We start from the raw sequence: 72,089 nt of genomic DNA, 5'->3' as shown, positions 1-72,089 counted from the left end.
ACACATTTTAGGAGCAAAAATAAATTCAGCTTACATCTACATACAGTTAATAATACTTTGATATTTAAGAGCAAAACTGTGGACAGTTTTAAAACACTCAAATTCCCTGAGAAAATTCTTATGAAAAAATAATAGAGTTTTTAATCACAGATTTGAAGACTCAGTATGACAGTCAGATATGACAAGGCAATTTGCTGAACACATTTTTAAGAGCGAAACAGAACAGTTTAACACAAACACATTACAATCAATAAATTTCCTGAGGAAATTCACATGACAAAACACTAAGTTTTTATCACATAGAAGTACAGACAGATACGACAATTGAACACAATTTTTAAAGCAAAATTGAACAGTTTTAACACAAACATTACAATTTCCTGAGGAAATTCATGATAAAAAAATACATAAATATTAAAAAATTAATTTAAATTAATGTTTGATCACCAGAGAAAAGGTTTCTCAGGAAGTAAAATTAAATTTTATCAAAAATATTCCATGTACAAGGCAAATTAAATGCTGCTGCCAATCTGCTTATAAGCTTTGATATTATGAAATATAAACACAATGCTAAAATACCCTCAGCCGTATGAGGATTGTCTTCTTAATAATTAATTGGTATCGCAGTGCAGTGTGTGTATATATATATATATATATATATATATATATATATATATATATATACATACACACACATATACATATATACATACACACACACACACTTTATTGTGTTATCTGTGTATCTCTAATATATTTGCCTCTGTTTATATTGGTGTTGTAGGATAAACTCAATGACATTTTAATGGCATCCAAAGGAGATCATGCGTGTGCACATGCATGAGCTTCTGAAAAATGTGGAAGTTACCATCGACTGCAGGATGTGTGCACACTGATGTCTGCGAGATGTCTTGTGTTATCAGGTTGTGAAAACAGCGTTTTCCGTTTTCTAAGTGTTTTTCAGTAGCTTTACATAATATATGATAGACATGTTAGATTTACACGGAAATTAATCTGTTTCGTAGCAGATTCTGCCATGTTGCATTAGTGCATTAGCAGCCAGAGAGAGACCAGACGTCACGGTGCCTCTCTACTGTGACTGGGTGTCGCCCGCCCCCCCCGTCCCCAAAAGACAGATTTGCAAGATTGTTAGTTTCTCAAACCTGTAATCTGGGTCAGGAAGAAGTTCAGGATGGTCCCGTCTATACTTCTGCTTGGATAGGACATCTTCGGATTATGGCACAATTGTAGAAATGATGATTGATGTGATATTTATTGCAGCCTCCATAACAACTCTGTAAATTTGTGGCACGTCCCTGGCAAGGCTGCCGTTGACGGTTCCTGACTTGCCCTGATTGCTGAAGCACTGCCAAAGATAAACAGGAGCCGTAGCGTACAAGCAGCCCCTGACAATGCTTGTTACCATATTCTTCCCTTGTTCCATTCCAGGGGTGTATGCAGTCAAGGCATTGATTAGGGCATTCCTCTGGTGCCTGGTTCCCTTGTCCTCACCATCAAGTCTGCCATTAGCACTCTTGAGCTGCAAGTTGAACATTTCCATTGTTAGTCATAAGCAATTATATCAAATATATACTTTCCTGTTCAGATACTGTATAATTTGAGTGGCATGGTCATAACTGGTATTCAACTCAACTCCTTATAGGACAGACCCTCTATTTTTAACAAGCTGTTTACGAGGTCTATTAGAAAAGTATCTGACATTATTTTTTTCAAAAACCTTATGGATTTGAATCACGTGTGATTACATCAGACATGCTTGAACCCTCGAGGGCATGCAAGAGTTTTTTCACGCCTGTCGGTTACGTCATTCGCCTGTGGGCAGTCTGAGTGAGGAGTTGCCCACCCTCTCGTCGATTTTTTCATTGTTTAGGAATGGCTCAGAGACTGCTGCTTTGTTTGATCAAAATTTTTTCAAAACTGTAAGGCACAACTGAGTGGACACCATTCGATAAATTCAGCTGGTTTTCGGTAAAAATTTTAACGGCTGATGAGAGATTTTGGTCTGGTAGTGTCGCTTTAAGGACGGCCCACGGCGCCTGACGGTGATCTGCGCTTCGAGGCGGCAGCGTCTCGCCGTTTCAAGTTGAAAACTTCCACATTTCAGGCTCTGTTGACCCAGGAAGTCGTCAGAGAACAGAGAACTTTCAGAAGAAGTCGACATGAGGAGTTTATTCAGACATTCCATTGTTAACGGACATTTTGTAATGAAAGAACGTGCGGGCAGAGTCGCATGTCGGGCCGGACCCGAACTCGGGGGGTCGCGACAGGAAAAACACCTCCGTTGGAAACCTTAACGGGCAAGTTGGAACATGCCCAAGCTGTTAAACAATGTCTCAGTTACTCACTTGTTGAAAGCCATCAAAAGCCGCCTGAATTTTACAAATGGTTTTCAACACGGAGGTGTTTTTCCTGTCACGGCGCACACAGATTCGCCGAGTCGTCACACAAACAACTCGGCAAATTTGCGCGCACGTCTTTCATTAAAAAATGTCCTTAAACAGTGGAATGTCCGCATAAAGTCCTCATGCCAGCCTCTTCTGAATCTTCTCTGTTCTCTCACGACGTCAACGGTGAATTAAGCCTTAAATTAGGATGTTTTCAGGTCAAAACAGGCCGACGACGGCGCCTGGAAGCGCTGCATGACGTCCCGCTCCGTGGGAAGTCCTTACAGCGACAGAAACACCCCATAATCTCTCATCAGCCGTTAAACTTTTCACCGAAAACCAGCTAAATTTCTCGAATAGTGTCCACTCGGATATTCCTCACAGGTCCAGAAAAAATTTTGATAAAGCAATGCACGCCGTCTTGAGCAGCGTGTGAAACAAAGGAATTCAGCCGAGAGGGCTGAACCACATCTCACTCAAGGCCTGCCCACAGGGAAATGACGCACCCGACACGCGTGAAAAAACTCACGCATGCGCACGAGGGTTCAAGCATGATTGGTGTAATCGCACGTCATTCAAATCCATATAGTTAAAAAAATAAATAAATAAAAGTGTCGGTTTCTTATCTAATAGACCTCGTATTTGCTTGCAGAATTTTTCTCAGGTTAGTTATCAGCGAGGTATACCACACAGGTGAAAGCAGATCAGACAAAAATGATTAATCCTCTGTACCCAACGCTATTTGTGTAAAGGGCCTTTCACAATGCATGCTTTGGAAGTGTCAGAGGCATCACAAATCGGTCTAAAAAGCATTATTTTCAATGAAACACAGCTTTTTACAGGCGTTAGAAGTGTCGCGTCAAAAGCTGAGCTAAACAGATGCTTCTACCAGGAGTGTGCGCATTCCTGCTTGTCAACAGAATGACATTCAAAGTTCAACCCAATCCAACTTTTGGCGCTCTGAACTGTGACAAAGCTTCGCACTGTCCAATAGAAACGTGTTGGGTCCAAACATGGAAGACTCCTGGCAGAAACCACTGACCTCTACAAAACAGACACGTGTCACAGGACTGCTCATTTATACAGAGCAGTTTTCTGAAGAAAAATCCTTGCAAATGTTTAACCCCAAAATTAATTTGATTGTGAAATCAAATTGCTATATTAAAGCTTTTTCTTGGTTCATCGACACATATACAACATGGCGATCATTCAGCTTTCTTCTGGGGAAAAAAAAAAAAAAAAAAAAAAATCAGTGAAAATCTCAGCCCCCCTGCTGCATGCGTCGCGTCAGGGCGTAGGGAGGCGTTGACACAACGTGACTGACAACACATTGGGAGTTGTTGCCTGACGCATATAAAGCATGCAATGTGAAAGGCCCTTTAGTTGCTAGTTTCCATAAATACAGCATGTCTATAATACACTGTGAAAAAAAAAAGAAAAAAAAAAAAGGCAAAACATTATTGAAGTGAAGAGGACCTAACAAACAGAAAACATTAACTCACTTCTTTGAGTGACTTTACTGGAAGCCCCATTACTTCCAGGCACTGCTTGTAATTGGTTCAAGCCCACACTTCTGGTTTAGCTGGCCAACCTTCGGATAATCGTGTCAGCAGCGTCCACATTGTTCTCTCTCCTGGTATGTCTGGGAACCCACACTTTCAGGGATGGTCCAAGGATGTAGTGCATCAACTTTGTCATTCAGCTGTTCGATACTGTGAATGATGTCAGTCTGCTTCTCCTGGAACACAAAATGTATATAGATCCACATGTTACAACCTTAATACAGAAGTTCCCACTTTTTTTTTTTTTATTAAATCCTATGCTTCACAAATGATTAAGCCAATGCTGTTGACCTTTCATCATGAGCACGGACAAATCTGTGAATGATTGGGGAGCTATGGGGAAAAAACAAAAACAAAAACAAAAAAAAACTTGAAAGATCTTGACAAGGCCCTGGCGGGGTCTGGTGGTTGTCCCCCAGAAAAATGTGAAATCTCAAATGCATTCTGGTGCTTACTCAGGTCTATTCCAAAAGAAACTCCAAAAATTATTTTTTTTGTTGGCACAGGTCAGTTTTTCCACCCTAGATAAGGTGGAAACCTCAGTAGTACAGCATAGAAGTCCTTATGTTTCAAGTGTATGGTACCACAGACAGTATGCACACACTATGCAAATGAAACATTATGCAAGGGACACAGAATTTTTTTATATAAGAAATTCTGAAACTTTATATTAGCAATAAATAAATATGTTTGAGTAACAGGGCCTGTAAATTATTTCTTTAAGGAAGGAAAGTTAGCATATACAACTTCATTACTGACAGATTTTACTCTATTTTCAAATTATATCCCAAACAGAACAAAGTATTTCTTGCCAGAAATGTTTTAATATTTTGCTTGCTGAACATGAATTTTAGAATCTACTGGCACAAGACACTATACAATCTTATTTAACCATTATAGTACAAACCTCTGCATAATCGGGCTGATGTGAATCAACTGCAGGCAGACGCTCAACCCACTGATCAGATGGAGGATTCACTGATTCAACAGCTATTATGGCAGCCGGCGTGGTTGCTGTTGGGGGGAAACAAGCATCCAAAAATATTATCACAAGCTTATCTTCATAAAGTCTCTTTCTGGGCACTGACATGACTTAAACTTCAAATGCGTCAACACCTAATAACAGACAGCATATATTTTAGTCATGTTTTAGTCAAAATATTAATTAGGCCTGTGCCTCTCTGTGGCTAACGTTAGCTACATGCTAGTCAAAAATGTGTTGGTTTGGGTCCCATTAATCTATGGCTGGCATAATCAAGCTTCAAGGAAGTTTTGTTATTTCTGGCTAAAACGAATTTGTGCTCACATCAGGTTCCGTTACCTTCTTTTGATAGTCACAACGTCGATATCACGGCACAAAGGCCCAGCCATTTGAAGCTAGTTGCTACCTCATGGGTACCTATGTGGTGGTTCTTTGTGAGGAATCCCAGTCGACGAACGTCCAGCGTTAGTCTCCTCTTCTGCTCTCAGTGGTCTCTTAATCACAGTATAGAGACTGAACAGGCGAATTAACTTGTGGAACACAAACTTTTATTTGCTAAAACAGAACGGAGTTGAGTGCTGTAACTCAGCTAAGTCTTCTTCTTCTGCTGTTAAACAGCGGGTTTTAACCCAACTCGGTGCACTACTGCCACCAACTGGTTCGTGAGCAGCACTGCAAGCAACTGTGAAGCAGCAAGCATATTGTTAACAAAATAATTTAATAGTAAATAGATCTATGTACAAAAACTACTTGAAATAAAATGAATTCATTTGAATTGTATCCTCTGATACTGTTGGTCAAACATGTTTTAAAATAAAGCACTATAGTGTTTCAGACGTTCTGACCCAATTATTACAGTAGTTTTGTGATAAACCTGCTCTGGCTTTACCTTTAACCATGAAGGAACCAAACACTTACGCTAGAAATTTGTTAACTTAATTGGCAATACATGAATGTATAATGTGATTACAGGAAATTATACACAATGATCACTGATGCTTTTTTATTTATTTTTTATTTTTACCAGAATGACTATGTTGCATTTTACATACAGAAATGATTGTATCCAGGTGTTACAAATATATTGTGTACAATGTACATGTTTTACCCTGGATAATTATAATATCATGCCTCACTGCAAACATGAATTAAGCAGCTGATATTAAAGGAATCAGAAAGCAAGAAATATGTTGTAACAATTATGTGGTAACAATTCCCACCAAACACTGTTCGACTGTGACATGAAGTCATCCTCAAATGAGGCCTGAGTGAAACACTAAACCCTGGACAAATGTTCATTCTGGAAATGTGAAATCGAGTTGATTTCTGCCACTGTAACGTGTGTGACTGTTATATTCATCTCATGTTCAAACATGTTTGTTTAAAAACATGTTTGAACTGCAAGTTGTGAAGTGACCAGTAAAAAATATTATTTGTCTGTGAGCTGTTTTATTTAAATGTCAATGCTTCCTGCTCATGCATGTTGAAAACATTATTTTGTAAATCAATTTTTTTTAACTTTGTTTTTTTTCCCTTATTTTCAAAAATGCTAAAGATAGGGTTTTTGTTTTTTTTAATTTGGCAAAATGTATGTAACTCAGGTCTGTTTCCATAAAAAACACATTTTGGTAGCTGACAACCACAGTCTGTAGTGATGTAAATTCTTTTGCAAAAATTAATATTCCAATTAACAGAGTGCATGTTTATGCAAGTTGCACCAAGACATGTTTCGGAGTTAGCTCTGTCAGTTTATTACAGTAATCTTGAAATTATACAGTATAGTCAGTAGGCCTGAATAAATCATAAATCGACAAATTCTTGTTTACCATGGTAGAGTGCTTAAATGATTTCCTATTGTTCATTCTACCTATGTTTGCACACATAATTTAAATGGAGTCCAACATTAACTTTCTGTATGCCGTAAATTATATTTAATGTTTTCCTATAATGTGAAATTTTACACACATACACACACACACATATATATATATATATATATATATATATATATATTTAGAGGCAAGCTTTACACATACAACATGAACATTATGTGAATGTTGAACATTAAGCATACATTCTATGAACATTTGATTGATTTTTGCAAATGTTTCCTTACGTTTGTCTAATTTTTTTTTTTTTTTTTCCTGGTTCTCTCCCTTAGCCCCAACCAGTCCCAGCAGAAGACTGCCCCTCCCTGAGCCTGGTTCTGCTGGAGGTTTCTTCCTGTTAAAAGGGAGTTTTTCCTTCCCACTGTAGCCAAGTGCTTGCTCACAAGGGGTCGTTTTGACCGTTGGGGTTTTACATAATTATTGTATGGCCTTGCCTTACAATATAAAGCGCCTTGGGGCAACTGTTTGTTGTGATTTGGCGCTATATAAAAAAAAATTGATTGATTGATTGATTGATTAATGTTTGCTTCCATGCAAACATTAGACGAACATCACAAACATTATATGAACGTTCGCAAACTTGCTGAACAGTAAATGAACATTCTATGAACGTTCAGCTGATGTTTGCAAATTTTCGCCTCCATGCAAACATTAGACAAACATCACAAACATTATATGAATGTTCACAAACTTGCTGAACAGTAAACAAACATTCTATGAACATTTGTTTGATGTTTGCAAATGTTCCCTTCCGGGTGGGAAGCCCTCCAAGTTTCGCAGCCTGTCAATCAGGAGAGGAGTCAGGAACGACAGCACCATCTTTGTCATCGGAGGGGAGAAGATACCACTCCTCGCAGAGCAGTCCATCAAAAGCCTGGGGAGGCAGTACACCGCAGAGCTGTGTTGTGTGGGCCGCTGAAGAGGAGGTACTGCTGGCCCACCATTCAGAGGGCGCCCTGCCTGGAGTGCGGGCTTCAGGCACGAGAGGGCGCTGCCGCCTCACAGGACAGCCGAGAGTGACAGCTGTCACTCATTAACTCCTGACAGCTGTCACCAATCATCAACTCATCAACCACTCCATATAAGCTGGAAGACATCTCCACCCCGCTGCCGAGATATCGTTTGCCTTTGGAGGTATATTCTCAGCCGTGTTCAGTAGGTGCTACTGTTACTCGTTACTGTGTTCCTGTTTTGGAGGTGGAGGTGTCTTACCCACCATTAAGGAACTGTCGCTACTTCTATTTGCTGGGTGTACACACACCCACACATAACTGTTTCTGCTTCCTGCCAGCAGTACCAGATCCGACAGCCGGAGATGGTGGCCACCTGGGGACTCGGAACTTGGCGGCTCCAGTATTCTCCGGGTTTGGTGGCAGTGGAAATCGTGTGGGATCCGGCTCTTCTCTGGACGGACGTCTTCTATCCTCGAGCCTGCCCACACGTCACCTTAGTACATTTGACTCTGTCCAAATTCTGTATTTGTCTGTATTTCGTTGTGCACGCTTCACAACAGTAAAGTGTTGTATTTTTGGCTCATCTATTGTCCGTTCATTTACACCCCCTGTTGTGGGTCCGTGTCATTACACTTTCACAACAGGATATCTCGGCCAACGTCATGGATCCCGAGGGGCGTCAACCATTTGTTGGACAGCCAATGGAAGAGCAGGATGCACAGGCGTCTGCAGGGGGCGTGATCGGTGAGTTGCAGCAAATCCTCTCCGCCTTTACTGCTCGGTTGGATTTAATGACCGAGCAAAATATCATCCTCAACCGTAGGACGGAGGCTCTCACCGCGCAGGTGGAAGCGCGTGCTCAGGGCGCGGCTGCAGCTTCTCCTCCTGTTGACCCGGTGCCGAATATAGACGTTCCACTGGTCGTCCAACGAACCCCCCCACCATCCCCTGAAGCTTACATAAGTCCCCCGGAGCCGTATGGAGGTTGTGTGGAGACGTGCGCTGACTTCTTAATGCAGTGTTCGCTCGTCTTTGCACAGCGTCCCGTAATGTACGCTTCAGACGCCAGTAGGGTGGCTTATGTCATTAATTTACTTCGAGGTGAGGCACGTGCTTGGGCTACAGCGCTTTGGGAGCAGAATTCACGGCTCTTTACCACTTACACTGGGTTTGTGAGGGAGTTCAGAACGGTTTTTTATCACCCTAACATAGGCGAAACCGCTTCAACAGTGCTGCTGTCTATGAGACAGGGACGTCGGAGCACAGCTGAGTATGCAGTCGACTTCCGCACTGCGGCTGCGAGGTCCGGCTGGAATACGGCTGCGCTCCGCGCCGCCTTCATAAACGGACTGTCGTCAGTCCTGAAGGAGCACCTGGTGGCTAAGGATGAGCGGCGGGATTTGGATAGTCTAATAGATCTAGTTATACGTTTGGACAATCGATTAGCGGAATGCCGTCGGGAGCGAGACGAAGGACATGGCCGGGCACGCGTCGTCCCTCTCCCTTCCGGTTCCGACAAGGTTCCGCCCTCCCCACGCTCCACAGCCTCTGCGCTCCGTGTGGCAACAGCTCCCCCTGCTGACGATGCTATGGACACGAGCAGGGCCAGATTAAGATCATCTTACAGACAGAGAAGAATGGCCCGCGGGGAGTGCTTTTTCTGCGGCTCAAATGCGCATCAGCAGAGAGACTGCCCCAAACGGTTAAACACAAACGCCCGCCCTTAGAGATTGGGTTAAGGGTGGGTCCAGACATTCACGTGGGATGTACACGTATTTCCACACGTCTCCCAGTCACAATCCTGAGCGGGGATTTAACCCTTCAAGCCCCAGCACTGGTGGACACGGGGTCAGAAGGGAATCTACTGGACAGCAGATGGGCAAGGGAGGTAGGGCTCCCTCTGGTGGCGCTTCCTTCACCTTTGAAGGTACGGGCACTAGATGGCACCCTTCTCCCTTTAATCACACACAAGACACAACCAGTAGTTCTGGTGGTGTCTGGGAATCATCGGGAAGAGATAGAGTTTTATGTGACTCCTACTTCCCGCGTGATTTTGGGCTTCCCGTGGATGGTAAAACACAATCCACGGATTGATTGGCCGTCTGGGGTTGTGGCTCAGTGGAGCGAAACCTGCCACCGGGAGTGTTTAGGATCCTCGGTTCCTCCCGGTTTAAGTGCTAGTGAGGAGGTTATAGTTCCCCCCAATCTGATGGCGGTGCCAGTTGAGTACCACGATCTTGCTGACGTTTTCAGCAAAGATCTGGCTCTCACCCTTCCCCCCCACCGTCCATACGATTGTGCCATTGATTTGATCCCGGGCGTTGAGTACCCGTCCAGCAGGCTGTACAACCTCTCATGTCCAGAGCGTGAATCAATGGAGACCTACATCCAGGACTCATTAGCTGCCGGGCTGATCTGGAACTCCACCTCCCCGATGGGTGCTGGTTTCTTTTTTGTGGGCAAGAAAGACGGCGGACTCCGTCCATGCATTGATTACAGAGGGCTGAACGAGATCACGGTTCGCAACCGATACCCGTTACCTCTGTTGGAGTCAATGTTCACGCCCTTGCATGGAGCCCAAATTTTCACAAAACTCGATCTTAGGAATGCGTACCACCTGGTTCGGATCCGGAAGGGAAATGAATGGAAGACGGCATTTAACACCCCGTTAGGTCACTTTGAGTACCTGGTCATGCCGTTCGGCCTCACTAACGCCCCCGCGACGTTCCAAGCTTTGGTAAATGACGTCTTGCGGGACTTCCTGCATTGATTTGTCTTCGTGTATCTGGACGATATACTCATCTTCTCCCCGGACCCTGAGACTCATGTCCAGCATGTACGTCAGGTCCTGCAGCCGTTGTTAGAGAACCGGCTGTTTGTGAAGGGCGAGAAGTGCGAGTTCCACCGTAGTTCTTTGTCCTTCCTGGGGTTTATTATCTCCTCCAACTCCGTCGCCCCGGATCTGGCCAAGGTTGTGGCGGTGAGAGACTGGCCCCAACCGACAACCCGTAGGAAACTACAACAGTTCCTCAGTTTTGCAAATTTTTACCGGAGGTTCATTAAGGGCTACAGTCAGGTAGTTAGCCCCCTGACAGCCCTGACCTCCCCAAAAGTCCCCTTCACCTGGTCGGATCGGTGCGAAGCCGCGTTTAGGGAGTTGAAACGTCGGTCCTCCACTGCACCAGTTCTGGTGCAGCCCGATCCTTGCCGCCAGATTGTGGTTGAAGTGGACCCATCTGACTCGGGGATAGGAGCCGTGCTGTCCCAGAGCGGGAGTCCGACAAGGTCCTCCACCCTTGTGCCTATTTTTCTCGCAGGTTGACACCGGCAGAGCGGAACTATGACGTGGGCAATCGGGAACTTCTTGCGGTGAAGGAGGCTCTTGAGGAGTGGAGACACCTGTTGGAGGGAGCTTCGGAGCCGTTCACGGTTTTCACGGACCATCGGAACCTGGAGTATATCAGGACCGCCAAGCGGCTGAACCCCAGGCAAGCCCGCTGGTCACTGTTCTTCGGGCGTTTTGACTTCCGGATCACCTATTGCCCCGGGACCAAGAATCAGAGGTCAGACGCCTTGTCCTGGGTACACGAAGACGAAGTCAAAACAGAGCTGTTGGATCCACCAGAATCCATCATACCTGAGTCCACTATCGTGGCCACCCTCACCTGGGACGTGGAGAAGACCGTCCGGGAGGCCCTGGCATGAAGTCTTCTCCAAGGCGGCCCACTTTGTGGCCCTCCCGAAGCTCCCGACGGCCCAGGAGACCGCAAACCTCCTGGTTCACCACGTCGTGCGTCTGCATGGGATACCAACAGACATTGTCTCGGATCGTGGTCCTCAGTTCTCCTCCCAGGTCTGGAGGAGCTTCTGCAGAGAACTGGGGGCCACCGTGAGCCTCTCGTCCGGGTATCACCCACAGACGAACGGACAGGCAGAGTGGGCCAACCAGGAACTGGAACAGGTCCTCCGCTGTGTTACATCTGCGCACCCGACGGCCTGGAGCAACCACTTGGCCTGGATCGAATACGCACATAACAGCCAGGTGTCCTCTGCCACCGGCCTCTCCCCGTTTGAGGTGTGTTTGGGGAACCAGCCCCCATTGTTTCCCGTGGTGGAGGGAGAGGTCGGTGTGCCCTCGGTCCAGGCCCACCTACGCAGATGCCGTTTTGCCTTGTTGAAGGCCCGGACGAGGGCTAAGGCCCATGCAGACCACCGGAACTGAAGGACAGGTACATAGGCCCCTTCACAATCCTCAAAGTCCTCAGTCCGGCCGCAGTGAAGCTCCGGCTCCCAGCTTCACTGCGGATCCACCCCGTGTTTCATGTTTCCAGGATCAAACCGCACCACACCTCACCCCTCTGTGCTCCCGGACCGGCGCCACCTCCTGCCCGGATCATCGACGGGGAGCCCGCGTGGACAGTCCGCCGGCTCCTGGACGTCCATCGTATGGGCCGGGGGTTCCAGTATTTGGTGGACTGGGAGGGGTATGGACCCGAAGAATGCTCCTGGGTGAAGAGGAGCTTCATCCTGGACCCGGCCCTCCTGGCCGACTTCTACAACCGACACCCCGACAAGCCTGGTCGGGCGCCAGGAGGCGCCCATTGAGGGGGGGTCCTGTTGTGTGGGCCGCTGAAGAGGAGGTACTGCTGGCCCACCATTCAGAGGGCGCCCTGCCTGGAGTGCGGGCTTCAGGCGTGAGAGGGCGCTGCCACCTCACAGGACAGCCAAGAGTGACAGCTGTCACTCATTAACTCCTGACAGCTGTCACCAATCATCAACTCATCAACCACTCCATATAAGCTGGACGACATCTCCACCCCGCTGCCGAGATATCGTTTGCCTTTGGAGGTATATTCTCAGCTGTGTTCAGTAGGTGCTACTGTTACTCGTTATTGTGTTCCTGTTTTGGAGGTGGAGGTGTCTTACCCACCATTAAGGAACTGTCGCTACTTGTATTTGCTGGGTGTACACACACCCACACATAACTGTTTCTGCTTCCTGCCCGCACTACCAGATCCGACAGCCGGAGACGGTGGCCACCTGGGGGACTCGCAACTTGGCGGCTCCAGTATTCTCCGGGTTCGGTGGCAGTGGAAATCGTGTGGGATCCGGCTCTTCTCTGGACGGACGTCTTCTATCCTCGAGCCTGCCCACACGTCACCTTAGTACATTTGACTCTGTCCAAATTCTGTATTTGTCTGTATTTCGTTGTGCACGCTTCACAACAGTAAAGTGTTGTAGTTTTGGCTCATCTGTTGTCCGTTCATTTACGCCCCCTGTTGTGGGTCCGTGTCATTACACTTTCACAACAAGCTGTCTGATAAGCAGATGGGGAAAACCATCATGAAACAGCTCTGTGATGGCCTGGAAAGGATCGACCAAAGCCAACTCCCTGGGAAATACAAGGTCTGGTGTTACCAATTTACGCTCTACCAGAGGGTAATGTGGCCCCTGAAAATGAGTGAGATCCCCTCATCGACCGTGAGTAAGATGGATGGGAAAGCCAACTCATTCATCCGAAAGTGGTTGGGGTTGCCACGGTGCCTATCTGAAGCCGGCCTCTTCGGAAAAAACATGCTGCAGCTATCACTAAAGTCACTACAGCTGGGCTACATGCAAGAGAAAGCCAGGTTGGTCCTCGAGCTTAGAGAGTCCACAGATAAGTCCGTAAGGACCAATGCCAAGGTGCCAACAGGCCGCAAGTGGAATGCCCAGACCGAGGTCAACCAAGCTATCAATCAGCTCCAACATCAGGAGATCATGGGCAGAGTCCAGGTAGGAAGGGCAGGCCTAGGATGGGGGGAGGCACCACGCTTCTGGTCCAAGGCCAACGGAAAGGAAAGGAAGGAGATGGTGGTGGCGGAGGTGACGAGGATGGAGGAAGACCGCTATAAGATCAAAGCCGTGTCGCAGGGTTGGCAAGGAAGCTGGACAACCTGGGAGGGAATTACAAACAGGAACATCAGTTGGTCAGATGTGTGGAAGATCCCACAGGCAAGACTAAGTTTCCTCATCCGCTCAACCTACGACACGCTTCCCTGTCCTCGGAACCTCCATCAGTGGTTCGGAAGTGAAGAATGTTGTGCGCTCTGCAATGCCCCCAATGCAAGCCTCCAGCATATCTTGTCAGGCTGTAAGATCGCGCTCTCACAGGGCCGCTATAGATGGCGCCATGACCAAGTCCTGAGGAAGCTAGCCGAAGTGCTGGAGGAGTGCCGACAAGGAAGTAAAACATCACCACCTCCAGAGGACTTCACCACCTTTATTGCGGAGGGAGGGGTCAGGAGAAGCATCAGGCCAAGACAAACATCAAGGCCCTTCTCTCCTGACCAGGAATGGAGCATAAGGGTCGACCTTGACAGGAAGCTTCAGTTCCCCATGGAGATCACCACCACATCCCTCCGGCCAGACATAGTTGTGTGGTCAGCTAAGGCAAGAGCAGCGATCCTCATCAAGCTCACGATACCTATGGAGGAGAGGATTGAGGTCGCCTTCGAACGTAAGAGGGCCAAGTACTCAGAGCTGCCTGCTGAGTGCCGGGAGGCTGGCTGGAAGACCACCATCTACCCAGTAGAGGTCGGGTGTAGAGGCTTCATTGGTTTGTCAACCACACGCCTCCTGAGGGACGTGGGACTCACCGGAGGAAGGCTCAGGAAGGTAACAAAGGACCTGGCAGAGGAGGCTGAAAAAGGGAGCTTTTGGCTCTGGCTCAGGAGGAAGGACAAAACGTGGGGGAAGAACACCTAACCCCAGACAACAGCCGCAGGGGAAACAACTATCAGCTGCAGGGGGTGACAGGGAGACGTCCCTGTCACTGCTCCGCCACCAGGAGACGTACCAGAATTAAAGGAGTGAAACGTTGGTGAATGGTGGTTTCTGGCTGATGACCCTGTAGCTGACCCATGGGCACCGGAGGAGGTGCGACAGGCAGCAATGCCCAGCAGGTGTTAACATCTACCTGTATAATCCTTTTCCCTCTGCTTGGTCTAAAAAAGTAACCATTACTGACTGCCACAATTATTTTTCCTAATTTCTTATAGTGTTTCTTAAAGCCAGAAAGTTGCCATTTGAAATGACTTTAGTTTTGTGTCATGTCTGTGATCTGTTTTTCTACAAAATTAAACAACTGAATGAACATCCTCCGAGGCCGGTGATTCCATAGTTATTGCCAGGGGTTGTATTAGAAGTACATGGTGTCCCAAAAAAGTGCCACAAAAATAAAGCCATAGAAAATCTACACACTTTTGGATACTGACATCTGTCATATGTCATCTTGAAGCATGTCTCAGGGAATTTTATCTCTGGTGTTCATTTTTAATTTCACCTCAGTTTCTAGAGTTTTGGCATTCACAATATGTGCTCAACATGTGCACCACTCATCTGGTTCGGCCAGATCTCCCTTTGTGAACAGTTCTATTAGTCTGAAACTTCTTTACAATCCTCCATATTGTCTTTCTGTCTGGAGCTTTTCTAACTGCAAAATTACTTTGATGTTGTCATTGGGTTTGCACGATCGATTTGGTCTCAAAGTAGAATTCCACCAGTTTCCCTTTTTGCTCGATTGTAAGCACTAAGCAGCATCCTCATTGGATCAGTCTCAAACTACATCAGAAGAAATTTCCCACATATATCTTGATGTCTGGGAAAAACAAAACAAAACAAAACAGAATTCAGATTAGCCATTGCAGAATTAAAGTCAAATGATTTTGTGGCACTTTTTCGGGGGAGACACCCTGTATGTGCGTCATGTGAGTTTTCAGACACTGACGAAACACCGTTTTTCTTGTAGCTGCTTGTGGGGAGTGAAATTATTTTTACTGAAGCAAGACTGGTGATGTACCTCTCTGTCACACTCTGATGGTGTGTTTCAGGTGGTTTTCACCTTGTGCAGAGAAACAGTGCTGCTGCAGCAGTAATGTTTTTCCAAAATAATGTGTGTGTGTGTGTGTGTGTGTGTGTGTGCGTGAAGATCACCACTCAATCATTCAATTTTTTTTTTTTTTAAAGAACAAAACACATTCTACAACCCCTGGCAAAAATTATGGAATCTCCGGCCTCGGAGGATGTTCATTCAGTTGTTTAATTTTGTAGAAAAAAAGCAGATCACAGACATGACACAAAACTAAAGTAATTTCAAATGGCAACTCACTCAATTCTGAGGAAAAAATTATGGAATCATGAAAAACAAAAGAACGCTCCAACACATCACTAGTATTTTGTTGCACCACCTCTGGCTTTTATAACAGCTTGCAGTCTCTGAGGCATGGACTTAATGAGTGACAAACAGTACTCTTCATCAATCTGGCTCCAACTTTCTCTGATTGCTGTTGCCAGATCAGCTTTGCAGGTTGGAGCCTTGTCATGGACCATTTTCTTCAACTTCCACCAAAGATTTTCAACTGGATTAAGATCCGGACTATTTGCAGGCCATGACATTGACCCTATGTGTCTTTTTGCAAGGAATGTTTTCAGTTTTTGCTCTATGGCAAGATGCATTATCATCTGGAAAAATGATTTCATCATCCCCAAACATCCTTTCAATTGATGGGATAAGAAAAGTGTCCAAAATATCAACGTAAACTTGTGCATTTATTGATGATGTAATGACAGCCATCTCCCCAGTGCCTTTACCTGACATGCAGCCCCATATCATCGATGACTGTGGAAATTTACATGTTCTCTTCAGGCAGTCATCTTTATAAATCTCAGTGGAACGGCACCAAACAAAAGTTCCAGCATCATCACCTTGCCCAATGCAGATTCGAGATTCATCACTGAATATGACTTTCATCCAGTCATCCACAGTCCACGATTGCTTTTCCTTAGCCCATTGTAACCTTGTTTTTTTCTGGTTAGGTGTTAATGATGGCTTTCGTTTAGCTTTTCTGTATGTAAATCCCATTTCCTTTAGGCGGTTTCTTACACTTCGGTCACAGACGTTGACTCCAGTTTCCTTCCATTCGTTCATTTTTGTTGTGCATTTTCGATTTTTGAGACATATTGCTTTTTCTGTCTTGACGCTTTGATGTCTTCCTTGGTCTACCAGTATGTTTGCCTTTAACAACCTTCCCATGTTGTTTGTATTTGGTCCAGAGTTTAGTCACAGCTGACTGTGAACAACCAACATCTTTTGCAACATTGCATGATGATTTACCCTCTTTTAAGAGTTTGATAATCCTCTCCTTTGTTTCAATTGACATCTCTCGTGTTGGAGCCATGATTCATGTCAGTCCACTTGGTGCAACACCTCTCCAAGGTGTGATCACTCCTTTTTAGATGCAGACTAATGAGCAGATCTGATCTGATGCAGGTGTTAGTTTTGGGGATGAAAATTTACAGGGTGATTCCATAATTTATTCCTCAGAATTGAGTGAGTCCATATTTTTTCCCTCTGCTTGGTCTAAAAAAGTAACCGTTACTGACTGCCACAATTTTTTTTCTTGATTTCTTATAGTGTTTCTTAAAGCCAGAAAGTTGCCATTTGAAATGACTTTAGTTTTGTGTCATGTCTGTGATCTGCTTTTTTTCTACAAAATTAAACAAGTGAATGAACATCCTCCGAGGCCGGTGATTCCACAATTTTCGCCAGAGGTTGTACACCCAAGGATCCTCCAGAGAGACCTAATACCAAAGACGTGGTTGTTGTCTCAGGTCAGCGGTTAGCGAGCTGTTATCTAACCACACAGTCAAGCCTTGCTCTCACTTTCAGGGATGCATGCAAAGTCATGGTTTGAAATGTTCATCCCTTGGAAAGCCTTAAAAGGTCCTGGAGGTTGTTCACAATGAGACACAATATTCCTTCATTCATTTTCTATAGCCATTTACTCGAGTCAACGGTCACCGGAGGGATGGGGCTGGGGTCTATCCCAGCAGTCACAAGGCGAAAGGCCAGATACAGCCTGACAGTTATCACAGGGCCATATACAGACAAACTCATTCACTCTCGCACGCACACCTACATTCAATTTAGAGCAGAGGTCTCAAACTGATCCTAGAAAGGGCCAAGAGGGTGTAGGTTTTCTTTGCAATAACCACCCATTCCAGCTCACTGATTAACTGATTCCATCTGCTCAAAGTGACATTCATCAGTGAAATCACCTGGTGGAGTGGGTGGTTGCAAAGAAAACCTGAACCCTCTTGTCCCTTTCTGGGATCAGTTTGACACTTGTCACCAATTCACCTAACTGGCATATCTTTGGAAGTGGCAGGAAGCTGGAGCACCCAGAGGGATTCCACGCTAACACGGGGAGAACATACAAACCCACAGTGTTTTGGAAGTAATCCCAAAACGTTCTTGCTGTGGGGCAACAGTGCTAACCACAAAACCACCGTGCCACCCCTTGTTTTTATTGTTGTGGGGTTTTGAAAACTTTGGTAATTCTGTACATTTATGTGGAGTCTGTAACATTGGTTTCCAGAAGGGCCAGTGACACCCGCTGCCATCAAATAACACTCTAGATCACATTAATGGGCAACTGTGATCTTCACACACCAATTTTTCAAGGTTATAGACCTTGGCCATCCGGGATGGATATCTGTGAATGCGAGAATGGGGCTTAAGCTTGGAAGCACCAGGAAAAAATTTAGACCTCCGTTCTCCTGCAAAGATACTGGCATCACCAAACCATTACTCCATACCTCGACCTAGGCCTCTTGCTCTCATAGGCCAAGGATAAAGATTGCTCTCATTTGCAGAGATAACCAACTCTCTCAATAGATTTCCATCAATATAGTATGTGGGTGCGGGCAGCAGGGTGCCTTAGTGGTTTACATTGAGCCTCAGTGAAAAAGTTGGTCGATAACAACCATTAAATAACAGAAACTATGACCCTGATCAAAAGTTTACATACCCCAGTTCTGCCAGTTCAGTGTACTGCCCCCTTTAAAATCAATGACAGCTTGGAATCTTTTGTGGTAGTTGTGCACGAGGTTCTGTATTTTCTCTAATGGTAAAGCTGCCCATTCTTATTGGCAAAAGCTTATAGTTCTTGTAAATTCCTGGACTGTCTTGCATGAACTGCACATCTGAGATCTCCCCAGAGTGGCTCAATGATATTGAGGTCAGGAGACTGAGATGGCCACTCCAGAACCTTTACTTTATTCTGCTGGAGCCATTGACAGGTCAACTTGGCCTTGTGTTTTGGATCTTTGACATGTTGGAACATCCAAGAACGTCCCATGTGCAGCTTTCGGACTGATGAGTGCAAATTTTCCCCCAGTATTTTGATAACATGCTGCATTCATCCTGCCATCAATTGTGACCAAGTTTCCTGTGCCTTAGCTCACAGATCCCCAAAACATCAGCAATCCACCTCCATGCTTCACAGTAGGAATGGTGTACCTTTCATCATAGGCCTTGTTGACTCCTCTCCAAATGTAACATTTATGCTTGTGGCCAAAAGCTCAATTTTGGTCTCATCACCTGTCAGGTTCACCCTGTAATAGAAATCACAGACAACCTGATATCAAAGAAACACACCAAGAGTCACTGTTTATCTTTTGCTTGCGAGCAGAGTGTTGGCTCATGAGGAGAGAGTATACCGCTCAAGCAACATATTCATTCCTTTTCTCCTTCCCTCTCTCCCGAGTGACACTCTACCTCAGTTTTTATTCATTCAAGCAAACAAGGATGCTGTCACCATGGTTACAAAGCAGAAACGATCAGCACAGTCTCTCCCGCGAACAAGGACAGTTTCAATCTTTAGTTAAGTGTCAACATCAGCAAAATATGACAAATACCACGTGCGAATGTGTGGCAACAGCTTATTTTTCTACTTGCTCTGACTAAACAAAACTCAGATATCCTCATGTATCTGAACACTGCGTATTGAAAAACAGAAACTTTGCATTAATCACGCCATGAGAGATTTCTTGTTGCTCTGACTAAGCGAGACAAGGATCTCAGATATCTTATGTATCTCAACACTGCATATGGAAAACAGGGTTACTTCTACTTTAAAGAAAACAATTCCTTTAGACATTTAAGTGATAACAAAATAAGGCATATTCCAACATCACCCCAAACGATGATGTTCTCTGTGCTGTTTGGCATATTGTAAGAAGCAAACTTTGTGACATTTATGTAGTAGTAATGGTGTTCTCCTGGTGACTTGACCAAGCAGCCCATTTTTATTCATGTGCGTCCTTATTGTGCATCTTGAAACAGCCACACTTTTTTCAGTCTTGTATTTCAGCTTAAGTTATTTGTGGGTTTTTGTTTGCATCCTGAACAATTTTCCTCGCAGTTGTTGCTGAAATTTTTGTTGGTCTACCTGACCGTGGTCTGGTTCCAATAGAATCCCTCATTATCCACTTTTTAATTAGAGTTTTAACACTGCTAATTGGCATTCTCAGTCCGTCAGATATCTTGTTATATCCCGTTCCTGTTTTCTACAGTTCAATTTATAAAGTTCGACAGTGACAAAACGCCGTGAGGCAGCTTTGTTGTGATTCGGTGCTATATAAATGTAATAAATTGAATTCAGTTACCTTTTCTTTGATAATTCTTTTGAGTTCACTAATGACTCAGAAACCAGAAACATCAGTGCAGCACATTTGCTATTGTTACTGCAACTAACAGTATGTAAAATTATTTCCTTACATTCATATGATCATAACTGATCATATGAATGTAAGGAAATACTCATATTTTTTAGCATTCATAAACAGTATTAATACTATTTATGAATACTGCACAGCCGATCTGCTCTGTGGGGAACTTCCTGCACTACCCGATTCACAAATCACAAAAAGTCCAATCCACTTTTTTTTTTAAACAACAAATCAAATTCATCCCATGTTTCTCAAGCATTTTGTAAACATTTTTAATTTATCCACATGAAGCTTGGTTCGGGCCAGTCTTGAGTCTGGACTTGACTCGGATCTACAGAGTCCAAAGTAAGAGATGGGTTGACGGGGTGAGGTGATGCCAGGGACAGCCATGCAGCCAGAAGACCCATTCGTACACAACTGTTCGTGTCTCGCCCCTGAAGAATTCCAGCAATCAAGGCACCTGCAAGACTGTAGACAAAGAGACAATGGACCTCACAAGAGAAAATTTTTTAAGCCTCTCTCAAATTTCCCTTAACTTTTTTAGTATAATCAACCCATACTAGTGTATTACGCCAGATTCCGGAAATGCTTGTAAATTCAGAAAAATGCATAAATGATGTATGTAAACATGTTAAATTTCACCTGTGTATAAACCCCAAGCATTCTCATTAGAATAATGAATTAACATAAACAAGGTGTCTTGCCAAAATGAAGGTTCAGTCCACATGCTTATAGTGTACACCTAGGTTAGAGGTAGGGATCAATACAAATTCTTGAAACAAAGGTATTAAGAGAACTTTAATTTTAAAGAGTTTTAAACAAAGGTTTAATTTTTTAGCTATTTTCTATGCAACCTTTACCCATTTGAGTGTAAACGTTATATATACAAAATCCTCTGCATGATTAAGAACAATTTATAATATACTGTCTACCCTCATATGAGAGGCAACTGAGAAGTTTTGACCCTGACCCAGAAAAAGCAGGGCATGGTTCTCCATTTTTGCATTCAAGAAACCAACATTTCTCAAGACTGTGTGAAGTTTTGACTCACTGGGTGCAATGTTGAGAAATGTTGCTTTCTCAGAATGCAAAAGATGGAGAACCATGCCCTATGTTTTCCGGGTCAGGCTCAAAACATCTCAATCATCACTCGTGAAAGGGGCCAAGTATAGAGTTAGGCAATTATGACACATTTCAAGGATGTTTGGGGTCCTTTAAAGTGCCTTGTTGCAGTCTGATGATGGCCATGTTTGAGCTTATTAAAGACAATCTCATTGAGGACTTCAACTTCAAATTTGGTGAGATTCAAAAAATATTAATGACTTTATTACATACACAAGTCTGGCTGAGACATGCATGCACACATACATGGAATGCAGTTCTATATGACAGCCAATAACATGTTAGGGACATGCACTATGTCCATATACATCACGTGTCAAATTAGGACATAAGCTCAGAGACTGACATCCTGTTTTCAAATTCCATCAAAAAAAACGGTATTTTTAAACAGCAAAAACAGTGGAATTCAGGGACCCGATACTTCACGTGTCAAATTAGGACATGAACTCAGACTGATATCCTGTATTCAGATTCCATCAAAAAACGGTATTTTTAAATAGCAAAAACAGTGGAATTAAGAGACCCGCTAAAGCCAGCTAATAGGAAAAAAAAAAAAATGTTAATGCTTTTCACTGGACTCGGTTAGTGAAATGAGCAAGTAATTTTGTTTGATATAAAAATGTATTTTAACGTTTCACCACAACAAAGAAAATGAACAGAACCACTGAACAATGAAAAAGGGTCTGTGTGATTGAGATGACTGAAAGAATGTATCGTGTAAGTGGGTATGCAGTTTGAGATGTTGCTACTAATTTTGGTCCAGCGGGGGTCACATGGGATGGGATGGAATGAGAGGTTAATGTCTCCTGCACTGATCTTGATGACTGTGGGAATTTCTCTTAAATCACTTTGAGTCACTTATGAATTAGTGTGTTCATACTAGTAGTGGTTCTTGCATGAGGCCCAAATAAATCTGGGCTCGACAATAGCACTGGTCCGATGGCCCGGCGGCCTTTTTTTACATGTTCCGGGCCACCACGGGCCAGTGAAGTTCATATTTCACTGGTCCTTATGGGCCAGTAAGAATTAAAATCGCTTTGGGCAGATATATTAGTCTAATGCCGCGTTCACACCGGGCGCGATCAGATGCTACAAATTCGCGGGGGTCGCGTGGCAACGGACGCGCCTCCTTCACCCGGTGTGTCGCTCTGCTTTTGCTGTGAAAATTCGCCCCGGTGCGTCATCAAATAGGAGGAGCTTCCATTCGGCTCGCCGGCTCCGGTTGTCAGTCAAGTTAACATGACGGACCTTGATCACACGGAGCGAGTTGTTGTGGAAAGGTGACAAACGTCATGAGACGTTCCCAATTCAGGCAGTATCATTATTTGCTGCAGGAGCTGCGTCTGGATGATGGCTGCTTTCAGCGGTCCTTCTGCCTCTGCAGGAACCAACTTGAGGACCAACTGTCCCGTTCACGCGCGCACATGTAAACAATTAAAAAAAAGAAAAAAAAAGAAAAAGAAACTCCGCTCCCGCTGCTGTGGGGCTGCTGCTCCTCCAAAAACTCTTGTCATAGTTGTGAAATAAAGGACAAAAGAGACATACGTCCTGCTCACAGGCTGCTACCAGAGACAGGACATGTTGCACCACTTCGCAATGTTGGGAACATTGCCGAAGTGCAGACAAACTTCGTCTGCAGGCGCATCTTCTGATGTGGCGCAAATTTCGCTTCAACATCGACGCGTCATTTTCGCTTAAGCAAGATCGAGCGCAGTGAATATTATGAATTTCTTGAAACCTCCTGCCCCTGGACAGAAACCAGGAAAGCAAAGAAAAGAACAGCTATCACCCTCAAAACAAGCACAGAAGAGGAAGGCTGCTGATGCTGAATATGAGAAGGGTGAGGAAAACTTGGCAAACTTCCTGGAAGAAAAGACGGCCATAGCTGGAGCGTGATGAGGAGAGTGAGGTTGTCTTCTGTGGAACTTGTAGGGCCATGCCAGAATATGCTAACAAGTAAGTATAAATATACCATGTCCTGGTAGACAATGTGGTATGATTTCATACGCCAGTTTAAAAGTCTAATCAGCATGCCCTTGTGGAAACCCCACGGTGACAACATTAGCAAGGGAACTTGGTTTATGAAATTTAACATATTAATTTTGTAAATGATCAAGAAATAAATTTATTTTTGTATTAATGTCTGAGTGTTGAAAAAATTCCTATCAGTTACCTACCGACATTTTTTCAAAGTTTACTCACTTTAAGGTTTTTATCATGTAGTATAAGAATTTTGTGTTTGTTTTCAAGTGTTTTTACATTAAGGAAACCCAATTCTAATGTCTGAGTGTTGATTTAAAAAATTCTTATCAGTTACCCCTGTTTTCAAGTGTTTTTACATTAAGGAAACCCAATTCTAATGTCTGAGTGTTGATTTAAAAAATTCTTATCAGTTACCCCCCGGTTCGGCACAGGCGTGAAAGTATGGGCCAGTGATATTTTCATCCGGGCCAGTAACTTTCAGATTCTACTGGCCCTGTGGGCCAGTGCATAAATTGCCTTATTGTCAAGCCCTGTAAATACATGAGTACAGGTGATTTTTTTTTTAAGTGCATTAAAATGATATAAACTCATACCTATCTCCTGCTCCTGAAACATTCACTGTCTCTTCTGTGGCCACACTCAGTGCCGGATAGTGAAGAGCACAGAGCCGTCTGTCCTGCAGTAAACACTCTCTTTATTATCACTGTCACAGCCATCACATCACCATATCATAATTATCACCATATGACCACTGCTGGTCCTTACCGCCTTTTGTTTCCGTGGCTGCAGGTTGATGGAGCCTGCGTCGTGTTCTCCACACAGCAACACTCCCTTACTACCCAGGGTCACAACTACACAGTGAAGCTGCTCCAGAAGGGGGCGTGAGAGATCCACAGCCATGCTGAGCATCTTGTCAAGACACCTTGGCAGCACTGCCAAGCCAAAGCCACATTCTCATTAATGCTGTCACAATCATATATATCATGCTGGTTGGGGTCTTTTTTTTTTCTTACAAGAATTTTTATGATAAGAAGCATCAGTGTTAGTGTGTTTGAGAACATTAGTGGGTAAATACAGGAAATGAGTCTATAAATGATTGACTAAATCCTCTCTCCAGTCTTCAGAAGACTCAGTGGCTTTACCCTCAGGTGTTGGGATACCCAGGGCATTGTTCATGGAGCACAGCTCTGCCAGGTTTGGAGAAGTGTAAGACAGCGATTTCCAGGACTCTGACCAGAAAGGCTTAAGAGCCTTTTCTGAATCTGTTGGTTCATACCAAACTGTAAGACATTGATAAGATTGTATCAAAATGAGTGAAGTCTGCAGTTCATGATGATTCAGTAGCTTCTATTGACCAGTTTCCAATGTTTACCATTAATGTTGTACTTTTTAGCAATAGAACAGACATAGTTGATGGTGGACAGGGGGATGTTTCCATCCAGACACACCAGAGTGGCTGATGAAAGCTGCTTTTCAAACTGTGAAACCTAATTCAAATATAGAGAATACAGAAAGAGTCCTGGAGAAACACACTGACAGGTGAAGGTGAAGCTATGCAGCAAAGGAAAATGTGAGGTTTAATTTTATACCCAATACATTTTGAGGGCAACAGCACATTTGAACATGAAAACATCAGTCAATGGCGTATCTAGACTGGGGTGGCGTGGGGGGGGTCACTGATTTGTGGAGGGCTAGCATGAAGGATTAGCACGCCCCACACACACACACACACACACACACACACACACACACACACACACACACACACACACACACACACACACAAATAGCTTACCTGATTAAAACCATAACATACCAGCATTAAGGCTTATGGCTGAAGATCTGTAAGTTGTGACCAGAGTGGCAATAAAATCAACCTTTTTAAGTAGGATAAGGTTATGACACCCAAATTACCAAAAGGAGACAATGCTGATTGCCTCTCCATCAGATCACAAAACTGAAAAGTTTCTGTAGTGTTCAAGAGAGGCCACAGCACTTGCAAATTAAGACAACACCCCCAAATGCAGAAAAAACAAAACAAAACAAAAAAACCACCTGCATCAGGTAGTTACATCAAAAAATGTCTTCCAAATTGAGAAAACAATTGCAAACACAGAGGACAACTTCCTGTCCATGCGAGGTCACATTTTAAGGTTTTATTACTAATATACATCCATCCATCAATCCATCCATTTTCTTCCGCTTTATCCGGAGTCGGGTCGCGGGGGCAGCAGCTCAAGCAAAGCCGCCCAGACCTCCCGATCCACACAGACCTCCCCCAGCTCCTCTGGGGGAACCCCAAGGTGTTCCCAAGCCAGCCGAGAGATGTAGTCCCTCCAGCGTGTTCTGGGTCTTCCCCGGGGCCTCCTCCCAGTGGGACGTGCCCGGAACACCTCTCCAGCGAGGCGTCCAGGGGGCATCTGGAAAAGATGCCCGAGCCACCTCAACTGACTCCTTTCGACGTGGAGGAGCAGCGGCTCGACTCTGAGCTCCTCCCGAGTGACCGAGCTCCTCACCCTATCTCTAAGGGAGCGCCCAGCCACCCTGCGGAGGAAACTCATCTCGGCCGCTTGTACTCGCGATCTCGTTCTTTCGGTCATGAGCCAAATCTCATGACCATAGGTGAGGATCGGAACGTAGATCGATTGGTAAATCGAGAGCTTTGCCCCCCTACTCAGCTCTCTCTTCACCACGACGGTCCGATACAGCGACCGCATCACTGCAGATGCTGCACCGATCCGTCTATCGATCTCACGCTCCATCCGTCCCTCACTCGTGAACAAGACCCCGAGATACTTAAACTCCTCCACTTGAGGCAAGGACACTCCACCGACCTGAAGAGGGCAAAGCACCTTTTTCCGGACGAGAACCATGGCCTCGGATTGGGAGGTGCTGATTTTCATCCCGGACGCTTCACACTCGGCTGCAAACCGCCCCAGTGCACGCTGAAGGTCCTGATTTGATGAAGCCAACAGAACCACATCGTCCGCAAACAGCAGAGATGAGATTCTGTGGTTCCCAAACCAGACCCCCTCTACACCCTGGCTGCACCTAGAAATTCTGTCCATAAAAATAATGAACAGAACCGGTGACAAAGGGCAGCCCTGGTGGAGGCCAACGTGCCCTGGAAACAGGTTTGACTTACTACCTGCGGTCATACAGGGACCGGATAGCCCTTAGCAAAGGACCTCGGACCCCGTACTCCCGGAACACTCCCCACAGGGTGCCTCGAGGGACACGGTTGAACGCCTTCTCCAGATCCACAAAACACGTGGACTGGTTGGGCGAACTCCCATGAACCCTCTGGGCTATTTTCCTGTACGGCACCATATTAACAGAAGCTAGTCATCAAACTCATTAATACATAAAGCGGTGCAGCGTGAGGAGCTCTACATGTGATGAAATACACCTGAACACGCCCCTCTCTTAGTGTCCATGTCACTTAACCTCTGTTTGGGTGTTTATTAAATCATATTTTTGGGCACTCTAAAACATTACAGCTGTGTTTAGTTATGTCCACTTGCAGCATCTCTTTAACAGAAAGCACTCTTACAAGTTTTGGATGTTGAACTCAACTTTGAGTTGTGTTGTAAAGTTGAGTTCAACATCCAAAACTTGTAAGAGCTCTTTCTATTAAAGAGAGGTAGCAAGTAGACATAATTAAATGCAGCTGCAATGTTTTAGAGTGTGTGCGGTGGTTCTCGTAATGGTTTACTTTGTTGTGGACATTAAAAGTTATGAGCTGCGTATTTTCTCACATATAATACATCAAGTGGACCTAACGGGTGAAACTACCAACAGCTAAAAGTGCTAACACCGTTAGCATAAAACATTAAATCAGACGAGAGTGTCACTCAGTGCGAATACAGCAACAGAGACGGCTGATCCATTAGGACATTTCACGGCAAAACAAACCATATTAATCCAGGTGTTTGTAATAAAATGCTCCAAACAAGCAAACAGAGCCTCCGTGACCAGCCGCATTGAGTGGACTCGGAGCTAAAGACAAAACATAGAACGCTCAGTTCAGCAGCTGTCACTCAAAACAACCATGCCCCTAAATTTATAAAACTTTATTCTTAAACTAAGATGTCAGATGAAAAATTCACTCTCCATACAGTTGTCATGGAGCCAGAAACTGTTGAAAGAGAACAAAACTTTTTTTTGTACCAGGATATTCATTTCTGTTCTAAATTTGAACATTTTAACATGGAGTTCGATGGGAAAGTGCTCCGTTTTGGGAAAGCGGCCAGTCAAGGTACTATATTTCCACGTCAGCTTCAGTTCGAGCGGGTTCAGGTTGCTGCTTGGTTCCAAAGGCTAAAAGAAGTTTGCCGGCCACAGAGCTTTTTCTTATAACACACCTGTTCTGTGGAACAGTCTGCCCTGCTGAGATAAACCTGATTTCCTCATTTGGTGGAGTCATACACATCCAGGCTAAAGACCCATCTGTATTCCCTTTTGTATGACTAACATTTTAGTGTTGTACTGAATTACTTTTCTCCCTCTGTGTTTGCAAACGTTTTCTCAATTTGCAAGATGTTTCAGCATCTACCTTGAATTGATGCAAGTTTTTGTTTTTGTGATTATAATTTCTGATTTACATGGGTTGGCTGCTCCACCTCTTACAGACTATATTAAATACAGAACAAATGATCCGAGGGTCACCAGGACTATGAGTAGAGGGGACTGTGAAGTGTCTGAGAAAAACGGCCTTTTGCACAAAATGTCCTGTCCTACAAAGGCAGTGTCCAATGGAATACTTTGCCAACTACAGTGAGGGAGGCCCCAAGGTTTAAAGCTTTCAAAAGTCACCTAAAGCAGTGCCTTAGGTCAAATAAAATTGTAATCATTGTGAACTCAGTTGTAGAAACTAAGAAGAACCCTAGGGAAATATGCAATGCGTAGTGCACTTTATAAGTTATTGATTTTAATGTTTTCTTTTTAAAATATACAAATGAATGAAGTTAGACTTGTAATTTCATTAAAGTATTTCAACTGAATTGTAATTATAGTGATGTTGTTTTTTAAATTTTTCTATTTTATATCTGTGTGCCCTCCTTTGCCTGAGTTTGCGTAAGAGACCCATTCAAGCTCTGACCAAGTTGGTGTCTGTGTCCTCGTTTCCTGTCTCTTGTTCAGTCTTGTGTTTTGTCGCTGTAGTAGTTAGTGACCCCTATGTAATGTAGTCTGTTGTTGTATTCTAAGTTCTGTAATTTATGTCTGTAGCATGGCCCAAGCAGAGGGTCACCCCTTTGAGTCTGGTCTGCTTGCGGTTTCTTCCTCAGAGGGAGGTTTTCCTTACCACTGCTGCTCTGGGGTTTAGTAAAGTTAGACCTTACTTGTGTGAAGTGCCTTGAGGCAACTCTGTTGTGATTTGGCGTTATATAAATGAAAATGAATTCAAATTGAAATTGAAGTTCCTGTGATGTTTCGTGTGTTCTTACTAAAAAACTATTTATTCATTTTACATCAGTCTGCAAGGGACTACAGATGGAAATTGGCCTATGGCTATAATCTGACATACTTACATATTCATATGTTCATTAATATGTGCTGTCCCTTTTAAATAAATAAATAAAATGAAAAAAAATACTAAATGAAATGAAATTGGAGGTGATGACTGTAGAAAGAAAAGCTTGTTGAGGGTCAAATTAGTCCAGAATAAAGCATAATCCAGTGACAGAGAACTTTAAACTGTCACACACGTCATTGCATGACATGGAGTTACAGCTCTCCAGCTGCATAAATCAGGCTTTAAATTAATTAAATAAATCATCATAAATTGTAAATTTATGTAAACTTGATAGCTTAACTGTTTTTATATTTATTTTAATAGCACCTGTACCTGGATGTGTTGCTGTATGTGGTTAAATGTTGAAAAATGTTGAAAACATAAAAGGTTCATTCAGTAGTTCAGTGCAGATGGAACCAAAATGGCGCCATGTTCTAAGTTGACGCCACTCTCTCAATTAAGGCACACCAGTCAAAACCAAACACACACACACACACACACACACACAAAAAAAACATTTAAACAAATAGTTATTTTATAATGTAGCAGATATCTCATGAGAATCTTTCAAATGGTGGTGTAAGCATCAAATCGAGCAAAACTGCTTCTCAGACATTATGTTTTGTTGTTTTTTTAATGACCATGGATCACTCATATTTTCTCCATGACTACCATGCGTGATTTGAAAATTCTTCTTTCAATGATAAATATGTCCAGACTTTTCTGATATTGAGGATCATAGCATAAAATCAAAACTTCTTATCCATGTATAATCTGAATTTAGAACTCCACAAGCCATTCCCCAACTCAAGCAGCATGACTTCAGCATGCCAAGCTTGCTGCCGAGCAATATGTAGACTTAGGCCTGATTTCCAGTGTTGCCGACTGAAAGGTCCCCCCTAAAAATTGGTCTGCCCTGCCTTCACTGTGCATGTGTCATCAGCAGCGGTTCACCGATTATCACCTCGTTTCTGCTTAAAATTGCACTCCAGTCATCATCTACGAGGTCTATTAGAAAAGTATCCGACCTTATTATTTTTTTCAAAAACCATATGGATTTGAATCACGTGTGATTACATCAGACATGCTTGAACCTCGTGGGCATGCGAGAGTTTTTTCACGCCTGTCGGTTACGTCATTCGCCTGTGGGCAGTCTTTGAGTGAGGAGTCGTCCACCCGCTCGTCGATTTTTTTCATTGTTTAGGAATGGCTCAGAGACTGTTGCTTTGTTTGATAAAAATTTTTTCAAAACTGTAAGGCACAACTGAGTGGACACCGTTCAATAAATTCAGCTGGTTTTCGGTAAAAATTTTAACGGCTGCTGAGAGATTTTGGTCTGGTAGTGTCGCTTTAAGGACGGTCCACGGCGCCTGACGGCGATCTGCGCTTCGAGGCGGCAGCGTCTCGCCGTTTCAAGTTGAAACTTCCACATTTCAGGCTCTGTTGACGCAGTAAGTCGTCAGAGAACAGAGAACTTTCAGAAGAAGTCGGCATGAGGAGTTTATTCGGACATTCCATTGTTAACGGTCATTTTGTAATGAAGAACGTGCGGGCAGAGTCGCATGTCGGGCTGGACCCGACCGCGGGGGGTCGCGGCAGGAAAAACACCTCCGTTGGAAATCTTAACGGGCAAGTTGGAACATGCCCAAGCTGTTAAACAATTTCTCAGTTACTCACTTGTTGAAAGCCATTAAAAGGCCGCCTGAATTCTACAAATGGTTTTCAACACGGAGGTGTTTTTTCCTGTCGCGGCGCACACAGATTTGCCGAGTCGTCACGGACAACGACTCGGCGAATTTGGCGCGTACATCTTCATTAAAAAAATGTCCTTAAACAGTGGAATGTCCGCATAAATTCCTCATGCCGGCCTCTTCTGAATCTTCTCTGTTCTCTCACGATGTCCTGGGTGAATTAAGCCTTAAATTAGGATGTTTTCAGCTCGAAACAGGCCGACGACAGCGCCTGGAAGCGCTGCAGGACGTCCCGCTCCATGGGAAGTCCTTACACCGACAGAAACACCCCATAATCTCTCATCAGCCGTTAAACGTTTCACAGAAAACCAGCTTAATTTCTCGAATAGTGTCCACTCGGATATTCCTCACAGGTCCAGAAAAATTTTTGATAAAGCAACGCGCGCCGTCTCGAGCAGCGTGTGAAACAAAGGAATTCAGCCGAGAGGGCGGGACCACATCTCACTCAAGGCCTGCCCACAGGGAAATGACGTCACCGACACGCGTGAAAAAACTCACGCATGCACACGAGGGTTCAAGCATGATTGGTGTAATCGCATGTCATTCAAATCCATATAGTTAAAAAAAAAATAAAAGGGTCGGTTTATTATCTAAGAGACCTCGTATCTCAGCGACAGATATCTGAAGCTTTTGTACCACAATCATTTCCACATAAATTCAGCATTATTTCATCATAAAAGACAGAGGAGGCAATCAGAGCAACGCAGCTACACGGGCTGCTACCTGTTGCATTCACTGGGTGTCTGTCATTTCAAAGCCTCACAGAGTATCACCTCGTTACTGCTTAAAATGGCCTAGTTTCTGCTTAAAACTGACTTAGAATGATTTAAGAGGTTTTACCTTGTCATCTGATGGTTAATAATCCCATTAATCCATTTGATCACTTTGGGTGAAGAGACTCCATCTCAGACATGGTGCTGTGGTCTGAAATGATGCATGCGCAGTGGAGGCAGGGTGGACCAAATTTTAGGGGGACCATTCGGTCTGTGACATCAGTCATGCCACCTGTATCTTTGAATACAACAATTAATCTATTTCATCACTGCACATCCAGCTGCAAATGGGTACCAGCCCCGGCTGGGGATGTAAACTGTGATGGAGTTTCAACTGCTTACCATGATATACAGTTTTATGCAAAGGTTTGGACACCCCCGATAATTTTCATGATTTTCCTTTATAAATCAGTGGTTGTCTGGATCAGAAATTTCAGTTACATATATCATATAGCAGACCAACATACTGATATTTGAGAAGTGAAATAAAGTTTCTAGTATTTACAGAAAGTGTGCAATAATTATTTAAATAAAATCAGGCAGATGCATACATTTGCGCACCCCTGTCATTTTATTGATTTGAATATACTTAGCACTAATTATTGGAACACAAAATTGGTTTGGTAAGCTCACTGACCCTTGACCTCCTTACACAGGTGAATCCAATCATGAGAAAGGGTATTTAAGGTGGCCATTTGGAAATGCTTCTCCTCTTTGCATCTCTTCTAATGAGTGGCAACATGGGAGCCTCTAAACAACTCTCAAATGACCTGAAAACAAAGACTGCTCAACATCATGGTTAGAGGAAGGATACAAAAAGCTTTCTCAGAGATTTCAGCTGTCAAGTTTCCACTGTGAGGAACATTGTGAGGAAATGGAAGACCGCAGGCACAGTACTAGTTAAGGCCCGAAGTGGAAGGCCAAGAAAAATCTCACATAAGCTGAAGCAAAGACGATGATAACAGTCATAGTCAACTCACAGACCTGCTCCAAAGACCTACAACATGATCTTGCTGCAGATAGTGTCTCTGTGCATTGTTCAACTATACAGCGCACTTTGCACAAGATGCTGTTTGATGCTGTAATACAGAGGAAGTTTTTTCTGCATACATGCCACAAACAGAGTCACTTGAGGTATGCTAAAGCACATTTGGACAAGGCAGCTTCATTTTGGAATAAGGTGCTGTGGACTGAGGAAACTAAAACTGAGTTATTTGGACATAACTAGGGGCGGTACGCATGGCTGAAAAAGAACACAGCATTCCAAGAAAAATGCTTGCTACCTACAGTAAAATTTGGAGGTGGGTCCATCATGCTGTGGGGTTGTGTGGCCAGTGCAGGTACTGAGAATCTTGTTAAAGATGAGGGTCACATGGATTCCAGTCAATATTAGCAGATTCTTGATGTTCATGAATCAGTGACAAAATTCTAGTTGCGCCGGGGCAAGAAGAATGGTCCAAAATAACTTCAACCAGAATCCAGACACTCATTGGAAGCTATAGGAAGCATTTAGAGGCTGTTATTTCTGCAAAAGGAGCATCTACTAAATACTGATGTATTTTTTCTGTTGGGGTGCCGAAATTTATGCACCTGCCTAATTTTGTTTAAAGAATTATTGCACAATTTCGGTAAATACTAGAAACTTCATTTCACTTCTAAAATATCAGTGTGTTTGTCTGCTATATGATATATTTAACTGAAATTTCTGATCCAGACAACCAATGATTAATAAAGGAAAATCATGAAGATTATCAGGGATTCCCAAACTTTTGCATACAACTGTATGGGGGTAAGCATTGAGCCTGTATAGGACTTACTGCTTTGCAGTCAAATACATACTTTTGGACACCAGCATCATCCAAATTGTTCCATGTGGTGGGAATCTGTGGAATTCAGTATGCCAGAACAGTGCCCATTTTTCATGCTTCTTTTTGTTTTGTTTTGTTTCCAGTCCTGAAACGTCGAGTGGCCAACAGGATTTTTGAAAAAGTAACGTCAAAAGAGTGTTTGTACCACTATTTGAAAGCTAATTTTGGTTGGTAGTACTTACATACTGTTCAGAAATATGTTGATGAATGTCCATGTCACCCACTTCGAGACTCACTTCCCCATTCTCAATGACAACCACACAGTAAGTTGCTGTCTTTTGCTTCTGCAGCTTGGCCACACCGCTGGTGTTCTTACAGAGAGATAAGAGAAAGTCAACAGTGTGCCATTTTCACAATGACGCCTGAGAGTTTAGATGTGCTATTAAGCAACGATTATCAACCTACCATATGTTTACAATAGTTTAACACTGCGTCACTATGTGAGTCATTTCCAACGGCAGAAATGAACAGCGGTTTGTGGCCTAATCGACTCAGACAATCTTAAAAACAAAATTACAATGCAATGAGTGAAGTGGCAATGACAAATAAATATACACATCTACGATCTGATAAAGACTAACCGGCAATGTTCCTTCCAACACCACCAAATGTCTGAGAAACACTTCCTGTATTAGTCTGTCTGAACTGAAAAACAGAATCCTCAAAGCTCAAAGTTCATTTGATGCACATAAACCAAAATTGCTGATTATTTATCAAACTCACATCAGGAGATTTTGTTTTTTTAGCAACAAAATCCACATTTATTCCTCCAATAACAACCTGCAAATGAAGATAATCAGAGTGTAATACTGTGTTCACTCAGTGATTAAATGTTTCTCCTCAGCATCACTCACGATATTGGACGTTGAGTCCGATAAGTCCTTTTCAAGAAGCTGACTTGTGCTTCTGAACTTTGTCTCTTTCATTAGTTTTGACAGTGTGCAGGCTATCTGACTGCCAACCTTGGCATTGTTATGAATAAGTGCAATATCTTGGAACATATCAGGTTAAGGACAATTTATTTGTAATAGAGATTAAATACCATGATGGCAGACATAGTAAGAGGTCTCGGGTTGTACCTCAAATCACTCCTAAATCATTTCTACACAGTAAAATCACCAGTCTAACACTGACAGTGTACATATGGTCCTACTCTGACTGGCAGTGTTAATTTAACACTGGTGATTTTACTGTGTACATTCTTTTTTCCCCAGAGCTGTTGATATAATCATGTTTTCTGAGTGACTTCTCAGGAATTCAGATTGCAGAAGGATACTGGCCTCAAGGGACTTTCCTTCAGTCAGTTCATTGACCTTTTGTAGAATGAATGGCGTCACATCTTTTCCTGTGATACCAGTAGCTCTGCATGAGTCAGAGACAGCAGAAAGTATAATATTTGCAGAAGAGATCAAAAGTCCCTCAGATTAGTTGGTCATGTCACATTGAACTCAAAGAAATTCACACAGAATTATCATTTTACTTCACTGATGTTCTTTCTTAAATTAAAGAAATAACTAAAACTCAGGGCTGTGAAATGAAAATTGTGAAATCCGATGAAAATTCGCAGGGGGTAGATTGTAGAATATTAAAAAAAAAAAAAATCAGGGTAAAATATCAATAACATACCTAATAATAAAAAGCCACACATTCTTGTGTAAATTCCTGTAAATCCACTCAAAGCCACAATGTCTTTTTTCCCATGAAAAAAGTCTACATTAATAAAAACTAATTTACATTGTTGTGTAAATTCATGTAGCCTAAATTCATTCAAAGCCACAATGTCTTTTTTCAATAAAAGAAAGTCTAGATTAATGAAAGAAAAAAAAGGTACATAATCTTTTCTGAAATCCTGTTTGAACAGCACAATGTTTATTTTCCAGAGAGAGAAAAAAAAATTCTTACCAGTTCGCTTTTCCCGTTTATCTTTCAGGTGTGTTGATGAAGCCAGCAACAATTCACTTTTTCAAAACGTCTTTCTCGCCATCTTCGCTCTGTCTGATGTCGCTCCGTGACACAGACATGCTGCAAAATTCTTCTTTTAAAAACTTGAAAGTTCTAAAAGTTTGCGATGTCCACATGCTACGTTCGGCGAGCTTCGCACAGGAGCCACACAGCGTCACCGCAGCAACCAACCAGTCCCGCTTTACGACAACTGTCGTAACAGCCAGGCTTTGAGTGGCATTTATTTTCCTCGAAACTCCGCGGATCCGAGGAAACTGATTTGTATCTGTAACACACAGATCAGTGTCCACGGACTTATAAAACTTGCATGATGTCGTAAAAAAAGAGAATGCTTAGCGATAAACATTTAAAAACTCAGTAACGATCACAAGTAAAGAGTACAACACTGACACTCCCGCACCCCTCCCCATGATGAAATCCGCGGAATTCCGGGGATCCGCGTTGTTTTCACAGCCCTGAAAACTACAACATGACATCAGATTATAGGATCCTAGAAGCACTGCTACAAAGATTTTCGATACCTTGCCTCTGCCACTGCAATCTGTACTGCATCTTCTATCTGCTGACCTGCTGCCGCGTGCTGTTCGGGGATGGGCACAGCAACAGGACACCGCTATGGAGCCCCAGTGACAAAGAACTTACTGAAAGATGCAAAAAAATAATAAAAAATAAAATTCAGATATCCAACTTTACATCAGCTATAATAATTTTTATTTAAATATTTATATAACACTTTTGTCACGAGTCTTGTCTGTGTCTGTCCATGTCCTCTGTCTCCTCTTGTGACCATTCCTGGCTTTGGCATTATTTAGTATTCTCTGTTGATTTTCATGCCTGTGTGTCCTGAATGTATTCTTGTATGCTTTTGCTGTTAATGTCCTTACGGGTTCTTTAGTTTAATTTCTAGTATCATTGTAATTTGGTTTATTCTGTGTTTAATTCTTGTGTTTATTTTATGGTGGTGTTGTGTTGGTGTTTATTTTGTGTCAATTCCAGCCTGTGCTTTGACCTCAAGCTCTGTTTTTGGGATCTTCCTTCCACCTGCTGATCACTTCACACACACAGTTTTTTGACCTACCAAATTTCTGTATACAGACCTCTGCATTGTCCCTGGTTCTCTTTTATGCCAGCCTATCTTTATCTCTGTATGGGAGTCTTCAACCCATGACAACTTTAAGTAGAATAATTGACAAACTGCTCAAAATAAAACAATTCTGTATCCATAAGTGTAGTTACAATTAAATGTCAAGTGCAAGTAAATATGCAGACAGTTAAAATAAGATGAAGTTAATGACAAAGGACAGGAAGACAGAGGATGGGAAGGAGAGGAACAGTAGGAGCCAGTAAACCAGTCGCGATCAGACAAACTGGGCCTAAGGGCCAGCTGGCTAAAAACCAAGCTCATGCACATCGGAAGTGAAGCCCCACCTCCACTGCTCATCAGTGGGGTGGAAGTGGAGTTTGTGACCTCCTTCACCTACCTCAGGTCAACTGTCATTAGCAATGGCAGCATCACACCAGAAATAAACAGGAGACGTGCTCTGGCAGCCAGTGCCATGAAAATTCTTTGGAAGCCGCTGTGGAGACACCACTCCATCTCAAGAAAGACCAAACTGCGGATCTACAACACCTCAGTCCTTTCCATTCTTCTTTATGGAGCAGAAACCTGGCCTCTTAATAAGACCATGGCAGAGAGAATTGACGGCTTCGACAGCAGAGCACTGCGCATAATAGAGGGAATAAAATGGTATGACAGAGTCTCCAACATCTCGCTGCGCGAACGCACCCAACAACCCCCTGCGCCCCATTTGGCAGCACAGCGCTAGATGTGCTGGTATGGACACATCAAAAGACTCCCCCCCCTGAACATCCAACACATGCTATCTTTCACTCTGACCCCAAATCTGGTGGCTGGAAACGCCCCCGCGGAGCTCCCCGCACTCGCTGGATTGATGTCGTCGGCATGGACCTACACCAATTGGGCCTATCACTAGCTGAAGCTGAGCTATTAGCATTGGACCGACCCAAGTGGAGAAGATTGGCAAATATGATTAGCTCTACGCATGGCGACACCCCCCTCGTCGAGCATGAAGCCTAATAATGATGATGATCAGTATGTCTGGTATTTATATTGGTGTATTCATATTTAGATTTGTTTTTTTTTTTTGTTTTTTTTAACTTTCACTTTTGATATTCTGTGGGTGAATCTCAATTCTACCCCTTGGCCCTTCCCCTTACCCCTTCCCCTCCGTTTTGCGCGGGCACGAGAGACAGAGGGGTGTCTCAATTCTCTTTTGAAGCGAGGCGGAAGGGTAGGCGGAGGGCTTAAAACCCTCCGTTTGGAGTGAATCTGGATGCACACTCCGTTTGGAGGGGTAGGAGGAGCTTACTGCTGTCTCCGAAAAAACAAACAGGTCGCCGAAAGAGCCATGAAATGAAGCGGCTTTCATTATAAATTACGCTGTTTAGAAAGTTATAACTTGCCAAAAAACTTTAGCAGCAGTTGTCTATGACAGCAACGTGTATGCTGCTGGACGCATGTTGCATATACTGTCGTTCTGAAGAATATCGAAACGTCGCTCATGCGACAACGCGAACGCTACGATAAGACACTTTTATGTCTCACAATGGAGAAATCATGATAAACGATAAGCACGTTAATTTGTATGTTCATAAATGTTGGATAATAGTGATCCCTGCTGTTGGATTTCAAGGTCTGTAACGTGTGTATTTTGTAAACAAACAGGGAGCCCTGAGCACACTTGTCTCACACATATACATGTGTGTGTATATATATATTTCCAACTTATTCCCATTGATGAAAGTTCTCATTTTCTGCCTGAAAGCTTATTTAGGAGACGAGTTGAATTTCGGTTGCTATGTTAACAAACAGTGAAGGCGGCAGTTTGACACGGGCAGTTTTTTTTTTCTCCTAAGGCGGAGGGGTGTCTCAATTCATAGGGCTAGAGGCATACCCCTTTTCCTTACCCCTTGTTTTAAAGGGGTAGGCGTAGGGGTAAGGGTAGGGCCAAGGGGGAAGGGGAACAAAAGAGAATTTGTGGGATTGAGATTGGGGGTGTGTGTTTCTTATCGTGTGTGCTGCTATACAATGCTGCTGGAACCTCAATTTCCCTGAGGGAGTCTTCCCAAGGGATCAGTAAAGTTATATCTAATCTAATCTCATCTAACCGAATCTAAACAGAAGAATTATGATGATGATGATGACTATTATTATTATTTAGATTAGCCTTAAATGTTTTAACTGATGTGGACTTTCTAATTACAACAGACAATTTTTCCATAGCAGGAAAAGACTGAAGCTTGCTGACTTCTTAACCTGGGCACACAGAGCAAGCCCGTGACACAAGAAGGCACATACAGAGCTTAACATGATGTATATTGTTTTTATGCTCAGTAAATTAAATAAAATTGCAAAGCGGGTACTGCACGGCATTTTGTTCCATCTGCCAGATGCTCAAAACACTTTACACACATCACACATTATTACACTTTATTACATGGTTTAGAAGCCTTTACATAATAAACTTGTGTATGACACCCTGTGCAATATTTACACTTGTACATGTGCAAATTAGTGTATTGGGCATTGTGCAATACAACCTAGTACTGTAATATGCAATTACAACCAGACACTGAAGCACGTTTGAGCTTAGCACTTGTCACTTTAATACAGTACGTTTGCACCTCAACATCCATCAAGAAACTCTTTTGGTTCCCCCACCTGTCGGCTACTTGTTATCTATCAATTATTGTTACTTTGAATTGTAAATATCTTATGTGTATTTTCCTTTAATTGTTTTTCTGTCATGATTAATTTACTTTGGTATGTTGTGTGGTTTTATTAGTCTGTTTTCATGTTACTGGGACTATGGATGGAAATTAGCACCTTGCTATAATCTGTCATAATTTACATGTAACTATGTCCAGTAGGGTGGTTCAAAAAATAAAAGTTGGAAATTCATTACTCTCACCCCTTCCTTTTATGATGCTTTGGGAAAAAAGAAAGCCTGCCAAATATTTTGTCATACATTAATATTTAGAGGTAGCACATCATAGCTGAAGGTTGTAAATATATGTTATCGCTGCCCGAGTGCCCGTTCAATAGGTTATCCATTATCCACTATCTAATCACATCACTTATAAAGAGGATAGACGTTAACCACCTGAGTGTAACTAAAGTATAATTTTATATTCAATTAAACTATACCTGGGTTTAAATATTTCTCACAAACAACATGCTTTCAAAAATGGTTACTTTAGGCTACAAGCTGAAAATTTTGCTTCAATTCACAGCTTCTTTTCTTTCAGATCTTTGGTGATGGTGAATCTAACATGAGATAAATGTAAAAGAGACACTTGCTGACTTAACATGCTAACCATTAACTGAAACTTCAGTAAAACATGTCAGCTACTAGAAGTAGAACATTTGTATACCCTATTGGTTCCACCGACTGAAATAAAGGGAAACAAATTGCCCTCAAATGGGCAAATACTCAGGTATTTTTCTTCAACACACTGATTTGAAGAAAACTGTCCATGATGCTGCTGTGACCTCTATAGACTGGGCAATTCCTTTTGGGAGAGAGCTAGAATCCCACTGAGGGCAAAGCAGCATCTGATCACAAAGTTAGAAAAGGTGTTCGGAAAATGGAAAACATTGAAAAAGACCAAGAATCGCAATACAGACAAGCAGAAGAAAGATGAAACAGTGTTTTGTGAATCTTTGGAGGACTTGTTTGACATGGCACATCAGGATGTCCTAACAATGATAAAGTTTGAAGATGACAGACAGTTCCTACTTGCTCAGCGAGAGAAAGGTAGAAGGGGATGCATGGCAGGCATAGATAAAATACAAACTGCCAAAGAACAAAGAGCAGAAAAAGGAAGCTGCAGAAGCAACATACAAAGAGAAACTGGAGGAGCCTGGACCATCTAATGTCTCACTACCTGACACTGTCTCCAGCCAGAGTGAAGAGAACACAGAAAGTCCAGATGAAGAATTTGTTATGCCAGCGCCACAAAAAGCCAGTAAAATTAAAGCTGTTGTAACACCAGGACTTGCAGCAGCATTGGATAGGACCCAAACAACAGACAGAAGTTCCACCTATATTCTGACTGAAACGGCAGCAAGTCTTGGTCATGATGTAAGCAACTTAATATCATTATCATGTAAAGGATGTTCTCTTATGTTACACAGCTGTATAATTGGTTCTTGTGCTGATTCATACATTTCTGAATATTAAGTACTGCAAGGCATAAAGAATATTATTGTTTGGAGCTAGATCAACATATATGTGGAAATATATAAAGCATAGACTTATTTAAATGTATCAATAATGAAACTATTTCATCAATAAAATGAAAATGCAATGTTTGATTGTTACAAAATCTTCGCTACCCCAGTATGTAGGTATTGTAGGAGCATGATACATGTACGAGAAGAACTGCATCTCACAATTCATGTTTTAGTGTTAACTATTTTATGGGATATGAAAAGATTTGATTTTCCAATGTATTGCCATAATTTCTGTCCTGACATATCAATATTAAACTGACAGAAATAATTTGGAAATATCTGGAAATGACCATACTATATGACAAAGTTATTGCCAGCAAAATCTTTAAGGGCTGTGTGCTACCAGTAAAAATTATTAGAGTTTTATGAAATTGTACATGATGGTTTTTATGTTAGGTACATAAATTTAGAGGTGAGACGAAGTTTTTTGAAAAATTTTTTTGACCATTTTTATGGACCACCCTAATGTCCAGTAATATGCACAGTCCCATTTCAAATAAACATACATATACACCAATGCCTCACATTTACTTCCCAAACCAAGGCAGGTAACCATTTTACATCTGGGCAGACTAAAACAATGCAGTTTAAGTGGTTTGTACAGGTATACAGACAGGTAGCATGAGGGAAATTTGAACAAAGGCCTATATATCAGTAGACCAGATTCTTATCCACTGAACCACCTACTCTAGAACAGTGTAGGATAGAAGCTGAGCAACCAATATGTCGACCTTGGTTCAGTTCTCAGTTATACTATTATCCTTTGACAAGACACTTCATCTGCATTGCACCAGTCCACCCAGCTGTAAATGGATACCAGTGTTGTCTGGGGAAGTACAGTGGACTCGCATCACATCTGGGGAAGTGGTTGACTCTCATCGAATTCACAATACATTATCCAGTGATAAGTGCCAACACCTTTGGGGCTATAGAGGACTTAGTTCTTCTTCATTACCCTTGAATGGTAGTAGGTGTTGCTTTGGTTTCCATGGGTTAGGGCCCCTTCACACATAGTACAATGTGGTCAAAGCGCGCATGAAGCAGGAATCGTATGCAATACGTGTAAAATCGTAGCTGCTTCTAATGCCTCGTACACTTGTTGCTACAACTATTTGCACATAAGAGCGGCTGAAAGGCAGAGTGTGCACTGTGAGAGTCCATAACGTGTTTGGACAGACATGAACTAACAACTGCCCACTGTGACGTGTGTCTGCCTGCATAAAAACATATATCGCTGTTGCAATGGGCTGCAGCTGCGAGCACGTGCTGCGCACATTGACAGGCTACCCTAGATCAAATGGACCATCAGATCATAACACGCAGCGGGCGATCTGAATGTCACGTCACCCACGTGAGGTCCTGTTCCACAACGCAGTGTCTGTCTTGTGGCGCACCGTCCACCATGAGGCCAGTTGGACACACCGCCAGCAGGTGTGGATATGATAAGAGCGCCCTGCTTGTCATTCATATCATTTCATGACTATACGTCTGTGACCATGGGTCATCTACAGAGGAACAGACGGATACCTGTATTGCCTGCTTGATAAGAGGGATTCAATAAAATGCGGTGTTTTTCATTGGTGTGTAGCTGTAATTTTTAAAAAGACGTCCATGTCCTTCTTGATGTCAGGCATTTTCCTGCACCTTTTACAGGCCAGTGATGGTAGCTCAGTGGTAACATTTCTGGCTGGCAATCAGAGCTTTAGGAAATTGCAGGTTCAAATCCTGTGGGTGGTGTGTATTTGTTTTTTTCACAACAGCTGTGCGATGTGGTTACACATGCTGCAGCTGCTTGCTCTGTGTTCCCGTGTGCACAAAACCATTGCAGCATGTGTTTTTTATTTATTTTTTTCCACAGCAGCGGTGTCCCTGCGTGCATGAAACCATCACAGCGGTATCGTTCACACCTGCTTGTCGGCTCGATGTTTTCGTGGTTCACTCATACGAGCTGTTCCGCCGTGAGTCACCCTGATTTGTACGTATTTATTCGTACTATGTGTGAAGGGGGCTCTTAATGTTGACTTCAGTTCTGAAAATAAACCAATGTGTTGCTTACAAATTAGTTTTGCTGCCTCCTCAGGGTTGCAGACTTGGTAAGGGGAAATGAATCCACTTTGTGGAGAGAAGAAAGCTGGAAAATTCCTTGACATGCCATAAGTAGCTACACACACTCCTTGTGTCTCCTAACAAAAAACACAAGAGTAGAAATAACCAATGATTTGGAAATGTAAGAATGTAGACTAAAATGAGACATATATATTGGATTTACATCATAATTACAAATATCAATAATAAATATGTGTGCTGCTGACAAATGTACACTGCACACCCAAATGTTACAGCAATCTTGAAATAATATTATTATTCTTACAAGGAATTCCAGTGTGCGACCAATGTCCAGAATCGACTTGACCCCAGCGGAGACTACAGCAATAGGTGTTTGGCCCAGCTCCGTCAGATCTGAACTGATATCTAGACCTGAAACAAACAAAACAGACATTCAGTTGATTAATGCTAATGTAAATCATAGCTCAAACAGAGCATGTCACTAAACCAAAAAAGTTGGTTGATCAATCCCTGAAAACTCAAAAATTAAGTCCACATGGCTCCTGGTGTCAAACCCTTTAAAACTGGGAAGAGATATCTTCTGGTACGGCATCTGAGTCTAAAAAGCTAAGCCATTAAGTGTGTTCTTAAATAATAGATGGATGAATCCTCCAAATTATTAGAATGGTCAAAATAGCAGATCAGCCCCCTGAGTTTGGTCTGCATGAGGTAAGGGTTAGGCATTACGCAGCTTTGTTGTGATTTGGCACTATATAACAAAAATAAAATGAATTGAATTATAATGGTAAGTCTTTACATAAATGTGTCACTCCATATAGACTGCACTGCACAATACTAGGAAAACTGATTGTCCTGATAGCTACCTTTTGGTACGGGCTAACCAGGCAGCCGCCTGGGGCAGCATTTTTTCATGACGGGGGGGCGGCACCAGCACTTTTGGCGCTCCCTGTGGCTGCAGGTGCCTGTTTGCTAAGAGGTCCACAGAACAGAAGCAGTGTGTGAGAGGTTTGGTGCACAGTTGTCTCCTGCACTGTCCACGGGGACAGGCGCTCTCCTTCCTGTGTGCTTTGGCATCCTGCTCCGCTCAGCGAGATCCTGCTGTACAGCTCCACAGCATCTCCTCTGGCAGGGAAAAGACCACTTAGGACGCAGCTCAGAACTACAACTCTGTGCCACATTTCTCTGCCGATCATCCAGCACCAAAATGAAGGAAGGACGAGGCAGGCAGCCAGTTTCTAAAATAAAAGGCACTTCAAAGCGGACAGACAGGATGTAAGAACGGGTTTGAATCTCACCGAAGAGAACAAACTGCCCACTCATGAAAAAAAAGTTTGCAGAAAGGACAGCCTGCCTATTTGTAAGGAGGGTTTAGAACTTGAGTTGCAGTGGCACTTCTAAAATATTAAGAATAATAACAAAACAATAAAAAATAACTGTGCAAAATTTTGTGGGTTTTTTTGTGGGGGGGGGGGGGGGGGGGGGGGGGCAGCGCTGGTAGGGAGTCTCGCCCGGGGAGTAATTCAGTGTAGAACCGCCACTGAGGAGGGCTCTCTTAATACCGTCTTCAGGTCCACAATGTACACGATGTGACTCAGCACATAGTCTGTTCTTTTCACCCATCCATCCATCCATTTTCTTCCGCTTTATCCGGAGTCGGGTAGCGGGGGCAGCAGCTCAAGCAAAGCCGCCCAGACCTCCCGATCCACACACACCTCCCCAAGCTTCTCTGGGGGAACCCCAAGGCGTTCCCAAGCCAGCCGAGAGATTTAGTCCCTCCAGCGTGTTTTCATCCCGGACGCTTAACACTCGGCTGCAAACCGCCCCAGTGCACGCTGAAGGTCCTGATTTGACGAAGCCAACAGAACCACATCGTCCGCAAACAGCAGAGACGAGATTCTGTGGTTCCCAAACCAGACCCCCTCTACACCCTGGCTGCGCCTATAAACTCTGTCCATAAAAATAATGAACAGAACCGGTGACAAAGGGCAGCCCTGGCAGAGGCCTACGTGCACTGGAAACAGGTTTGACTTACTACCGGCAATGCGAACCAAGCTCCTGCTATCCGGTGGTACAGGGACCGGATAGCGCTTAGCAAAGGACCCCGGACCCCGTACTCCCGGAGCACTCCCCACAGGGTGCCCCGAGGGACACGGTCGAATGCCTTCTCCAGATCCACAAAACACATGTGGACTGGTTGGGCAAACTCCCATGAACCCTCGAGCACCCGATGGAGCGTGTAGAGCTGGTCCAGTGTGCCGCGACCAGGACGAAAACCACACTGCTCCTCCTGAATCCGAGGTTCAACCATCGGTCGAATTCTCCTCTCCAGTACTCTGGAATAGACCTTACCGGGGAGGCTGAGGAGTGTGATCCCCCTATAGTTGGAACACACCCTCCGGTCCCCCTTCTTAAACAGAGGGACTACCACCCAGGTCTACCAATCCAGAGGCACTGTCCCCGATCGCCAAGCGATGTTGCAGAGGCGTGTCAGCCAAGACAGCCCCACAACATCCAGAGACTTAAGGTACTCAGGACGGATTTCATCCACTCCAGGAGCCTTGCCACCAAGGAGCTTTCTAACCACCTCGGTGACTTCGGCCTGGGTAATGGATGAGTCCGTCTCTGAGGCCCCAGTCTCTGCTTCCTCTTCGGAAGACGTGACGATGGGATTGAGGAGATCCTCGAAGTACTCCTTCCACCGCCCGACAACATTCCCAGTCAGGGTCAACAGCTCCCCACCCGCACCGTAAACAGTGCTGGTGGAGAGCTGCTTCCGCCTCCTGAGGCGGTGAAAAGAAGTGAAAGACCCTTCTTTTCACCCTGCTATACAAAATTACATATTGTAATATTTAGTTTTCACATGGAGTCTCGGCTACCGAGGTGTAACAATCTGTGCTTTGATTAATAAAATTAATAAATAAAAAAATGTAATTACACACTCCAATCTTTAACAGAAAAAGAAAAAAAAAAAAATTCATTACATGTTGCCATCAGAGCGCAGCGTACCATGACTGTGTGGTACAAACATTTTCGGTTTGAGCCAGAGTGAACAGTTTTTATCTTACCATTACAGATAATCCAGGTGTCTCACTGTCACATCTCTTCTTTTATTCTTTCCAGTATTTGCCTGCAACACGTTTCAAAAAAGTTGGGGCAGTGGTATGTTTACTACTGTGTTACATCACCTTTCCTTCTAACAACACTCAATAAGCATTTGGGAACTGAGGACACTAATTGTGAGCGTCATGATTGAGTATAAAAGGAGCATCCCAACAGGCTCAGCCATTCACAACCAAAGATGGGGTGAGGATCACCACTTTGTGAACAACTGCGTGAAAACAATAGTCCAACAATTTAAGAACAATGTTTTTCAATGTTCAATTGCAAGGAATTTAGGGATTCCATCATCTACAGTCCATAATATAAACAGAAGATTCAGAGAATCTGGAAAACTTTCTACACATAAGCGAGAAGGCCGAAAACCAACATTGAATGCCAGTGACCTTTGATCCCTTGTGTAAAGAATCTTACCGCATGGGCTCAGAAACATTTCAGAAAACCATTGTCAGTTAACAAAGTTTGTCGCTACATCTACAAGTGCAAGTTAAAACTCTACCATGCAAAGCGAAAGCCAAGCATCAGCAACATCCAGAAATGCCGCCGCCTTCTTTGGAGCTCACTTGAAATGGACAGACCCAAAGTGGAAAAGTGTGCTATGATTTGATGGGTCCACATTTCAAATTGTTTTTGGAAATCATGGATGTTGTGTCCTCCTGACAGAAGAGGAAAAAGACCATCCAGATTGTTACCAGTGCAAAGTTCAAAAGCCAGCATCTGTGATGGTATGGGGATGTGTTAGTGCCCATGGCATGGGCAACTTACACATCTATGATGGCACCATCAGTGCTGAAAGGTACATCCAGTCCGCAACACATGCTGCCATCCAAGCAATATCTTTTTCAGGGACGTCCCTGCTTATTTCAGCAAGACAATGCCAAGCCACATTCTGCACGTGTTACAACAGCATGGCTTCGTAGTAAAAGAGTGCGGGTACTAGACTGGCCTGCCTGCAGTCCAGACCTGTCGCCCATTGAAAATGTGTGGCGCATTATGAAGCGCAAAATACAACGGAGACCCTGGACTGTTGAACAACTGAAGTCACACATCAACCAAGAATGGGAAAGAATTCCACCTACAAAGCTTCAACAATTAGTGTCCTCAGTTCCCAAATGCTTAATGAGTGTTGTTAGAAGGAAAAGTGATGTAACACAGTGGTAAACATACCACTGTCCCAGCTTTTTTGAAACGTGTTGCAGGCATCCATTTCAAAATGAGCAAATATTTGCACAAAAACAATAAAGCTTATCAGTTTGAACATTAAATATCTTGTATTTGTGGTGTATTCAATTGAATATAAGTTGAAGAGGATTTGCAAATTATTGTATTCTGTTTTTATTTACATTTTACACAACATCCCAACTTCAGTGGAATTGGGGTTGTAAAAAAATGGAATTGAACTGACTTTGTAGACAATATTTCTATTTTTCTTGCGCTGCTGATTCTCTCATTCTGTATTTTGCCCTACTTTGCCCAACACATCTATACCAATGTCTTGTTAACTCCCGTCACTGCCCATATCTCAGCCTCACATCATTACTGTTCTTGTCAGTCTTATCAGCCCAACCTTTAACCCTTACCTTGATTATTTGGTCATGTTACACCTCAGCTACCCTGCTCCAATAGCCTCAGTAAAGCTATATTTTGAGGACATGTTGAAAATAACTGTTTTTAAAAGCTGTACATAAAAATGTGTAAACAATGTGATGTGCAAATAAACCTACTGTTTTCTCCATCTCTGTGGACTCCTCCAATTCCTCCCGTGACAAAGACAGGGATACCAGTTCTGTGCGCAGCAATCATCGTAGCTGACACAGTTGTACCCCCAGAGAGACCCTGTGGAAACAAAAGTACTGTAGATACAAACACAACATGCAAAGCACTACAAGCTGCAAGTACAACTACAGTATGCTGTGCATCTGGAAAGTATTCACAGCACTTCATTTTTTTCAACATTTTATGTTACAGCCATATTCCAAAATGGAGTTAATACATTTTTTTCCCTCAAAATTCTGTTCACCACTCCCCAACATGACATAAAATTTTTTTTATTTTTTTTTTTATTCTTTGCAAATTTATTAACCCTCTGGGGTCCGAGGGCATTTTTTGGACAGTTCACTCGCCTGGCATAAAAGTTTTATTATTGCTATTAACAGCTCTCCCTGCATCCCACAATCAAGTTTTATGTCTCTTTTTTTTCCAGGACAACCTGATCTTTCAAAATATATATGCTTTTGTTGTGTTTTATAAGTGTAATAAAGGTTTACAATCAGAAATAAGAAAGGGAAAAAATAAAGTGGAAAATAATTTTCCACACACATTTATTCAAAACACACAGCAAACTATAATGCTTGCCTCTACTGGTGGTTGGCTCTCACTGCGGTATTGTATCACTTCCTGTTCCGGAGCGCAGCGGTGCTTTGCTGTATGTTAGCTGTTTAATCTGCGTAGTTAGATTGATCTAAATAACTAGACAACGATTTGTTTCACAGTGTAATCTTCACGTGCCTTAACTAAAGCACTCCCTCTGCTGAATCACCTCTAAATTATTTACACATTATTCACTTTGTGTGTTTTTAGGAATCCGCTAGCTTAGCGCAGCTACTAGCTCTTAGCTGGTTTAGAATGGCAGCTTCTCTTGTCTCTCCCGCATTTTTCTGCTCTGGGTGTGAAATGTTTAGTTATTCCTCGGCCTCCTTTAGCAGTAATGGTACTTGTAATAAGTGTAGCTTATTCGTAGCTTTGGAGGCCAGGCTGGGCGAATTGGAGATTCGGCTCCACACCTTGGAAAATCCTACAGCTAGCCAGGCCCCTGTAGTTGGTGCGGACCAAGGTAGCTTAGCCACCGTTAGCTGTCCCCCAGCAGATCCCGAGCAGCCAGGAAAGCAGGCCAGCTGGGTGACTGTGAGGAGGAAGCGTAGTCCTAAACAGAAGCCCCCTGTACACCACCAACCCGTTCACATCTCTAACCATTTTTCCCCACTTGGTGACACACCCGCCGAGGAACAAACTCTGGTTATTGGCGACACTGTTTTGAGAAATGTGAAGTTAGCGACACCAGCAACCATAGTCAATTGTCTTCCGGGGGCCAGAGCAGGCGACACTGAAGGAAATTTGAAACTGCTGGCTAAGGCTAAGCGTAAATTTGGTAAGATTGTAATTCGCGTCGGCAGTAATGACACCCAGTTACGAAAATCGGAGGTCACTAAAATTAACATTGAATCGGTGTGTAACTTTGCAAAAACAATGTCGGACTCTGTAGTTTTCTCTGGGCCAGGGTTGGGACCAGGAAGCAGAGTTGTAGTCTTACACACCTCTCTGCAGTTTCTCTCCCCCTGCCATCCCCCCAATACCCCATCCCCGTAGAGACGGTGCTTGCTCCCAGACCACCAACAACCAGTAAAAATCTATTTAAGCATAAAAATTCAAAAAGAAAAAATAATATAGCACCTTCAACTGCACGACAGACTAAAACAGTTAAATGTGGTTTATTAAACATTAGGTCTCTCTCTTCTAAGTCCCTGTTAGTAGATGATATAATAATTGATCAACATATTGATTTATTCTGCCTTACAGAAACCTGGTTACAGCAGGATGAATATGTTAGTTTAAATGAGTCAACACCTCTGAGTCACACTGTCAGAATGCTCGTAGCACAGGCCGAGAGGGAGGATTAGCAGCAATCTTCCACTCCAGCTTATTAATTAATCAAAAACCCAGACAGAGCTTTAATTCATTTGAAAGCTTGACTCTTAGTCTTGTCCATCCAAATTGGATGTCCCAAAAACCAGTTTTATTTGTTGTTATCTATCGTCCACCTGGTCGTTACTGTGAGTTTCTCTGTGAATTTTCAGACCTTTTGTCTGACTTAGTCCTTAGCTCAGATAATTATAGTGGGCGATTTTAACATCCACATAGATGCTGAGAATGACAGCCTCAACACTGCATTTAATCTATTATTAGACTCAACTGGCTTCGCTCAAAATGTGAATGAGTCCACCCACCACTTTAACCATACTTTAGATCTTGTTCTGACTTATGGTATGGAAATTGAAGACTTAACAGTATTCCCTGAAATCCCCCTTCTGTCTGATCATTTCTTAATAACATTTACTTTAATGGACTACCCAGCAGTGGGGAATAAGTTTCATTACAGTAGAAGTCTTTCGGAAAGCGCTGTAACTAGGTTTAAGGATATGATTCCTTCTTTGTTATGTTCTCCAATGCCATATACCAACACAGTGCAGAGTAGCTACCTAAACTCTGTGAGTGAGATAGATTATCTCGTCAATAGTTTTACATCCTCATTGAGCACAACTTTGGATGCTGTAGCTCCTCTGAAAAAGAGAGCCTTAAATCAGAAGTGCCTGACTCCGTGGTATAACTCACAAACTCGCAGCTTAAAGCAGATAACCCATAAGTTGGAGAGGAAATGGCGTCTAATTTAGAAGATCGTCACTTAGCCTGGAAAAAGAGTCTGTTGCTCTATAAAAAGCCCTCCGTAAAGCTAGGACATCTTACTACTCATCACTAATTGAAGAAAATAAGAACAACCCCAGGTTTCTTTTCAGCACTGTAGCCAGGCTGACAAAGAGTCAGAGCTCTATTGAGCCGAGTACTCCTTTAACTTAACTAGTAATGACTTCATGACTTTCTTTGCTAATAAAATTTTAACTATTAGAGAAAAAATTATTCATAACCATCCCAAAGACATATCGTTATCTTTGGGTGCTTTCAGTAATGCTGGTATTTGGTTAGACTCTTTCTCTCCGATTGTTCTGAGTTATTTTCATTAGTTACTTCCTCCAAACCATCATGTCTATTAGACCCATTCCTACCAGGCTGCTCAAGGAAGCCCTACCATTAATTAATGCTTCAATCTTAAATATGATCAATCTATCTTTATTAGTTGACTATGTACCACAGGCTTTTAAGGTGGCAGTAATTAAACCATTAGTTAAAAAGCCATCACTTGACTCAGCTATCTTAGCTAATTATAGGCCAATCTCCAACCTTCTTTTTCTCTCAAAAATTCTTGAAAGGGTAGTTGTAAAACAGCTAACTGATCATCTGCAGAGGAATGGTCTATTTGAAGAGTTTCAGTCAGGTTTTAGAATTCATCATAGTACAGAAACAGCATTAGTGAAGGTTACAAATGATCTTCTTATGGCCTCAGACAGTGGACTCATCTCTGTGCTTGTCCTGTTAGACCTCAGTGCTGCTTTTGATACTGTTGACCATAAAATTTTATTACAGAGATTAGAGCATGCCATAGGTATTAAAGGCACTGCGCTGCGGTGGTTTAAATCATATTTATCTAATAGATTACAATTTGTTCATGTAAATGGGGAGTCTTCTTCACAGACTAAAGTTAATTATGGAGTTCCACAAGGTTCTGTGCTAGGACCAATTTATTCACTTTATACATGCTTCCCTTAGGCAGTATTATTAGAAAGCATTGCTTAAATTTCATTGTTACGCAGATGATACCCAGCTTTATTTATCCATGAAGCCAGAGGACACACACCAATTATTAAACTGCAGGAATGCCTTACAGACATAAAGATATGGATGACCTCTAATTTCCTGCTTTTAAATTCAGATAAAACTGAAGTTACTGTACTTGGCCCCACAAATCTTAGAACATGGTGTCTAACCAGATCCTTACTCTGGATGGCATTACCCTGACCTCTAGTAATACTGTGAGAAATCTTGGAGTCATTTTTGATCAGGATATGTCCTTCAATGCGCATATTAAGCAAATATGTAGGACTGCTTTCTTGCATTTGTGCAATATCTCTAAAATTAGAAAGGTCTTGTCTCAGAGTGATGCTGAAAAACTAATTCATGCATTTATTTCCTCTAGGCTGGACTATTGTAATTCATTATTATCAGGTTGTCCTAAAAGTTCCTTGAAAAGCCTTCAGTTAATTAAAAATGCTGCAGCTAGAGTACTGACGGGGACTAGGAGAGCATATTTCACCCATACTGGCCTCTCTTCATTGGCTTCCTGTTAATTTTAGAATAGAATTTAAAATTCTTCTTCTTACTTATAAGGTTTTGAATCATCAGGTCCCATCTTATCTTAGGGACCCTTATCTTAGGGACCTCATAGTACCATATCACCCCAATAGAGCACTTTGCTCTCAGACTGCAGGCTTACTTGTAGTTCCAAGGGTTTTTAAGAGTAGAAAAGGAGGCAGAGCCTTCAGCTTTCAGGCTCCTCTCCTGTGGAACCAGCTCCCAATTCGGATCAGGGAGACAGACACCCTCTCTACTTTTAAGATTAGGCTTAAAACTTTCCTTTTTGCTAAAGCTTATAGTTAGGGCTGGATCAGGTGACCCTGAACCATCCCTTAGTTATGCTGCTATAGACTTAGACTGCTGGGGGTTCCCATGATGCACTGAGTGTTTCTTTCTCGCCTTGGGCAACTGTTTGTTGTGATTTGGCGTTATAAAAATAAAATTGATTTGATTTAATAAACAACTGTTTTGACACTTTATAAAGGTAATCTGAGGTCTGTGTGAAAGACTGGACAACAAAAAAGTTCAAACAATAAACAAAAATGCACATTTTGAACAATATACAAAATGGTCTATGTGTTTTGTTTGTTTTCAACTCAAAGCAATTTCTGTCTGCTATTACACAAAGGTCACATCACAAATTTCTATTTCTACTGTGTTTTGGAGTCTTATGTCTGACTCTGCAAGCAGCTTTCATTTCACACTTTGGCTCCTTGCAGTCTGAGGAGCAGCCCCGTCCCTCACCTTATTGATATGGTAAACAGTGCTTTACGCCAGAGGGAGAGAGCCACAGAGTAATCCAGTAACATTCAAATGCAAACTAGTGGAGCAATCCTGATAGTTACACAACCTTTGTTTGAGCACGTGAGATTGTCATGCGAGGCTCTCCGTCTGCTTTCACTTTCGCTGTGCGTAATGGCGCAGGGCGCAAAGGAAAAGTTAGGTGGCTATTCAAACTGGCCAACTAGTAAGATATCACTCCTGAAAATGATCTTTGGTTTATCACGTGAGGTAAATCTGCCCTGCGATTGGATTTTGGAACACCATGTGACAGTGAACCAATTCCAACTGGACACTCACATTCCGCACGTCATCACACAGCTACAAAGATGGCCGACGGTGGATCGAAAGTCTGCGGAGTTAACTTTTCAACAAAAAAAAAAGGAAGTTTCTATCTCATATCACTAAAAAGTTATTTATAATTTAGTAAAGGTTGGTCCCAGCCGTCGTATATGACAGCGTTGGCCCCAGAGGGTTAATAGAGGGTTGCTCAATACTTTGTTGATGCACCTTTGGCAGCAATTACAGCTTCAGGTCTTCTTGAATATGATGCCACAAGCTTGGTGTACCCATCTTTGGGCAGTTTTGCCTATTCCTCTTTGTAGCACCAATCAAGCTCCATAAGGTTGGATGGGGAGCGTCGATGCACAGCCATTTTCAGATCCCTTCAGAGATGTTAATTATCTTGGCTGTGTGCTTATGGTCTTTGTCCTGCTGAAAGATATGATATGATAAGGTATGATGCTGCCACCACCATGCATCACTGTAGGGATGGTACCTGGTTTCCTCCAAACATGATGACTGGGATTGACACCAAAGAGTTCAATCTTTGTCTCATCAGAATTTTGTTTCTCATGGAATTTTGAGCTTCATGGCAAAGGCTGTGAATACTTATGTACATGAGATTTCTTAGTTGTTTTTTTATTTTATAAATTTGCAAAAATCTAAAAAAAAATAAAAAAATAAAAATTTCACATTATCATTATGGGGTATTGTGTGTAGAATTATGAGGAAAGAAATGAATTTCATCCATTTGGTACACTGCTGTAACATAACAAAATGTGGAAAAAATGAAGCGCTGTAAATACTTTCTGGATGCACCGTAGTTGACAGTGTATAATTTGATATGTGCATTAATGACATGAACTCTCACTTTGCTAATAACATAAGGCAGATCACATCGGGACACCTTGACAGAGCTGTTGCACTGGGCTAAGTGTTTAAGGTCCTCTAATGATAGGCCAACATGGACTTTGCCTTGAATCACTCCAATAGTGGCTGGAGTTGCTCCTTCAGCTCGCACAATGTTCTCCACTTCTTTGCAGTGCTAGATTCAGACATAACCAGGTTTATTAACAGCATACACATCAAACCACTGACACTGCAATGTGCCAGCCCTGTTAAAACATAGTTCCATTTCATCCCTCCTGACCACCAGAGGGCGGTACTGAAAGCACTGAATGATCCCTTCGCGCATGCGCAGTTCGAGTAATAATACCGAAATAGTCACACCTGACACCACGGATGACCAATCACAGTGTATATAAGCATACGTCATCCAAAGCTGTGTTCCTTTTTTTCTTCTCGTGCACGGTTCACTACTGTTGGTGTCCGCCATTTTGTGCTGGATATTTATTGTGGTTTTGCCATCGTTGGATGCCCTTTCGCCTTTCCTTTTGGCAGGAGCAGCGTTTTTCGCCCTCCTGGAGCTGCGACGGTTCTTGTTACTGCAGTAAGTGTCTCTTTTATTCGCCATTACCGGTGACGGCAGCATTTTCGCCCCCTCTCCCGGTATTGCGCATGTACACGGACATACATATATTGTTTCAAGCTACCTGGGTTAGCCTTTGGTCCTTTTGTTGTTTAGTTTTTGCTTCTACCTGTGACAGCAGCACGAGCGCCCCCTCTCCCGATTTTGAGCCAGTTTACATTGATAGCTGACTGTGTTAGCCTTTTTTTGGGTTGCGTCTTTGGCTACTTCTGGTGACGGCGGCGTGTGCGCTCCCCTATCCCAGTTTTTTTGGCCTGCATTTTGTCACAGCTAACGGAGTTGGTCTCCTGTTTTGCTATTACTGGTGACGGCAGCATTCATGCCCCCTCTCTCTGTGCTGGCATATATTCTGTAGACTGCTAGTTGTGTGGATTTGCCTGATGAGCGGTCGGGCTTATGGACAGCTCCCACTGCTGTGCTGCTCGTGGACTCGCACTCCGAGCTGATGACGGTCATGACCTGTGCCCAGCTTGTCTTGGGCTTGACCACCTGACGGAGGTGCTGTCTGGACGTCCCTGTATGAATTGCAGTTACATGCCTTGTGCTGTGAGAGTGGCTCGGCTGGCACAGGTGCACCCTCAACAAGAGGCCAACCAGCTCCTGCTTTCGGTGCAGGTGACTGCACCCAGGCGTTCAAAGCGTTGGAGTGAGGTCACTGCTACCGCAGCTCCTCCTAAGAAATGGGGCAAAACCGATCAAGGCCTTGCCACAAGGTTGGAGCACCTGTCTGCAGAAATGGCTGAGATGAAGTCATTGTTTCAAGCCCGGCAGCTGGAAGCTCCCTTGCCTGAGACAGGGGCTTTCTCCACCTATGCCTGAGTTGGCGGTGGAGGAGGATGTATTGTCTCTCGCCACCTCGGTCTCTCATTTTGGGGCGGAAGCAGAGACTCGGTTGTCTCTTGCTTCTGAAACTGGTTCGTTCGGCTCATCTCAAAGTGTAGTCAGTGAGTTGAGCGATGCCGCTGTGCAGGATATTAAGCGTAGGGCCTTTAATCTCCTGCAGTTAGATATTCCAGTGGCAGAGGAGGCTCGTCCGCAGGTTTGGCTGGCGCAGTCTACCCTGACTGAGGCATGTCGGAGGACCCTCCGTGGTGTTCCAGTGCAGCCAGGTGAGCTGTTTGGCCAGGCTGCCCTGGGGCGGACCATCCAGGCACAGCAGACTAGGCACCATCGCTCTGGCCTCAACAGAACTGTGTCCCGCAGCGTTCGAGGCGTTCGTCTGTTGGCCATGAGGTGCAGCCACCCCCGCCTCGATACTGATCTGAGGGTTATCAGTGGGGCTCTCAACCAGGCAGGCCCGAGCTTCGGATGGTGGCGGCCAACCCCCAGGGCCCCTAGGGGTCGTGGAGAGGGGAGGTGAGGCCACCGGGCCGGCAGTCGGATGGTTTTCCCATCAGCAGCTCGACTACTGGGCTGCTCACACTGTGGATCTGTGGGTGGCTGCTACTTTGACCCATGGCTACAAGTTGCAATTCCGGCGCCAGCCACACTTCTTGGACCAGGTCAAGGTGGCTTTGATTGCCAACCCAGTGAAAGCCCAAGCACTAGACCAGGAGCTCTCTGCCCTCTTGGCCAAGGGTGCTATCGAGGTGGTGGATCCTCTGCAGCGACCCAGAGGCTACTATTCAACATATTTCCTCATATCAAAAAAGACTGGCGGGTTTTGTCCCATTTTAGATCTGCGGGGACTCCATCGTAATTTGAAGGTGCTGCCGTTTCACATGTTGACCACGGCGGAGGTCCTTCAGTCTGTGGCAAGGGGAGAGTGGTTTACATCAATGGATCTGACCAATGCCTACTTTCATGTACCTATTGCGGCAGACCACCGCCGCTTTCTGAGGTTTGCCTATCAAGGTCGTCATTGGCAGTTTCGGGTACTCCCGTTTGGCCTCTCCATTTCGCCAAGGGTGTTTACTCGATGTGTAATGGCAACTCTCGCCCCGCTGAAAGCATGCGGAACGCAGATTCTGCCGTATCTCGATGATTGGCTTCTGTGTGCCCCATCTCGGGCGCGTGCATCTCGGGTTGTGCATCGGCTGCTTGCTCACGCATCCCAGTTGGGTCTCAAGGTCAACCTGGATAAGAGTTGCCTTACTCCTTCTCAGACCACTGTTTTTCTCGGGGTGGCCTTGGATTCAACTTCCACTGAGGCTCGTCCATCCATCCGCAAGATAGACGATATCCTCCAGTTGGTCAGGTCGGTTCAAGCTAGGCAGGCAGTTTCCATACATCGCCTTCCTGCAACTTCTTGGCAAACTGACGCCCTGTGCAGAGGTGGCTCAACAGCTTTCATCTGGACCCCCGACTGCACAGACATCGCAAGCTCACGGTGACATGGTTGTGCCTCCAGGCCTTGGCTCCCTGGAGGACCAGGGCTTATTTGTCCAGGGGCGTCCCATTGGGGCTAGTGGTGTGCCGCAGTGAGGTGGTGACCACAGATGCCAGTTCCACGGGATGGAGTGTGGTCTGGCAGCACAGAGCGGTTCATGGGCTCTGGAGCCGAAGGGATCGCTTGAGACATATCAATGTGCTGGAGCTACGGGCAGTACATTTGGATCTGAGGCACTTTCTTCCCCACCTGGAGGGGAGACATGTTCTGGTACGATCGGACAACACCTTGGTTGTCTACCACATCAACCATCAGGGGGGCACCAGATCGGCTCGTCTTCTAAGTCTCCAGGGATCTGCTGGAATGGGCCTTTCCTCGTCTGTCCACTCTACGGGCGGAGTGTCTACAAAGAGAGCAGAACCGAGCTGCGAACGCACTCTCTTGTCAGGCGCCTGCTCCAGGGGAGTGGTGTATTGGTATTAGTCATTCAGTGCTTTCAGCACTGCCCTCTGGCGGTCAGGAGGGATGAAATGGAACGAAGGTTACGTATGTAACCACAGTTCTATGGATCCCGGATGATGTAGGAACAGAGCCTCAGATGACGTATGCTTATATACACTGTGATTGGTCATCAGTGGTGTCACAGATGTGACTATTTTGGTATTATTACTCAAACTGCGCATGCACAAAGGGATCATTCAGTGCTTTCAGCACCACCCTCTGCCGGTCATCCGGGATTCATAGAACTGTGGTTAGATACGTAACCTTCGTTTTATGACCCTGTGTTGTAATATATACCTCAGATTGTGTGGATAAGGCATGCCGTGTGTGATAATTGTGCTCTCTAGTGCCACCACTGGTTTGTTTACTGCCAGTGCCTGGGATACAGATGGATGAATTTTGAAAAATCTGTCTGAGAAGAAATCACAGTGAACAGAGATGGCCATACATTCATAAATCAAGAGCAATATTATATTCTTGTATCATTATCACATCCTGTATGCAGTGACGATGATACTTTGGTTGCTCTTATATTTATTGAATAGATGCATTTACCATTTGTGCATGATCTGGCCTGTAATGTTGAAACTCCATTTCTTGGAATAATTGAAAACACTCTCTTCAGCATTCTCTGTGCACACCTTAAGCCTGAAAACAATAGTAAAGTCTTTTCAAATTAATAATCCACATCACAAACACAGTGTTGTTCTCTCAAAGGCTGATGTTTGCTCCTCTAGGGTTCAGAGGGCATCTGTATATGCGTGAAGTAACCAGCTTGCCTATGTTAACTCTGTGACAAATGAGAATAGAGAGAGAACATTCATTTAGCTGCATTTACTTCACCGTTAGGATTGTTCTTCCCTCTGTTTTTTTTTTTTTTTTACATTCAACAGTCATCCAAATAAGAACAAAATGGCCTTGACAAGTCACAAAAGTCCATGTGGCCATAACTTAGTGAGCTATACTAGTCATAATTCACAATATGATTTTACAAGTTTTACAATTCTTTAAAAATACAATGAAATATGTTTTAAATCACATTTTTAAAAAATGTATTAAACCCGGCGGCAATCCCCGAACCCGGTGGTGGACACCGGAAGTAAGGGATGCCGTCAAGCTGAAGAAGGAGTCCTACTTATCTTTGTTGGTAGGTGGGACCCCAGAGGCAGCTGACAGGTACCGGCAGGCCAAGCATGCCGCAGGCCAAGCATGCCGCAGCCCGTGCGGTCGCAGAGGCAAAAACCCGGATCTGGGAGGAGTTCGGGGAGGCTATGGAGGAGGATTATCGGTCGGCCTCGAAGAGATTCTGGCAAACCGTCCGACGCCTAAGGAGGCGGAAGCAGCTCTCCACCAGCACTGTTTACGGTGCGGGTGGGGAGCTGTTGACCCTGACTGGGGATGTTGTTGGGCGGTGGAAGGAGTACTTCGAGGATCTCTTCAATCCCATCGTCACGTCTTCCGAAGAGGAAGCAGAGACTGGGGACTCAGAGGCGGACTCATCCATTACACAGGCCGAAGTCACCGAGGTGGTTAGAAAGCTCCTCGGTGGCAAGGCTCCTGGGGTGGATGAAGCCCGTCCTGAGTACCTTAAGTCTCTGGATGTTGTGGGACTGTCTTGGCTGACACGCCTCTGCAACATCGCGTGGCAATCGGGGACAGTGGCTCTGGATTGGCAGACCGGGGTGGTGGTCCCTCTGTTTAAGAAGGGGGACCGGAGGGTGTGTTCCAACTATAGGCGGATCACACTCCTCAGCCTCCCCAGTAAGGTCTATTCCAGAGTACTGGAGAGGAGAATTCGACCGATGGTCGAACCTCGGATTCAGGAGAAGCAGTGTGGTTTTCGTCCTGGTCGCGGCACACTGGACCAGCTCTACACGCTCCATCAGGTGCTCGAGGGTTCATGGGAGTTCGCCCAACCAGTCCACGTGTGTTTTGTGGATCTGGAGAAGGCGTTCGACCGTGTCCCTCGAGGCACCCTGTGGGGAGTGCTCCGGGAGTACGGGGTCCGGGGTCCTTTGCTAAGGGCAATCCGGTCCCTGTACGACCGCAGCAGGAGCTTGGTTCGCATTGCCGGTAGTAAGTCAAACCTGTTTCCAGTGCCGTTGGCCTCCGCCAGGGCTGCCCTTTGTCACCGGTTCTGTTCATTATTTTTATGGACAGAATTTCTAGGCGCAGCCAGGGTGTAGAAGGGGTCTGGTTTGGGAACCACAGAATCTCGTCTCTGCTGTTTGCGGACGATGTGGTTCTGTTGGCTTTGTCAAATCAGGACCTTCAGCGTGCACTGGGGTGGTTTGCAGCCGAGTGTGAAGCGTCTGGGATGAAAATCAGCACCTCCAAATCCGAGGCCATGGTTCTTGACCGGAAAAAGGTGCTTTGCCCTCTTCAGGTCGGTGGAGTGTCCTTGCCTCAAGTGGAGGAGTTTAAGTATCTCGGGGTCTTGTTCACGTTTGAGGGACGGATGGAGCGTGAGATTGATAGATGGATCGGTGCAGCATCTGCAGTGGTGCGGTCACTGTATCGGACCGTCGTGGTGAAGAGAGAGCTGAGTAGGGGGGCAAAGCTCTCAATTTACCGATCAAACTACGTTCCGATCCTCACCTATGGTCATGAGATTTGGCTCATGACCGAAAGAACGAGATCACGAGTACAAGCGGCTGAGATGAGTTTCCTCTGCAGGGTGGCTGGGCGCTCCCTTAGAGATAGGGTGAGGAGCTCGGAGTCGAGCCGCTGCTCCTCCACGTCGAAAGGAGTCAGTTGAGGTGGCTCTGGCATTTTTTCCGGATGCCCCCTGGACGCCTCGCTGGAGAGGTGTTCCGGACACGTCCCATTGGGAGGAGGCCCCGGGGAAGACCCAGGACACGCTGGAGGGACTACGTCTCTCAGTTGGCTTGGGAACGCCTTGGGGTTCCCCGAAGGAACTGGGGGAGGTGTGTGTGGATCGGGAGGTCTGGGCGGCTTTGCTTGAGCTGCTACCCCCGCGACCCGACTCCGGATAAAGCGGAAGAAAATGGATGGATGGATGTATTAAACCTATCTATGCTTTTTAACCTTTTTAATTATTACCTTCAATCAAATGAATCACACTACTTATCTCTATTTAAATGTTTTTAACTTAAATTATTTTAACATTCTGAACTAACTATGGTTAACACGTGGTCCACCTCTGTCATTTGCCCTATTGACGTATCCCATAATCCCTTGCGCGCAAGAGAGTCGCTGCAGTCAAACAACACAGAGAATCCACATGACAACTGTAAATGAATATTATACTACAAAAATGTAATTTTTATGCTTTTCGTCACGTTAATAAGAGACTGCATACATGATACCCTGAAAACTTGCTAAAATAATTATAACAAATAATCCGTGTCTATGTTTAATATGCATGGAATTTAATAAACGCAAACCGAATTTCAGACATATATATTAGTCTGGAACAAAGAGGACAAACAGTGTTGTAAAGAACAATAATAAAGACGTTAAAGAGCAAGCTTCACTTCCCCCAGAACGACATGATCAGGAGGCGAGCGGCGCTCTCAGCAGCTCCCACTGAAAATAACGGAGAGACAGCCTGTGATTCTCGCATGTTTACATAAAATAAATACAATAACAACATCTATAAACCCAGAGAATACGAGGGCTGTCAATAAAGTAACGGTCCTTTTTATTTTTTTCAAAAACTATATGGATTTCATTCATATGTTTTTACGTCAGACATGCTTGAACCCTCATGCGCATGCGTGAGTTTTTCCACGCCTGTCGGTGACGTCATTCGCCTGTGAGCACTCCTTGTGGAGGAGTCGTCCAGCCCCTCGTCGGAATTCCTTGTCTGAGAAGTTGCTGAGAGACTGGCGCGTTGTTTGATCAAAATTTTTTCTAAACCTGTGAGACACATCGAAGTGGACACGGTTCGAAAAATTAAGCTGGTTTTCAGTGAAAATTTTAACGGCTGATGAGAGATTTTGAGGTGATTCTGTCGCTTTAAGGACTTTTCACGGTGCGAGACGTCGCGCAGCGCTCTCAGGCGGCGTCATCAGCCTGTTCAAGCTGAAAACCTCCACATTTCAGGCTCTGTTGATCCAGGACGTCGTGAGAGAACAGAGAAGTTTCAGAAGAAGTCGGTTTCAGCATTTTATCCGGATATTCCACTGTTAAAGGAGATTTTTTTAATGAAAGACGTGCGGACGGATCCGCGCGTCGGGACGCAGCCGACGCGGTGCGGCAGCACAGGAAAAACACCTCCGTGTTGATAACCATTTGTAAAATCCAGGCGGCTTTTGATGGCTTTCAGTGGAGTGAGTATATGAGAAATTGTTTAACAGGCAGGACATGTTCCAACTTGTCCTTAAGGCTTTCAACAGAGGTGTTTTTCCTGTGGCGGAGCGTCGCGGCGGCTGCGTCCCGACGCGCGGACCCGTCCGCACGTCTTTCATTAAAAAAATCTCCTTTAACAGTGGAATATCCGGATAAAATGCTGAAACCGACTTCTTCTGAAACTTCTCTGTTCTCTCACGACGTCCTGGATCAATAGAGCCTGAAATGTGGAGGTTTTCAGCTTGAACAGGCTGATGACGCCGCCTGAGAGCGCTGCGCGACGTCTCGCACCGTGAAAAGTCCTTAAAGCGACAGTCTCACCTCAAAATCTCTCATCAGCCGTTAAAATTTTCACTGAAAACCAGCTTAATTTTTCGAACCGTGTCCACTTCGATGTGTCTCACAGGTTTAGAAAAAATTTTGATCAAACAACGCGCCAGTCTCTCAGCAACTTCTCAGACAAAGGAATTCTGACGAGGGGCTGGACGACTCCTCCCACAAGGAGTGCTCACAGGCGAATGACGTCACCGACAGGCGTGGAAAAACTCACGCATGCGCACGAGGGTTCAAGCATGTCTGACGTAAAAACATATGAATGAAATCCATATAGTTTTTGAAAAAATAAAAAGGACCGTTACTTTATTGACAGCCCTCGTATATTCATAAGAGTTTTAGGCACAATATAAAAATAGTTTTATGTTGCGATGTTAATGGTGTTGTCCGTGTGCAGCGGTTAAAGTGCAGCCCGATCAGAGCGTCTCAATGCAGTTCTCACTGTTACTGAGATCTCGCAGTGCAGCGACCTCTCCGAAGTTTTGCGGGATTTGAAATGTCAATAGGGCGAATGTATCTAATACAGGTTTACAATTGCACTACTGGTACCTGATAAGAAACCCTTAATATTCACAAATGTGAATAAGGTCCAGTAATTTGCATATTGCATGAAAAACGTTTCATGAATGTAGTAAAACATTGTACTCACTGGTCCCTTGTACCAAAATTGATTTGGATACGTTTCTATCCACGTTGCATTTCCCTTACACACCATTAGCTTAGCAGGTTAGCTTCAAACACATTGGCAATGAACTCGAAAAAAAACTTGCACAAACTACGTTTCTCCTGGACTCGCACTAGACAGTGTTATCCTCAGCATCTAAAGTCTCAGAAAATATACATTCACTCCGTGAATTAGTGTTTACCAACCTGTGACAAATGAGAATAGAGAACATACGTTCAGCTAAGTTTAGTTTTACTTAACCATTAGGATTGTTCTTCCTCTGTGATGCCTCAGCTATTCTATATCACTCGCGCCACACGCCATCTACTGGACAGTGTAGGGATTACACATAACTCACTATTACTTATGATCCAAAATAAACTCTTAACAAGTAAAATGAAAATTGTAGGGGTGTCTGTTTTTACTCAGACCAATTAACACATGCTTAACTATTTCAAGCCTCTAAACTGAGCTTTGTGTTCATCAGTGGAAATGCATTTATTTAGGCTAGATGGTTTAAATGTTAACCACACACTGTGTAACTTGTATGGAGCTCAATAATTTCACACTAAATTGAATAGGGAATTTTTAATAGAACCTTACCTTACTCAAATCCAGTTGGTGTCCCAGCTGCTTCACACTTGCAGTGGTTTCTGAAATTTGAAGGCAGATGCTCTTTTCAACCATTTTACAGATTTATTTGCTCCAGTTAAATGGAACAAACTCCCACCAACCCCTGTTTGCAGCCTCTCGAAGAAACATACAACTAGATTCCAGAGTTTCATTCTGTATTGTTATCTGCTTTTTATGTCACTTAATTTAAGCACCATTTGCTGAAGTCTATAAGATGTAACTTACGCAGTTCCTTTCAAAGTGCAAAAGGCCTACGGTTTAAACTGTAATAACCTTCTACCTTTACTGCAAATCCAGCACAGTTTTAGTCAAATTATTTTAAAAGTGTTAGTGATCTGGCAAGTAGGGTGTTAGACATGGGGTACATAAAAAGTCCAAGGGCCAGTAGGACACGGTGCTGAAGCAGGGCTGAAGTAGAAGGATGAAGACAGCTGGAGTGCCAGACACAGGCAGGATGACAGGGATGAGGATTACTAGCCAACACTTCCTCTGCAGGATCAGGATGGTTGGACAGAGCACAGCAAGCAAACACAAAAAGAAAGAAAATGGGACGCAGATCGGTGGGCTGTGGACCAATGAACTTCAGGCCTTTGCATAGTCTCATCTATCAGACAGGCTATACCTGTATATCTATATCACCACGTCTCATAAAAGGCTCACTTGTATAGTGTTTCACACCAACCATAACCGAGGGCAGGTCAAAACAGCCTGTCCTCACAGAAATTGCTGGGTTGTTTTTAACTACTTCATCTTTTTCTTTTTTAGCTGCTCTGGTTAACTCTGGGTCACGTTAGTGTTTCTGGTGTGCATCCATGTTTTTCACTGAATCCCTTTCCTGATGTAATTCCACATCTGGCCTGTGGTGGTGGTGATGGAGGGAGGAAACCATGAGGCCAACACTCTACCGGGTCAGTCAAAGAGGAATTCCCACTAGACAGACTAGTTGGAACATATTGTATTTCAGTCTGGATTTCACATTGCTACATATCTCCCTACATTTTTTGTGTGACCTCAGATCACAGGCACACTTCAGCATTACGACCCTTCACCTGTGACTATTTGGTCACCTGCCACATTCTGCTGGTACTCATTACTCATAAGGCCAGTGGTCTACCAGGCCAGGCACAGGGGAATCCCCACAAGCCAAGCTGGTAAGAACATATTTTAATTAGGATTTCACCTTGCTATACTGTGTTACAAATAGCAAAAAAAAAAAAAAAAACAGAAAGAAAATAAAGATGCACAATTTATACCCAAATCAAAACATAATGTAGGCATTTCTTCTGCATAAACTGAATTGGAAAACCAGGTTTTTTTAAAGATCGTTTAATCCTGTATGTACACAGTAAAAGAAACAACCAAACTCCCTTAAATCCTCTTCAGTAGAGGAAATTAACGAGTTTGAAAAGCTGAATCAAACTTATCTGTATGCAGTTATTTAAATGCTTTCAAGTGTTTTGAAATGAGCACATTTTTCTTGGTAAATGTTATGAAACAGCTGGCAGGACCAGGCAAATTTCACTTAACTTGGATTTAATTAAAATGCAAGTTTTAAATATTGAAAAAAGTCATCATCAGCACGTTAAGTTCAGACTGCTCATTTAGTGCTTACCGTTTCCAGTGCCGCTCATATGTTTCAAACTTTGCCCCGAAGGATGAATTTTGACCCAAACAGTGTTTACACAGCTGAGCTATCATCACACACATCTACTGTATAAACTAGTGTCAGGATTTTTTTCTTAATTGCATATGCAATTCAAAAATGTAGAAAGTGTATGACACAATAACTAAGCCTTTATAAATACAAGTTGTACAGAAGGCCCACACAAAGTGACATAATTCAACCACTACCTTTATTTGCTACATCTGAGTCACTGTTTTGTGTTTTATTTCTGGGTGCAATGGGCCAACTACAAGAAGCACTAAGCTTGCACAAATAGATTCATTGTTAAATGGTGGGTATGAGTGATAGAACCAGTTCATAAAATTATCTTGTTTTTGAGGTTTTTGTTTTGTTTTTTTTTGATGGGCACGGTGCATCTGGAAAGTATTCACAGCGAATCATTCATTCATTCATTCATCTTCTACCGCTTAGGTCCAATTAAGGGTCGCGGGGGGCTGGATCCTATCCCAGCAGTCATAGAGCTTGAGGCGGGGTACACCCAGGACAGGACGCCAGTCTGTCGCAGGGCCACAAATAGACAACAACACAGACACACCCACACACACACACCTACGGACAATTTTAAAGAGTCCAATCCACCTAACCCGCATGTCTTTGGATGTGGGAGGAAACCGGAGCACCCGGAGGAAACCCACGCAAACACGGGGAGAACATGCAACTCCACACAGAAAGGCCATGGGAATTGAACCCACGACCTTCTCGCTGTGAGGCAACAGTGCTATCACTAAGCCACCGTGCTGCCCACAGCAAATCACTTTTTTTCATATTTTATGTTACAGCCTTATTCCAAAATGGAGTAGATAATTTTTTCCCTCAAGGTTCTACTCACAAAACCCGTAATGGCAACATAAAGTTTTTTTTTTCTTTAAATTTTGCAAAATTTATTAAAATATAAAACTAAGTAATCACATGTACACAAGTATTTGCACCTTCTGCTCAACACTTTGTTGATGCATCTTTGGCAGCAATTACAGTTTCAAGTCTTCTTGACTATGATGCCACAAGCTTGGCACACGTATCTTTGGGCAGTTTGTCCATTCCTCCTTTGCAGCACCTCTCAAGCTCCATCAGGTTTGGATGGGGAGTGTCGGTGCACAGCCATTTTGGATCTCTCCAGAGACGTTGGGTGCCTCAAGGACATTCACAAGAGTTGTCTTGAAACCACATCCGTTGATATCTTGGCTGTGTGCTTAGAGTCAAGGTTCTGCTGAAAGACGAATGTCACCTCAGTCTGAGGTTAAGAGCGCTCTGGAGCAGGTTTTCATCCATGATGTTTCTGTTCATTTCTGCATTCATCTTGCTCTCAATCCTGACTAGTCCTCTTAGCTCCTGCTGTTTAAAAACATCCCTGCCACATGATGCTGTCAACAACAGGCTTCACGGTAGGGATGTGCCTGGTTTCCACCCAAATATGGCACCTGGCATTCAGGCCAAAGAGTTCAATCTTTGTTCTCATCAGACCAGATAATTTTGTTTCTCATGGTCTGAGAGTCCTTCAGGTGTCTTTTGGCAAACCCCAGGTGGCTGCCATGTGCACTTTTACTAAGGAATGGTTTCTGTCTGGCCACTCTACCATACAGGCCTGATTGATGGATTGCTACAGAGATGGTTGTCCTTCTGGAAGTTTCTCCTCTCTTCACAAAGCAATGCTGGACCTCTGACAGCGTGACCATTGGGCTCTTGTCACCTCCTTGACTAAGGTCCTTATTGCAATTTAGATGGGCAGCCAGCTCTAGGAAGAGTCCTGGTGGATCCGACCATCTTCCATTATGGATGATGGAGGCCATTGTGCTCACTGAGACCTTCAAAAGAGCAGAAATGTTTCTGTACCCTTCCCCAGGTGTGTGCCTTTCCAAGTCATGTCCAATCAACTGAATTTACCCAAGTGGACTCACAAGTAATCTGTAGGCTTTACTCTGAGAATTTCTTCTGTGTGGACTTCTGGGTGGACTCCCTGATGTGTCCTTGAGGGACTGAAGAATAGACCCTACTTTGAGCCAAGCCGTCTGACTCTGAAAGTCAACGGCAAAGTTATTAGTAGGGGTATAAGATACTAATTGATTGTCTTGCCACAATGGTGGGGACAGTCATAAATGTTATCCAGATTCATTTGCATCACTGTAAGGAGCGAGTGCTGTTTTGTGTGTTTGTCTCAGCGGGATCATACAGCTATAGTCGTAATCTAGGAACCCTGGTTTTTAGGGATTGACGTAGAGGCCTGGGTACCCAGGGGGTACTCGCCTGTATAGTCATGCAGTGAGAAGCCCAGAGAGCAATTGCTAAGTACACAGCCTGACAGAAACTGACATCTTTAGATGCAGATGCAGTTCAAGTAAATGTTAACTGGAATCGCAAGGACAAGGCTATGGTCATTGCATCTGACTCACCAGATCCCCCACAATCAAGGGAAATGGTTAGTATAGTTAACTATTGCAAAGACAGACATCTCCCTGTCCTGCTTGGTTGTGATGCCAATGACCACATAGTCTGGGGAACACAGATACAAACCTGAGGAGAAAGGCCTTACTGCCTTACTACACTGAAAAAGAACCAACTTAAAAAATTGTTTCAATTGGTAACACCTGAATGAATTAAGTTGTTTGAAATTAAGTTAGATCAACTCTAACTTACAGACTTAAGTTCAACAACTTAATTCATTAAGATGTTACAATTGAAACAATTAATTAAGTTGGTCCAACTATTCTCTTCTTTCAGTGTAGAATTCATGGTGGCTAACCAACTTTCTGTGTGTCTACAGAGAGGAGGTCAATGATATTACAGTAGGTTTTATGGAACTAATGCTGCGTTCACACCGGGCGTGACCAGAAGCCACAAATTCACGTTGGTCGCGTGGCGACGGACGCGCCACCATCGCCCAGTGTGTCGCTCTGCTTTCGCTGTGAAAATTCGCCCCAGTGCATCATCAAATAGGAAGAGCTTCCATTCTGCTCGCTGGCTCTGGTTGTCAGTCAAGTTAACATGACGGACCTTGATCACACAGAGCGAGTTGTTGTGGAAAGGTGACAAATGTCATGAGATGTTCCCAACTGGAGGAGTATCATTATTTGCTGGAGCTGCGTCTGGATGACGGCCGCTTTCAGCGGCCCTTCCGCCTCTGCAAGACTCAGTTTGAGAACCTCCTGTCCCGTTCACGCGCGCACATGTAAACAATTAAAAAAAAAAAATCTCCGCTCCCCTGCTGCAGGGCTACTGCTCGCTCCAAAAACTCTGTCATAATTGTCTTTAGAAACCAGTCACCATTTACTTTATTATACATCTGTGTAATTAATTAATAAAATAATCTTCAGGGACGATTTGCTCACACACGCACGTAATACAAAAAAAATGCAGCTGCTTGTTGTGGGGTTGCTCCTCGCTCTTCCCCAAAAACTCTGTCATAATTGTGTTTAGAAACCAGTCACCATTTGCTTTATTATACATCTGTGTAGTTAATTAATAAAATAATCTTCACGGACGATTCGCTCGGGCATGCACATAAAAAAAAAAAAAACCTCCGCTCCCCCTGCTGTGGTGCTGCTGCTGCTCGCTCTTCCCCCAGACTCTGTCATAATTGTGAAATAAAGGACAAAAGGGACATAAGTCATGCTCACAGGCTGGCTACCAGAGACAGGACATGTTCACATCCAACTCAGTCAAACTCCGACATCTCCACGTCACTACATATCCAGTCCCTGATTGGTCATCGCGGTGCGACAAGACGAAAAAGTTCAGATTTTTCAAACTGGGGAGGAGGGCAACGCAACGTGACATGACGTGACGTGACGCAATATCGTGCCACAAACGTGCCAATTGCTCAAAATCGCTTCACTCGCATCGCTTCATTCACGTCCATCACGTCACGCTCCGCGGCAAGGGATTACATGGCAACCTGTCACTTGCGTCGCACCCTGTGAACACGGCATAAGAGATATAGTCAGGAATTGGTCTGTTTCCAAGGAGGAGTCAATGTCAGACCATCGACAACTCCACTTCATATTGAAGGCAGAAATTACAGAACCAGTAACTTATACAAAACCAAGGAGGACAGACTGGGATCTTTGTCATAAGACCCTGGCATCCTTCATGGGGGTAGAATTGTCAGAATTAAAACTGTACAAGATATAGAAACTAACGTTTGCAGTTTACAGGAGACTGTGTTGATGGCCTACAAGACGGCTTGTCCGCAGAAGACCTGAATGCCTGGTAAGAAGCCATCACCATGGTCACCAGAGCTAAGAGGACTCCTGTAAGAAGTCAGGGTCAAGGGGCACAGATCTATAGCTCAAACGTCTGGATAAAGATGGGCGCAAATACAACCCCAATTCCAATGATGTTGGGACGTTGTGTAAAATGTAAATAAAAACAGAATACAATGATTTGCAGATCCTTTTCAACCTATATTCAATTGAATACACCACAAAGACAAGATATTTAATGTTCAAACTGATAAACTTTATTGTTTTTGTGCAAATATTTGCTAATTTTGAAATGGATGCCTGCAATATGTTTCAAAAAAGCTGGGACAGTGGTATGTTTACCACTGTGTTACATCACTTTTCCTTCTAACAACAATAAGCGTTTGGGAACTGAGGACACTAATTGTGAGTGTCATGATTAAGTATAAAAGGAGCATCCCCAAAAGGCTCAGCTGTTCACAAGCAAAGATGGGGTGAGGATCTCCACTTTGTGAACAACTACATGAACAAAATAGTCCATAGTTTAAGAACAATGTTTCTCAACATTAAGTTGCAAGGAATTTAGGGATTCCATCATCTACAGTCCATAATATAATCAGAACATTCAGAGAACCTGGAGAACTTTCTACACGTAAGCGGCAAGGCCGAAAACCAATATTGAATGCCTGTGACTTTCAATTCCTTAGGCGGCACTGCATTAAAAACAGACATGATTGTGTAAAGGATCTTACTGCGTGGGCTCAGGAACACTTCAGAAAACTATTTGAAGTTAACACAGTTCATCGCTACATCTACAAGTGCAAGTTAAAACTCTACCATGCAACGCAAAAGCCATACATCAACAACATCCAGAAACGCCTGGGCCTGAGTTCATTTGAAATGGACAAACACAAAGTGGAAAAGTATGCTGTGGTCTGATGAGTCCACATTTCAAATTATTTTTGGAAATCATGGACGTCGTGTCCTCCGGACAAAAGAAGAAAAAGACCATCCAGATTGTTACCAGCGCAAAGTTCAAAAGCCAGCATCTGTGATGATGTGGGGGTGTGTTAGTGCCGATGACATGGACAACTTTCACATCTGTGATGGCACCATCAATGCTGAAAGGTACAACCAGGTTTTGGAGCAACACATGCTACCATCAAAGCAAGAGTCTTTTTCAGGGACGTCCCTCCTTATTTCAGCAAGACAATGCCAAGCCACATTCTGCACATGTTTCAACAGCGTGACTTCGTGGTAAAAGAGCGCGAGTACTAGACTGGCCTGCCTGCAGTCCAGACCTGTCGCCCATTGAAAATGTGTGGCGCATTATGAAGTGCAAAATACGACAACGGAGACCCCGGACCGTTGAAAAACTGAAGTCATACATCAACCAAGAATGGGAAAGAATTCCACCTACAAAGCTTCCACAATTGATGTCCTCTGTTCCCAAACACTTATTGAGTGTTGTTAGAAGGAAAGGTGATGTAACACAGTGGTAAACTTACCACTGTCCCAGCTTTTTGAAATGTGTTTGTTGGGAAAGTGCAGTGACACGGACCCACAACAGGGGGCGTAAATGAGCGGACAATAGATGAGCCAAAAATACAACACTTTACTGTTGTGAAATGTGCACAACGAGAATACAGACAAACACAGAATTTGGATCCCAATCAAAATATACAAGGTGATGTGTGGGTAGGCTCGAGGATAGGAGACGTCCGTCTCGAGTAGAACCGGATCCCACACGATTTCCACTGCCACCGAACCCGAAGGATACTGGAGCCGCCAAGTCCCGAGTCCCCAGGTGGTCACCGTCTCCGACTGTCGGATCTGGTACTGCTGGCAGGAAGCAGAAGAACAGATGTGATGAGTGTGTGACAATACACTCAGTAAACAGTCAGCAAGTCGTCTTTCCAGGTGGGAAACAACACCTCCACCTTTAACACAGAACACAGTAGTGCAAAGCCTAAGAGCTACTTATCGTTTTGGCATGAGGGTGAAGAACGTCACTCCTACACGGACCACAAAACGCAGCACCCAGCTGACAGCAGCTACAGCAACTCCTGCAAACACTCAGAAAAGAGATCACGTGCGTAACGGCACATTCAAACGGCTGAGAGTTTACCATAAAGGTAGACGATATCTCGGCGACGAGGTGGAGATGTCGTCCGGCTTTTGTGTGTGTGGTTGATAACCTGGTGATTGGTGACAGCTGTCATAGTTGATGAGTGACAGCTGTCACCACGGCTGTTCTTGTGAGGCAGCAGCACCCTCTTGTGCCTGAAGCCCGCACTTCAGGCAGGGCGCCCTTTGGTAGTGGGCCAGCAGTACCTCCTCTTCAGCGGCCCACACAACAGGACCCCCCCTCAATGGGCGCCTCCTGACGCCCGACCGGCTTGTCTGGATGGTGATGGTAGAAATCGGCCAGGAGGGCCGGATCCAGGATGAGTATGGTTTGAAATGTTCATCCCTTGGAAAGCCTTAAAAGGTCCTGGAGGTTGTTCACAATGAACAATATTCCTTCATTCATTTTCTATAGCCATTTACTCGAGTCAACGGTCACCGGAGGGATGGGGCTGGGGTCTATCCCAGCAGTCACAAGGCGAAAGGCCAGATACAGCCTGACAGTTATCACAGGGCCATATACAGACAAACTCATTCACTCTCGCACGCACACCTACATTCAATTTAGAGCAGAGGTCTCAAACTGATCCTAGAAAGGGCCAAGAGGGTGTAGGTTTTCTTTGCAATAACCACCCATTCCAGCTCACTGATTAACTGATTCCATCTGCTCAAAGTGACATTCATCAGTGAAATCACCTGGTGGAGTGGGTGGTTATTGCAAAGAAAACCTGAACCCTTGTCCCTTTCTGGGATCAGTTTGACACTTGTCACCAATTCACCTAACTGGCATATCTTTGGAAGTGGCAGGAAGCTGGAGCACCCAGAGGGATTCCACGCTAACACGGGGAGAACATACAAACCCACAGTGTTTGGAAGTAATCCCAAAACGTTCTTGCTGTGGGGCAACAGTGCTAACCACAAAACCACCGTGCCCCC

At 43.9% G+C, this 72,089-nt stretch overlaps 1 protein-coding gene and 1 long non-coding RNA gene across 2 annotated transcripts; both read right to left on the bottom strand.

The window, feature by feature from the left end:
* Nucleotides 1-4,092: 4,092 nt before the first annotated feature.
* Nucleotides 4,093-5,493, bottom strand: LOC117515081. The gene is made up of 3 exons (XR_004562039.1): nt 5,289-5,493; nt 4,875-4,981; nt 4,093-4,143 (listed from the first exon to the last, which is right to left on the bottom strand). It is a non-coding gene; the product is annotated as an uncharacterized LOC117515081 (long non-coding RNA).
* A 14,668-nt stretch (nt 5,494-20,161) lies between these two features.
* Nucleotides 20,162-62,809, bottom strand: zgc:136858 (uncharacterized protein LOC678543 homolog). Its single transcript, XM_034176137.1, is given in 21 exon segments — nt 20,162-20,811; nt 24,042-24,124; nt 24,214-24,380; nt 24,591-24,728; nt 24,821-24,935; nt 33,538-33,666; nt 33,761-33,855; nt 33,937-34,000; nt 34,079-34,135; nt 34,210-34,346; nt 34,632-34,717; nt 35,839-35,920; nt 35,923-35,958; nt 42,691-42,817; nt 43,006-43,112; nt 47,543-47,654; nt 53,776-53,949; nt 57,340; nt 57,521-57,635; nt 57,779-57,871; nt 62,741-62,809. Coding segments are annotated over 20 exon segments (2,094 nt in total). The 5' UTR covers nt 57,852-57,871; nt 62,741-62,809; the 3' UTR covers nt 20,162-20,615.
* Nucleotides 62,810-72,089: the final 9,280 nt, after the last annotated feature.

This window comes from Thalassophryne amazonica, chromosome 8 (assembly GCF_902500255.1).
Source record: "Thalassophryne amazonica chromosome 8, fThaAma1.1, whole genome shotgun sequence".
In the NCBI taxonomy this organism is placed as follows: domain Eukaryota; kingdom Metazoa; phylum Chordata; class Actinopteri; order Batrachoidiformes; family Batrachoididae; genus Thalassophryne; species Thalassophryne amazonica.
Note: the sequence above shows the minus strand (reverse complement) of the source record. Positions and strands in the feature narration are given on the sequence as shown.